Source organism: Sinohyriopsis cumingii, chromosome 16 (assembly GCF_028554795.1).
Source record: "Sinohyriopsis cumingii isolate HCF-2022 chromosome 16, ASM2855479v2, whole genome shotgun sequence".
Taxonomy (NCBI): Eukaryota; Metazoa; Mollusca; class Bivalvia; order Unionida; family Unionidae; genus Sinohyriopsis; species Sinohyriopsis cumingii.
The window spans coordinates 72,340,383-72,410,251 of record NC_142976.1 but is presented as its reverse complement, the minus strand read 5'-3'; the positions used below and the strand labels follow the sequence as shown (position 1 = coordinate 72,410,251).

General features: G+C 35.4%; 2 protein-coding genes across 2 annotated transcripts in view; one reads left to right on the top strand and one right to left on the bottom strand.

Moving 5' to 3' along the window:
• Positions 1-28,221: 28,221 nt before the first annotated feature.
• On the bottom strand, positions 28,222-47,753 carry LOC149780766 (beta-1,3-glucan-binding protein-like). The gene is made up of 12 exons (XM_089937835.1): positions 47,595-47,753; positions 44,891-44,971; positions 43,980-44,111; positions 42,908-43,035; positions 40,421-40,495; positions 39,410-39,476; positions 38,774-38,941; positions 37,639-37,716; positions 37,214-37,331; positions 33,402-33,470; positions 32,072-32,198; positions 28,222-28,481 (listed from the first exon to the last, which is right to left on the bottom strand). Exons 1-12 carry the CDS (start codon positions 47,710-47,712, stop codon positions 28,278-28,280), a joined length of 1,365 nt encoding a protein of 454 aa, XP_089793961.1. The 5' UTR covers positions 47,713-47,753; the 3' UTR covers positions 28,222-28,277.
• Positions 47,754-58,489: 10,736 nt separating this feature from the next.
• Positions 58,490-69,869, top strand: part of LOC149780765 (beta-1,3-glucan-binding protein-like) — an 18,377-nt gene continuing 6,997 nt past the window's right edge. Inside the window, exons 1-9 of the mRNA XM_089937834.1 lie at positions 58,490-58,659; positions 60,979-61,059; positions 61,849-61,980; positions 62,784-62,911; positions 65,567-65,641; positions 66,619-66,685; positions 67,224-67,391; positions 68,421-68,498; positions 68,822-68,939. Of these exons, the coding sequence (XP_089793960.1) occupies positions 58,542-58,659; positions 60,979-61,059; positions 61,849-61,980; positions 62,784-62,911; positions 65,567-65,641; positions 66,619-66,685; positions 67,224-67,391; positions 68,421-68,498; positions 68,822-68,939 (965 nt within the window). The 5' untranslated portion in view covers positions 58,490-58,541. The remainder of the gene's footprint in view (positions 58,660-60,978; positions 61,060-61,848; positions 61,981-62,783; positions 62,912-65,566; positions 65,642-66,618; positions 66,686-67,223; positions 67,392-68,420; positions 68,499-68,821; positions 68,940-69,869) is intronic.

Sequence of the window (69,869 nt, the reverse complement as noted above, 5' to 3'; positions counted from 1 at the left end):
TAATCATGCATGAAACCCGCTGTACCAATTAGTTCCAAAATGCCTACGATGGAGGGTAAAACATTTAACTAGCTCCAGATGCTATAATCTTCACTGAAAAATGTACTCTTTATCGCTGATTTACCCTCCGTATTTGACATTTTTAGCAATTTGTTATCAAGGGTGGGTTTTGTTGAAATTGTTAATGGAAAAAACTTAAACTGTTTTAACGTATACCAAGTACTAAGCACGTAATACGATTTACAAGGTAAAGTCCTTACTACCCCTGTATATAATATTCTCAACGATAAACGCACGTTCATTTGATAAGGAAATGTACGACGTTCTTCTGATTATCACATGTTTCGGTAAGACACGTCAAATTTAACATTTAATTAATTTTGCTTGCAGTTTTCGTTAATTTCGATTGCAGTTCATTGATACCAATACTTTTATTATGTATTGACAAGATTAATTCCAATTTATGTAGACTTCGTCTAGATCTACGAAAAACTAAGGTATTGGCATGGAAAATGGGTACGTTCTAACTCGGTTCTTATTTGTTTAATTTTACTGCGCTTTTTATGGGATCATACGTTGAGATTAGACCAGACATAAGAATCAACAAATAGTGTTTTTTTTCAAATGTTTGCTTACCTTACCTGAGTTCAAAGACTGTCTTGTTCAAATGACTTTTCTAATTAATGCAAAATTGGAAAGGTATAAAGTAATATGTAATGAAAGATTCCTAGTTTTGTTTCTAATACCGTTGGGGGAAAAAAAGAGAACTCGAAACTTAATACAGAGAAATTTGCATCAGTAAGATACTGCTTTCTGAGAAAAACGTTAATATTGAAAGCTTAAATCGACCAACTTGTATCGCATTCATACAAGAGAATAATCTGTAATCAAATCGTCAGTAGTAAATGGGGGCACCCTAGTGACAATGGGAATTAGCATTACAAGACCCCTTGGGCAACTCTAACGACAATGGAAAATTAACATGGAGAAAAATCGTGGGACAATCTGGCGACAAGGGAAATTAACATGGAGAAAAATCGTGGGTCACTCTAGCGACAAGGGGAATTTAACATGGAACTATAGTGTGGGTCTGTCTAGCGACAAGGGGAAATTAACATGGGAATAGAGTTTGGGTCTGTCTAGGGACAAGGGGAATTGAACATATGGAAATTGAACATGGTGGGTCTGTATAGCGTCAAGGGGAATTGAACATGGTGGGATTGTCTAGGGACAATGATGGTAGAGGGTCAAACACAACAGCGACAGAAACATACATACACTAATACAAGCGTGAGATTTATATATAAAGCATTACCAAGACCTGAAATCTTGCTGGGGTGTTCAAAAATTTGCATAATTGTAATGATGCTATAAATAGCTATAATCAAGGAAATGCTCAACGACAAAATGGATGTGACTAAAAGTAACGCTAAAATGACGAAATTGTCCCAGAATTTAAAGGAAAATAAACGTATCCCCGAAAATTAAGTTACAATGGTTTAGACTAAAATGGATAAAATTAGTAACTACTTACAATATCAACTTCTGTGACGATCGTGAATAAATACCTATGTATCTATAATCAGCTGAAATTCCTATGAAATCCCACTATCTATTTATAGCTCCAACTTGTGGGTTTTCCCTTTGGAAAATCCCACTATCTTTTTATAGCCTCAGCTTGAGTGACGTTCCTGTTTATGAATTCTAGTATATATGTATAGCTACAAAATGTGGAAATCCCCAAGTCGATATTTAAAGTCTCAAAATTTCCAGCATCAGTGACGTCACTGTACTGAACACTAGGGGATAAATGTCAACAGTGTTGCAAGTGGCTGACCTGAATACACGCTTTTGCAGGTAGGTAGGTAGAGTGTATCTGATAGGGATAAAGTGAGTTTTTATAGGGACAAACAGAGACCAATACACACACACACACACACACACACACACACACACACAACGTACGCGCGCAGACATACGCACACACACACACACACACACACACACACACACACAGAGGGAAGAGGAAAAAACAAACCCCAAATATACTATCAACACAGAAGGGAGATAATACAAACCCCAAATAAACTATCCACACAAACGTACGCGAACGCATACAAACCACAAATATACTATCAACACAGAAGGGAGATAATACAAACCCCAAATAAACTATCCACACAAACGTACGCGAACGCATACAAACCCCAAATATGCTATCCACACTCGGGAGGAAGAAGAAAAAAACAACCAAATATACGATCTACACAACGTACGCGAATAAACACACACACACACACATACACACACAGAGAGGGAAGAGTCAAAAACAAACCCCAAATATACTATCAACACAGAAGGGAGATAATACAAACCCCAAATAAACTATCCACACAAACATACGCGAACGCATACAAACCCCAAATATACTATTCACACAACGTCGCTAACGCATACAAACCCCAAATATGCTATCCACACTCGGGAGGAAGAAGAAGAAAAACAACCAAATATACGATCTACACAACGTACGCGAACAAACACACACACACACACATACACACACACAGAGGGAAGAGGCAAAAACAAACCCCAAATATACTATCAACACAGAAGGGAGATAATACAAACCCCAAATAAACTATCCACACAAACGTACGCGAACGCATACAAACCCCAAATATACTATCAACACAGAGTGAAGAAGAAAAAGTTTTTTGAAAGCACCTAAGCCCTCACCTGCAATGACCAACTCTGCCAAACACCTACACCCCACCCCCACTCCCAACACTACAAAACCCATTTAACCCGTTATTTTATGGCATCAGTGTGTGATTTAGGAAACATCAAGACACAAAATGATGGATGAATAGACTGACTATTGTTTACCGACTTGCATGCCTAAAGAGCGTGCGTGAAGGAAAACATCCTTCCATTTCAATTCTAACTAAAACATGATCCAGAGGGATAGAGAGAGGTGAAAGAGCACAATTTCATAAAGTGTGAGTAAAAACAAAACACGCCATCCTTATTATACAATGTCAAGACCAAGAGACACTTACGTTTTCTTTCTGGTCTATTCTCTTTTAGAAGGTAGTATGAAATTTCACATCAGGGCCAACGCATCGGCTCACATTGTCAATTTTTCCATTTCCATGTCTTTACTGGCACAAGTTCTTCATCATCTTCAATTTCTTCTTCTTCTGAATCCCTCTTCTCTGTTTCGTCTTGTTTTTGTTTCTTCTCTTTTCTCGTAGGGCACTCTGAATTCCAGTGTCCTTTCTCCTGACAACGATATTAGGTATCTTGACTTTTGTCTCTCTTTCTTAGACGAAGCAGGTATTCTGGAGACAAATACCCATTTACCTTTGCAGATATAGCAAACTTCATTAGCACTTACACACTTTCGTATGACTCTCATCAAATCAACGATCAAAAGAGTAAGTTTTGTTGCCACTTTCGCATGTGAATTATGCTTTCGTATGACTTTTAGCAAATATTTGACCAGCAGGTCGATCTGTGCTGACTCTTCCATCTTCTTGATCGTTTGAGAGCGGAATGAACACTCTGACGCTAAGACACTCTCCTTATATACAGGGACCTGCTGCGTATGAAACCTAGTCAAATGTAATTTTGCAATAAGATGAAACGATTTCATTGAGGAAGTAAAAAGCAATGATGTACCGTATCGCCTCACACAAAACCTGAAGTGTTAGTTCAAATCCGTGTCAGCGATTTCGAAGACGACATAACTGAGCTTTAATCAATGCTCTCCAATTATGCCACAAAACCACGAGTCCTGATTCACGCCAAAAGAAATTTCGTTCGGTCCATAAAAAATAGTATCATATCTGAGAAACGCAAAAAGGAACTTCCAGAAAACTGAGAAAGACGGCTTACACCTACAACGTAAATGTATGAGTTCAAGTAGTGCGTAAAACTTAGTCAAATTAAATTTTTATAGTCAAGACGAAACGATCTCTTTTCGAACAAGAAAGCAGACACCAAGCGACAATGGCGATCCGTGTCACACAACACTTTTCAAAATGTATATTATCAGAGGTTTGTTCTAGCGATCTGCACGGTTAAATTAAATGTTGATGTATTTTGCAATAAGACGGACACAATTTCCATGGGATCGCCCATGGTACGAATGTTCGTGCATTAGTTTAATTTTTAAAAATATTTTTTTTATATAAATCGCCTATAGGATAGACCCAGTAAAGCATGGCCATTCTCGCCACTGTGTGAATAGCTACTCAAGTCAATTCGAAGCGAACGCGGTAAGAAAATAAGTATAGCCAATGAAATGGCTTACAACGGGTGATGCATTGTTTTGTTCTAGGACTGTGTGGCATAATAATCCCTATGTTCTTGCGTTGTTACCATTACAGTGCAGACAGACTGAAATGTGAACTTACAAGCCCTCTTTGTGTGTGTTGTACCATTTCCTCTTACCACATCAAAATACTGAGCGTCACAGTATTGGTTCGCGTTTTCAAACTGACCATTTTTTTATATCTCACTTAAACATTTCGACATAAACACTCACACTCACATCGGTAGAGTCAGAACAGACGTGTTACAGTATTGAGGGGCATGTTATCTTTTCGTTTTCAAACTAATAAATTTGGGGCTTGTATGAAGTAAAGAACCGAAAGTACAGTGAAACTCAAGGATGATGACCCAATCTGTCTGTCTATTGATGCGTGTATTTACTGAAGAAGAAATATGACCTCTAAAACACAAAGAGATACTGCAAGCATGATTAGATCAAACACAACGATGTTTTCCTTCACGCCCGTGTAATTTAGAGTTTCAATCGTCTTTGAAGACAAACTTGGTCTCCTTTTGTAGGGCTTGAAATAATAAAAGAAACTGAAAAATCTTAAGCACTTTGCTATAGATAATTTCATCAACAGACTAAACAACATAAATACCGTTACAACAATAGAAAGCCTTAAATCTTCTATCAAAAAGAAATGCATGAAAAAAATTAAAGATTAACGATAACTAACCAATGAAACCGAATTTAACAAAGGCAATGACATGTGAAGAAATGCCTCTCACTTTGGAAAGGTAGGCGAATGTACTCTGTCATGCACCATCAACTTGAAAAAAATTATAAACAGAGAGAAACCTGAATTCAAAATTCAGTTGTTTCTTTTTCTTCAAAATTGTTTCGTTTCTTTTTTCTTTTTTTTTTTGGAACAAATCTAAGCACTAATATAGAGTGGAAAAGGGAAAATGCACATACAAGCTTTGATATTTCTGAAAAAATGAGGGGATATTCCTAACGTTCACAACCACCTATATATGCTTGGACTTGTCTGTGACTTATCCACAAAACAAGATGTACATATTTCTGGTCAAGCTGCAAGTGTGTGCGTGTTTTTGAAAATGGTAAAAATGGGATATACAATTTTCTCGTGACACTTATAAAGTGAAGAGTCTGTGCAAGTGTCAAAAGCCAAAGTCATATAAGTTTTGTATTTTGTACGGCTTGTAAAGACGACGTGTACGACATCAAAGGCATTGTCAAACGCAGAATGCCTCAGTGCTAACTGGCTAGGACTGCATTTCTTGCTCCCGCTGCTGTTGCGTATGTAGAGCGATCAATGGTACGCTATGGCGATCGCTTCAAGTTCCCCAAAAAAGTTTTAGGGCTACCCCATACTCTCGAAAAGAAATAACATTCCATTGCCTATGATATGTTAGTCAGTTAGAAGAAAATATACAGAAGTGAGTCTATCAGCACATTTTCAAAAACACGCACACACTTGCAGCTTGACCAGAAATATGTACATCTTGTTTTGTGGATAAGTCACAGACAAGTCCAAGCATATATAGGTGGTTGTGAACGTTAGGAATATCCCCTCATTTTTTCAGAAATATCAAAGCTTGTATGTGCATTTTCCCTTTTCCACTCTATATTAGTGCTTAGATTTGTTCCAAAAAAAAAAAGAAAAAAGAAACGAAACAATTTTGAAGAAAAAGAAACAACTGAATTTTGAATTCAGGTTTCTCTCTGTTTATAATTTTTTTCAAGTTGATGGTGCATGACAGAGTACATTCGCCTACCTTTCCAAAGTGAGAGGCATTTCTTCACATGTCATTGCCTTTGTTAAATTCGGTTTCATTGGTTAGTTATCGTTAATCTTTAATTTTTTTCATGCATTTCTTTTTGATAGAAGATTTAAGGCTTTCTATTGTTGTAACGGTATTTATGTTGTTTAGTCTGTTGATGAAATTATCTATAGCAAAGTGCTTAAGATTTTTCAGTTTCTTTTATTATTTCAAGCCCTACAAAAGGAGACCAAGTTTGTCTTCAAAGACGATTGAAACTCTAAATTACACGGGCGTGAAGGAAAACATCGTTGTGTTTGATCTAATCATGCTTGCAGTATCTCTTTGTGTTTTAGAGGTCATATTTCTTCTTCAGTAAATACACGCATCAATAGACAGACAGATTGGGTCATCATCCTTGAGTTTCACTGTACTTTCGGTTCTTTACTTCATACAAGCCCCAAATTTATTAGTTTGAAAACGAAAAGATAACATGCCCCTCAATACTGTAACACGTCTGTTCTGACTCTACCGATGTGAGTGTGAGTGTTTATGTCGAAATGTTTAAGTGAGATATAAAAAAATGGTCAGTTTGAAAACGCGAACCAATACTGTGACGCTCAGTATTTTGATGTGGTAAGAGGAAATGGTACAACACACACAAAGAGGGCTTGTAAGTTCACATTTCAGTCTGTCTGCACTGTAATGGTAACAACGCAAGAACATAGGGATTATTATGCCACACAGTCCTAGAACAAAACAATGCATCACCCGTTGTAAGCCATTTCATTGGCTATACTTATTTTCTTACCGCGTTCGCTTCGAATTGACTTGAGTAGCTATTCACACAGTGGCGAGAATGGCCATGCTTTACTGGGTCTATCCTATAGGCGATTTATATAAAAAAAATATTTTTAAAAATTAAACTAATGCACGAACATTCGTACCATGGGCGATCCCATGGAAATTGTGTCCGTCTTATTGCAAAATACATCAACATTTAATTTAACCGTGCAGATCGCTAGAACAAACCTCTGATAATATACATTTTGAAAAGTGTTGTGTGACACGGATCGCCATTGTCGCTTGGTGTCTGCTTTCTTGTTCGAAAAGAGATCGTTTCGTCTTGACTATAAAAATTTAATTTGACTAAGTTTTACGCACTACTTGAACTCATACATTTACGTTGTAGGTGTAAGCCGTCTTTCTCAGTTTTCTGGAAGTTCCTTTTTGCGTTTCTCAGATATGATACTATTTTTTATGGACCGAACGAAATTTCTTTTGGCGTGAATCAGGACTCGTGGTTTTGTGGCATAATTGGAGAGCATTGATTAAAGCTCAGTTATGTCGTCTTCGAAATCGCTGACACGGATTTGAACTAACACTTCAGGTTTTGTGTGAGGCGATACGGTACATCATTGCTTTTTACTTCCTCAATGAAATCGTTTCATCTTATTGCAAAATTACATTTGACTAGGTTTCATACGCAGCAGGTCCCTGTATATAAGGAGAGTGTCTTAGCGTCAGAGTGTTCATTCCGCTCTCAAACGATCAAGAAGATGGAAGAGTCAGCACAGATCGACCTGCTGGTCAAATATTTGCTAAAAGTCATACGAAAGCATAATTCACATGCGAAAGTGGCAACAAAACTTACTCTTTTGATCGTTGATTTGATGAGAGTCATACGAAAGTGTGTAAGTGCTAATGAAGTTTGCTATATCTGCAAAGGTAAATGGGTATTTGTCTCCAGAATACCTGCTTCGTCTAAGAAAGAGAGACAAAAGTCAAGATACCTAATATCGTTGTCAGGAGAAAGGACACTGGAATTCAGAGTGCCCTACGAGAAAAGAGAAGAAACAAAAACAAGACGAAACAGAGAAGAGGGATTCAGAAGAAGAAGAAATTGAAGATGATGAAGAACTTGTGCCAGTAAAGACATGGAAATGGAAAAATTGACAATGTGAGCCGATGCGTTGGCCCTGATGTGAAATTTCATACTACCTTCTAAAAGAGAATAGACCAGAAAGAAAACGTAAGTGTCTCTTGGTCTTGACATTGTATAATAAGGATGGCGTGTTTTGTTTTTACTCACACTTTATGAAATTGTGCTCTTTCACCTCTCTCTATCCCTCTGGATCATGTTTTAGTTAGAATTGAAATGGAAGGATGTTTTCCTTCACGCACGCTCTTTAGGCATGCAAGTCGGTAAACAATAGTCAGTCTATTCATCCATCATTTTGTGTCTTGATGTTTCCTAAATCACACACTGATGCCATAAAATAACGGGTTAAATGGGTTTTGTAGTGTTGGGAGTGGGGGTGGGGTGTAGGTGTTTGGCAGAGTTGGTCATTGCAGGTGAGGGCTTAGGTGCTTTCAAAAAACTTTTTCTTCTTCACTCTGTGTTGATAGTATATTTGGGGTTTGTATGCGTTCGCGTACGTTTGTGTGGATAGTTTATTTGGGGTTTGTATTATCTCCCTTCTGTGTTGATAGTATATTTGGGGTTTGTTTTTGCCTCTTCCCTCTGTGTGTGTGTATGTGTGTGTGTGTGTGTTTGTTCGCGTACGTTGTGTAGATCGTATATTTGGTTGTTTTTCTTCTTCTTCCTCCCGAGTGTGGATAGCATATTTGGGGTTTGTATGCGTTAGCGACGTTGTGTGAATAGTATATTTGGGGTTTGTATGCGTTCGCGTATGTTTGTGTGGATAGTTTATTTGGGGTTTGTATTATCTCCCTTCTGTGTTGATAGTATATTTGGGGTTTGTTTTTGACTCTTCCCTCTCTGTGTGTGTATGTGTGTGTGTGTGTGTTTATTCGCGTACGTTGTGTAGATCGTATATTTGGTTGTTTTTTTCTTCTTCCTCCCGAGTGTGGATAGCATATTTGGGGTTTGTATGCGTTCGCGTACGTTTGTGTGGATAGTTTATTTGGGGTTTGTATTATCTCCCTTCTGTGTTGATAGTATATTTGTGGTTTGTATGCGTTCGCGTACGTTTGTGTGGATAGTTTATTTGGGGTTTGTATTATCTCCCTTCTGTGTTGATAGTATATTTGGGGTTTGTTTTTTCCTCTTCCCTCTGTGTGTGTGTGTGTGTGTGTGTGTGTGTGTGTGCGTATGTCTGCGCGCGTACGTTGTGTGTGTGTGTGTGTGTGTGTGTGTGTGTGTGTGTGTGTGTGTGTGTGTATTGGTCTCTGTTTGTCCCTATAAAAACTCACTTTATCCCTATCAGATACACTCTACCTACCTACCTGCAAAAGCGTGTATTCAGGTCAGCCACTTGCAACACTGTTGACATTTATCCCCTAGTGTTCAGTACAGTGACGTCACTGATGCTGGAAATTTTGAGACTTTAAATATCGACTTGGGGATTTCCACATTTTGTAGCTATACATATATACTAGAATTCATAAACAGGAACGTCACTCAAGCTGAGGCTATAAAAAGATAGTGGGATTTTCCAAAGGGAAAACCCACAAGTTGGAGCTATAAATAGATAGTGGGATTTCATAGGAATTTCAGCTGATTATAGATACATAGGTATTTATTCACGATCGTCACAGAAGTTGATATTGTAAGTAGTTACTAATTTTATCCATTTTAGTCTAAACCATTGTAACTTAATTTTCGGGGATACGTTTATTTTCCTTTAAATTCTGGGACAATTTCGTCATTTTAGCGTTACTTTTAGTCACATCCATTTTGTCGTTGAGCATTTCCTTGATTATAGCTATTTATAGCATCATTACAATTATGCAAATTTTTGAACACCCCAGCAAGATTTCAGGTCTTGGTAATGCTTTATATATAAATCTCACGCTTGTATTAGTGTATGTATGTTTCTGTCGCTGTTGTGTTTGACCCTCTACCATCATTGTCCCTAGACAATCCCACCATGTTCAATTCCCCTTGACGCTATACAGACCCACCATGTTCAATTTCCATATGTTCAATTCCCCTTGTCCCTAGACAGACCCAAACTCTATTCCCATGTTAATTTCCCCTTGTCGCTAGACAGACCCACACTATAGTTCCATGTTAAATTCCCCTTGTCGCTAGAGTGACCCACGATTTTTCTCCATGTTAATTTCCCTTGTCGCCAGATTGTCCCACGATTTTTCTCCATGTTAATTTTCCATTGTCGTTAGAGTTGCCCAAGGGGTCTTGTAATGCTAATTCCCATTGTCACTAGGGTGCCCCCATTTACTACTGACGATTTGATTACAGATTATTCTCTTGTATGAATGCGATACAAGTTGGTCGATTTAAGCTTTCAATATTAACGTTTTTCTCAGAAAGCAGTATCTTACTGATGCAAATTTCTCTGTATTAAGTTTCGAGTTCTCTTTTTTTTCCCCCAACGGTATTAGAAACAAAACTAGGAATCTTTCATTACATATTACTTTATACCTTTCCAATTTTGCATTAATTAGAAAAGTCATTTGAACAAGACAGTCTTTGAACTCAGGTAAGGTAAGCAAACATTTGAAAAAAAACACTATTTGTTGATTCTTATGTCTGGTCTAATCTCAACGTATGATCCCATAAAAAGCGCAGTAAAATTAAACAAATAAGAACCGAGTTAGAACGTACCCATTTTCCATGCCAATACCTTAGTTTTTCGTAGATCTAGACGAAGTCTACATAAATTGGAATTAATCTTGTCAATACATAATAAAAGTATTGGTATCAATGAACTGCAATCGAAATTAACGAAAACTGCAAGCAAAATTAATTAAATGTTAAATTTGACGTGTCTTACCGAAACATGTGATAATCAGAAGAACGTCGTACATTTCCTTATCAAATGAACGTGCGTTTATCGTTGAGAATATTATATACAGGGGTAGTAAGGACTTTACCTTGTAAATCGTATTACGTGCTTAGTACTTGGTATACGTTAAAACAGTTTAAGTTTTTTCCATTAACAATTTCAACAAAACCCACCCTTGATAACAAATTGCTAAAAATGTCAAATACGGAGGGTAAATCAGCGATAAAGAGTACATTTTTCAGTGAAGATTATAGCATCTGGAGCTAGTTAAATGTTTTACCCTCCATCGTAGGCATTTTGGAACTAATTGGTACAGCGGGTTTCATGCATGATTGGTCACCCTCACCCCCACTAAAATATAAAGGTTGTTGAAATTGGACCTTCCTAGGAACCAAGCAGCTAATTGATAAATAAAGTCAGAAAATCAATTAGAGAATTTTGAACTAGGTATGAAAAACAAAAATAAAATTAAACTTGAGATAATAACATTTATCATACTGAGCAAATATATATCTTGTCAATATCAATTTACCTTTTTAAACTTGACTTTTGGAAGGAAGAGATTGACTCGTATGAAAAGGAAGAATATAAAGTTTTCATTCGCACGCACTGTACAAAATGCAAGTATCCGATTGTAAAAATAAAGGAACTATGTTGTATTCAATATCTTGATATAAAAAAAGTTAACGAACCAATAATTTAGTTCAAAGTTATGTTCCGTTATAACTTCATGTCATACATTAACGATGTATGCGAATAATCATGTTTGGATGAACATTGCTTCCTTACTGCGGGGCTGAAGTTTTTTAATCACGGACACTTCGTGCTTAGTTGAATGTTTTACTGAGGTGAACGTGTCATTGTGACATTTTCTCCTTAACATTTCTTTCAGTGCCAAATTAGCTTCATTCTTCGTGTCACTTAAATTGTATGAATCACGAACACTGTTTTTGTGGTCATGCTGGATAAAGTCAACATAAATTCCTCACACCGGGCAACGCATGATATACTTTGCTGAAAGAAATGTTTGGAGGAAATGCAGTTTAAACATTGTCGTATAGTCATGGATTATACAAAACCACTATTTATGTTCCTATACTATAGTAAAAATCACACGTTTCCTATATGCAGATTTACTTATTTTAAATTAAATTTAAATTGTTCTTTTGAAATTTAATACTAATTTTCTGTAACCAAAGTATATTCAATCCTGGTTATTGAATGCTCTTCACCTTAACTGTCATCAATGAACGTCCAGACGAAAATTATCGATCTCTATGGTCTTTTACAATGGTGGCTATGTACTTAACTTTGGTCAAGAAAAGAGCACTTCGAGTGGAATCGTCACAGTATAGGGTAGTAAGAATTCGCTTATCAAAATGCGTAGCTTTCATTGTGACACCTTTAGGTTCATTTCGTCCAAAAATGTGCACGTACTTTAACATTTTATGGTATGCCACCTAAAGATATGTATAATCAAATTGTATAAAATGATATCCATTACTAAAACAGTCGGTGTTGAATGCCTACATGACCTGTTTGACTTTTACTATAGACTTGTTCTTACTTATGTAGATTCTTGAAGCAACGGTATCACTTGTTTGCATTTTTACTTTCGGTGAGAAGGAATTATTTGCTCCTGGACAATTGCTTTAAATTGTTTCGACTTTTGCCGCTCAATGCTGGTGTCACAGAATTAGGCCAAAAAATAACTTGGTTTCGCCTTAGAACTATTTGACTATTTTTCGTTGTACATACGTACGACGTTATCTAGAGTGAATAAGTGTTTTTCCAGGTAAGCTACTGTATTAGCATGTACCTCGCCGGAAATTACTTGCGACAAGGGACATTAATAACATGATATGCACGGGTATTTTACCCTGACTATTGCTCACTCTCCTATGGATTTAAGTAAGATCAATTTCTAAACCGACACTGGTAGTTTTGGATTACGTCAAGGAGTGTACGCTCTCCATTGTTCTCCAGCCATAGGGGAAAGTGTTAAATTTATATTTCATTTGATATGCGAAACTTATTTGGTTTGTAATGTCTTATCGCGTAATAACGCAGATTTGAACTTTGAATTACAAGTCATTATTAGAGGTTGATGTATTAGCATATATCTAGAGATTTACAGGAACTATTATTATGACCAGTTTGGTTTTATTTTAGCTGACTGTGACTATGACTAGAGTTGACTAGAGCTGTCTAGAACTATCTGAAGCTGTTTAGAGCTGTCTGGAGTTTCTAGAGTATTTAAGGCTGCGTGCTGTCGATACGTATGTATGTATGTATGTATGTATGTATGTATGTATGTATGTATGTATGTATGTATGTATGTATGTATGTATGTAAGTCTGAGCCACAGACGTAGACATAGCTAATTCAAAAGAGGCTGTATGCTGTCTGTACGTGTGCATACATATGACTGTACATGTGGTGGATCCATGAAGGGTGCGAGCGGCCGATAAGAGTGTGGGCCAACCCAAGGAGTCGTGCGACTGTACAAGGGTCTAGAAGCATACGTTTGGTTCAGTTGTTGTTGTTCCAATTTGGTGCATTTTTTATGTTCATAAGATTTTGAATATTAGTTGTGTTCCAAGAGATTGTGTGAATCTCTCTTATAGTTTATGACATTATTTTGAAACACATTTGAATATCATAAGATTATTTTGAATCTTAATCGGAGTCCATACTTGAGATTATGTGAATCTCTCTTGTAGTGTATAATACTGTTTGAAACGTATCTGCAGTCCATGAGGTTTTTTGGATCTGTATTTCATACTGAATTCATATTTTTGGTTTATTTTCAATGTGTGAATGTTAGTGTAGAGTCATACAACATTTTCATGACCAAAACAACAAGGGAACTATAAAAATGATAATATACACGAAAGTATACGAGATTATAAAACTGGGCAATCAAATAGATATAATTGTAAAGTGGTAGCCCAGGAATTTGTAAATCTTGAATTGGATGTTGAGTTTTTCTTCCTTTGGATTGTCTGGTCACTAATTCCGTCATATCTCTCATTTCAGTCACTACTTTCCTCCTCCGATCTAGATTCGTTTGGAAAAAATGAAAATAAATCTGAATACTTTTTCATAGACTAGGTTTGCTGATATAAATCGCTTTGCAGTGTATATATTTTTTAATGCTATTGATTCTTTTGATCTGTCTCAAGTATCATATGTATATGGAACGAAGGAAGGAATGAAATGTAAGGTTTTACCTTCATCATAACAAGCAGGATCGGCATGACTGTGTTTTTGCTACCCAGTTAACGAGACTCGACTGTTTGTTAATAAAATTGAAATACACTGTACTTTATTGTCCTGTCTTAGTACTTTGCTTATAGTGCGAAGGTTAAATAAGAGAAGCAATTGATTCTAAATAATTTGCTTGCATGTATTTAGTCATTAAGTTATTGTTAGTTTGAACCTAACAGTATAAACGTAGAACAACCATAACCTGCTTAATTTGTCATATGAGTTATGGAGATTGCAGGGCTATGCGTTATAATGAAGAATTTGGCATTCTCATATTTCTTATGTCTCTTCTTCGTTTTGTATATCTAATTCCAAAGTACCAAATATGTATATATCGAAAAGTGATATATCGGTCAGTTTCATATTTTTATATCGGAAAGCGATGCATGGGTTTAGTTTCAAACATGTTCTCTTCCAAGAAGATAGCATATAATAAACTATTTGTGAGGAAACCAGAGATGGATGTATTTTTCTTCCTTGACGTAACAAAAGACATGTGTTGAATTCAGTAACATAATTTTAGATTTACCCATGTCGTTTACCAGGAAGTTTTGACGAACATATCGAAAATGTGTCGTCCCAAATTGATGACAGATAAAGTAGTATGTGGAAAGGGGCTTATGAGCGCAACTCCATATTTAGTATCAAACTACCCTCCTTTTACCCTGAAAAGCCTTCTATGGCGTCTTTTTTTTTGGATCGCGACCACTAACCCACATAATACTGACAAAATATTCACTGTTATTCGTATATATAAAAAACACCATATGGAAGTATTTTATTTTTTAACCTGGATTTCCTTGCCTTCGTACAAAAACCGACATAGATTATTTTTCTACACCCTTTTCTCAATTAAATTAAAATAACCCTGCATTCTGCAGTTAGTTAACAGATTCAAAACACATTGTTATTCATCAGGTACTTTTATTGCTTCTCACTCTATATAAATGTCATCAGGTTTTGTTCTCTTTAATGAAAATCTGAATAATTCTCTACGTAGAATCTAGCTACATATGTCGTTCTTAGGAAAGGAAAAAAAAGGCTTAATAAAATTAGTATTGTTAGGTGTTAGATGTATTGCGCAACGAGCGTCTCGAGCCACATGTTATTGTTGTTCAACGTTTATGCGAATATGTTAATGAGGGCAATGGGGCAACGGAACGAATTTCTAATTCATGATATTCTTTGATATTATTATTTCTTTTTGAAGAAATACGGCAAGTGTGACTATTACTAGTATAATACGCTACATGAAAGTCTTCATGTGGAAAAGCGTGTGGACTGATGAATGAACCACTCTGATTCGTAAATGCAGTAATTTTCATTTGTTGACAATGTTTGATTGAACTGGCGCTATTTAAGGGTCTTTGACAAAGTTTGAAGACACATTTTTAGTTGGTGCGGTCTTTGCGGTATCTTTTGAGAGAGTTTGAAATTTTCTTTTCTTTACTCAGTGGTGTGTATAGTCTGTGTGCTCGGAGCAGTGTTTTCTGTCATACGTAGTTCCACACAGCAACGCTAATTTCATTGTATCTGTAGCTCAGTAAATGTTCAGGTCAGGGTCATTCAATGTAGCTAACAGTATCGAATTCGTTTCACCTGAAGTATTTAAAACTGATTAGGTACTTTTAGATACATTTAATGGCGCTGACCTGAATGTTTACTGTTAGGCCTACAGATAGAATAAAATTCACCATGCTGTGTGGAATGAACCATTGGTTTTCGTCACAATACCAAATAGCTCGACTTTGTGTACGTATGTGTGTCCGTTTCTCTCAAAATGTTCGACATGGTATGGCCTCAAAGATTTGGAGACCTTAAGTTGCTATATGGGTTCTTTGTGTTTTATATATGTTGTTGTTTGCTTTTAGAACAACTCATTCAGGCACAGATGAAGGCAACGACTGTTTCTTCTTTTTAGATAACCAGACTGAGATAAGATAAGTAATTCTAGCAAAATAGCTGGACTTCTCTGTTGTTCATCGGTTCTAAATGAGAAAAGTTTTATGGTAAATAAGGATACGATACTGGGTACACATCTTTAACGAAGAGTAAAATGTAGAACAATTGACCATAAATTTGATTATTTAAGGGTGATCAGAGACCCTTGCATCACTATTGTATATAACTCACCTCTTGTTTTGGAGTAGGTGAAACTGTTTGTGACACTCTGGTTTTATAATTGATATTGATTGTAAAATTATCCCCGTGTATGAAAGATCCCCCAAACACATCCCGGCTGATAAGCTTTTTGCGGAACGTTCTAGTTCACTTTTTCTTGGATATGTTCTGTCTTGCTAGTTTTGCTGTTAGTAGTAAAAGAATATGGCACAGGAAACAATGCTGGTGGAACAACTTGTGGACAGGTCAAGGATTCCCTCTAATTGGTAAGTTCATGATTTGTCATTTCTGATTGCATGTACAGCTTTGATTCAACTGTGGCACAAAAGTGATATTTGATAAACGTAGAAGCAAGCAGGTTCGACATAACACATTTCTTATTGTTACTAAGTTCTGAATAGTTGTTGAGAGAGCTTTGGGGTCAGTGATGTATATAACGTGTGTGTCTAGATCATTGTTTTCTCTTAGTTTCTGAAATAAATATGTTCTCTCGCTTGAGTTTGTAATACTTTTAGAAGCCAAATCTGCAAGTTTGCTTTCATAGCCATTTTTTTAATTAAGGCATTAAGCTTTCTTGCCTCAGCTGGTGCCTATAGACACCATTGCTCATTTGGCCCAGGTACATTCACGTGAGTTACAGGGGCAAGGTAGAAATAGATGGTCGGGGTCACAAAAATCACTGGGACGATTGTTCTTATAACATTTCTAGGATGCTAGAGGATACCTACCTGGAAAGACGGGTTTAGCGTACATCCTTCTTTTTTATTTCTTGTGTTCCTTACGTCATCCCATGTCCTCGTCTTTGAAAATCTCTGGTTCGGCACTAAATATTTTAGTTTATATTTAGTCTTATTTTAAGAGATATCTCCCTACTTCATGTTTCTGTCGTCTTCACCCCTACCAGTACTATAAAGTGCAACATATAGTTAAGCCATAAAGTGTTTAAAAAATTTGATGGTGCGCTGGATTCCAAAAGCGAGGATTCCAACAGTTTATTGATGCCAATATTACTGATAGCCTCATCACTCTGGGGTTTGTATCCTAACCTATTCTTATTCAGATCTTTTTTTTTTTAGGGCCTCTTTTGTTTGGTAAAATTCAGGGCAATGAACCGAGCTACAATTGTATCTGTGTTGCCTCAGGTAACTTTCGAAACTTCCCGTCATATCTATAACAAATAATCAGTAAAATGAAATGTATTTAGTGGTACCAAATAGATAGTGTCTGTCTGTCTCTCTCTCTTTGTATGACATTGGGGAAACCTTAACTTATTTTATGAGGTAATTTCTTTATTTTATAACGTAATTAACGTTTTAAAGATCTGTGAATAAAATCTTGTTTATTACAGCATTTGTTGTGAGTAATCAGCTATTTCATTCATTAAATAACTCATTCATAATTAGTTTTACTTTCTGCAACATTTTATTTGCATTACATTGGTCTACAGCCAAAATGCTTCAGAAATAAATGTAGTCGAACTTTACTAAATCAGAGTCACTGAGAACGAAAATTATGCTTAAAATTGTTGACTGACTCTAGTTTTAAAGATATGATACTAGGTCAGTATATACGACCCTTGACTTGGGAATGGTGGAGGATAAGTGAGTTATAAAGGAAAAGGATCTCAATTTAAACCAGAAATGACTAAAATACATCTTTGACTGGATGTATGAATAGATCTATGACTGGGTTTGGACAGTACTTGCTTTTTAAGGCAAAACAATGAATGATACAATCTGAAGGTGGTATTGCATCATACATGATATGAATTGCATCATGTATTCATAGAAGTCATGAATGATGCAATCATAATCAAGCTTACATCACTTTGATGAACAAATTTACCTATATCAACTCTAGAAATAGTACAGTATCATGCTTTTTATTTGTCAGTATTCGATTTTGCAAAGGCACTTATTCTGTTTTGCCAAAGTGAGCAGAGATGCCTCGTACTTGTGTGAACAATACAGATAACTTCTGCTATGTCTGTGGTGGAGTGACTTTTAATCACAAAAGTGCAGTATAACCACTATGGTTAAGAAAGCCTATTACCTTTAATTTGACTGCAAACTTGGAGATCAGGACAAGAGGAGGGCCCCACACATATGCTGCAACTCTTGTGCAACAAATCATCGCCAGAGGTTGAATAGGAAACGGAAATATATGCCTTTTGCAATGATAATTTTTTGGAGAGAGCCAATGTTACTTCTGCATGATGCTTCCACTTGGGAAAGGTGTGTCAACGAAGAAAAAGTAGACTGTACATTATCCAAACAGTCTATCAACTATACGCTCAGTACCACACGGAGAAGGACTGCCGGTTCCTGATGCACCAGAATCATTCTCACTTGAGTCAAACGAGGAAGAGGAAGATGATGAAACTTATAGTCCTAACACATCAATGTCACATGGCCCATATTTTCCCATCCTTCTTCTCTGAACCACACCTCATAACATAAGAGATGTTGGGCTTCAAACTACAGCAGTGGAATCTCCTGGCAGGTGATGTTAGGGTTTCCATGTTCCGTGACCGTCTAAAGGATATTGTCCCATTCTTCTTCATGATCTTGTAGCGTATAACAGCATCGATGGTGTGATTGCAGTCCTCAACATCGTTCACGATCCAGATGAGTTGAGACTGCTCATTGATTCATCGAAGACGAGTCTTAAATCTGTTTTGCTGCGTAATGGCAGCGTTTTTTTATATCAAGAACAGCTGGTCATGCAGCCCATATGAAGGAAACTTGTGAAAACATGAAACAACTTTTGAGGTGCAGAAACTAAGCTCAACATCAATGGCAGATTTGTCGCGATTTGAAATATCTTGCTCTCTTGGTCTGCAGACTAAGTACACAAAGAACTGCTGTTTTCACTGCAAATGGGATAATCGTGCGTGAGATTGACGCTAGACAGAGAGAGGTTGTCCACTCCAACAGTCATTGGAACTTGCGAGGAAAAGTGTTCAGCATCCACCACTTGTTGAATCAAGGAAGATTTTGTTACCACCCTTACAAATCAAGCTGGGTCTGATGAAGAACTTTGTCAAGGCCATGAACCACCCTGGAAGGAAGGTGTCTTTGTTGGTCCTCAGATTCGTGAACTTCTTCGAGATGATGTATTTGACCGTGTACTGCGTGGCAAGGAAAAGCCTTCCAGTTAGTGGCAACACATTTTAACGGAAACAACAATTCAGACAACTACAGAGAGTTGGTGGAAAACCTCCTCAATGCGTACAAAAGAAACAAGCTACTAAAGATACATTTTTGGCACTATCATCTAGATTTTGTTCCAGCGCAATGAGCGACGAGCACGCGAGTGATTTCACCAGGACATTGCAAATATGGGGAAACGCTATCAAGGCAAATGGAGCCCATCAATGTTAACAGACTATTGTTAGACAGTGACAAGAGATGCTCCATTTAATGAATACAAGAGAAAAACCAAGAAGCTCCGAATAGACACTGAATGAGGACTTAACTATGCACTTATATATACATACTACTTGTTTGGCTTTTGTTTCATAATAAATTTTATTTATATAACACTTTTTGTTGATTTTAAAGTGTTACGTGAACAGGACAGGTGAAATATTATCATGTGAAGCAACCATGAACACAGGAAAAGACATAGGTTTACAATTTATGATTAAAACTCTACTATCTACACAATATACAGAGACACAAAATGTAATAACTTAAATATCTTGGAAACAGTAGCCAATCAGTTGTTTTAATTGTCATAATTCAGTACATCAAAATCCATAATAAATAGCACATTTTATCTCTGAAGCAGACGACTTCGAAAAAACTGAAGACCAGTGTTATTTTTTATGTTCCGTCTTTTAAAAATGTTAGTCATACATATACCTTTTTTACTTTTCAATGTTGTTGACTCGTATTCACTATCATCCATCTGACGAATGGAAAGAAAATTGTCAAAGGATGTTGTTTAGGTCAGGTGCTGCAACATCATGTATGGAGCGTCTTTCACTGTCTCCCTCCAGATATTCTTCTAAAAGCTTTAAGTGTCTAAATGTGCTGGGTTTGGTATTCGCATTTTCATGCTCTAAAATAAACTTTGCAACAAATTCTTCGTCCACTTCTGTAAATCTCCTCTCTATCACGTTCTCACATTTGTTTCTTTCCTCTTCTGATTTTGTTATTTTTTCAGATACCGCTCCGTTAGCCTAGTGGTTAGAGCGTCCGCCACGGATGCGGGAGGTCGTGGGTTCGATCCCCGGCCGAGTCATACCAAAGACATAAAAATGGTACTAACAGCTGGCTCGCTTGGTGCTCAGCATTAAGAGGTTAGTGTTAGGGCTGGTCGGCCTGGTCTTGGGATAATGTGAGTGGGTGGAACATCATGTTACATGTCTGCGGCATGATGCCCCAGTGCTAGACATCACTATAAACTGTCACAATGCAGACAACGTAGCGATATGACTGAAAAATTGTTAAAGCTACGATAAAAATCCAAATCACACACACACACACACACACACACACACACACACACACATTCTCAGACGAAAGTTGCCGGTTTCAGATACAAATATACATTTCCTTTGTTTCCAGTCATCGAGAAGAAAGGAAAAGTCTTCTGTCTCATGCTTTCGTGAATATTGGCAAATTGCTTGTTCATGTTTAGCAAAATTTGGGAAAGTTCCACCGTCCAAAACAATGTAGTGTATTGGCATCCAGTTGGTGGGTAACATTTACAACTTTTGCTCTCCTACCTTTAAGAGTCAAGATTCTCGTTAGCTTGTCGTCCATTTTCGTTTTGTCTTTTCTCTGTCGTTGATTTTATCTTCTTTTTATAAAGCTATTCGTTTTGATTTTAAACCAACTCCATCGAGGCAGGCAGAAGACAACAATGGTTGCGTCCCTTGATAATAGTAGTACCTAGCGTGTGGACACCATGGCTCAGGCAACCAGAGATAAGTAAGGTTATCAAAAAAGCATGGGTGAGAAAGTTATAATGCCGGCTGTATGACTTTTCATTGTATAGCGATTTGTGACTGAAGTTATTTTGTCGTGGTTTGTCACATGACAAGTTATATATATTGCTGACCGATTGGTGGGCGCTGATTCCTTGATTGACAAAGGAATTGAATTGTGGTCGGTGACTACCTGGAATACTGACTGCTTGATTGACCAGTGTAATTGGTAGCCGAGTGTGCTGGTAACGTAGTGTGTAACTCCATACATGTAATCTTTTAGCCGTGGGCTAATTTTGGGGTTAGTTGTAGCCAGTGTCTTTGGGATTGTACAGATATTTGGTATGATACATATCCCTTTGTTTTCATCATTTTACTATTTGAGTAAATTACCTATTTTACTATCTGAGTGAATTCATTTTCACTATTTGAGTAAAACACATCATTATTTTCGTCGTGTGAAATTGCTGTGAATCATTCACCCTTGTCCTTGTACTGTGTTAAGTTATTTATTTGTATTTTCATTTGTTGCATTATTAGGTTCGTGCGGATTACGTTATTGTGTCAAATATTTGGACCTTATACACGCACGTGTTAATCATAATTCTTTTCTCATTCAAGTCATTTATCATTAAACATTGTATTTGTATCACCATCAAAAGTGTTCTGTTGTAAATCCGAAATCCAACCCGGTTATCTTGTTACACTGTCAGAAACCAGAATTGTGTTCGATGATACAGATAAACCTTCGATATTAATGGGTAAACCCCTTGCAATCCTTTAAGATCAACGATGAGATTTTTTAAAGGCAGTGCAAAAGTACAAAAGTTTAATCAATACTTATGTATGCACAATAAGCTGTTATATCTCTTGTACGTATTTTTTTTACTACATATATGCCATCTGAGTTGAAGCAAAATGTTTTTTTTACATAAACCCCTTTACGTGTCCTACCATTACAACTCCATCTTCATATTTTGGTCTCATTTTCTTAGTCTTTGATGTAAGGTAATATGTTTCTATATATTGCTTATACATTACTGCTTGATATTATTGCAATATCTCATGTACAATTTTCTTTTAATGTCTCATTAGTATTTTTACATTTTTTCAATCCTATCCCTCCATTATTTACGCCAGCGACATTATTACCATAAATAGTATCGTAAAAAGAGGAATGAGCTCGAAATATCTTGGTGCTTGTTGCTCAGCCCTCGAAATTTCTGTATGATCTTATATGCTATCCACGATAACTTGTAAAAAAAAATAATCAATGATGCTGACTCTGATATATACTTCATTGACAGTCATCGATCAGTCTTAAGTTAAATAATGTAATCCTTATCCACTTGATGGAAGAAGCTCATCACGTCACGAAATCTCTGTCTTTATTGCCATATATGTAATTGACAAATCTCAGGAGCGTAATATGACGAAAATTTATCTGAGTTGTTTTTTCCACACTTCATATTCTTGTATGCGACATTGTGCTTTGTTTTCTTGTTTATTTGTCGATATCTTAGAGTCGCGTCCTAACTATGGGCTGACTTTTTTTTCCGTCATTACTGACTTGGTAAAAACTAACATTCATGTAGAGTTGAGATCTGTCTACGAGTTTTATTCAAATGCACAACGACAGGCACGGATATGACATCCAAATTCTGTGACAGTTGAATCTTCCTTTGCGCCCATCATTATTAACAAGGGATACTTACGATGAATAAAACTTTTTTGATAAAAGATCAAAGTGTGAAAGTTTTTATTTGTCTTCTTTTTCTTCTTCTTATTATTATATAAAGAACCAGGCAAGTCAAGTTTCAGAAATCACTATTTAGTTAAAATTCATTTGAATCTTTCCCATGAAAGATTTAAGACAACTACAAATTTGACAAACCGCGAGTTTTAAATAAAAATAGATACTCCTAAGAAAATGTTATTATATGAATATATATCGACAAAGTTTTGATAAACCTTAGGAAAATAATTGAAAATTTAAGCCTAATATTTCGATGTGTATGATCTCGGGTAAAATGTTTTACTCTATAGAGATCGATAGCAGTGTTACAAATAATAAAATGGAAGAAAGTCGGGGAATCATAAGTTTGTAAAACAATATATGCTGTTTGACAAGGATTACTCTAAGACAGGGATTCTTTTATCTGAGACAGAGATTACTATATCTGAGACAGAGATTACCATATCTGAGACAGAGAAAAACCTTTCTCGTATTATGATTCAGATTTTGTTTAAAAATATTGTAAATATTTCCCATCTTTATTTCACTTCTGACATTATCTATCGATGCGGCAAGCATTGAGTGCCTGCGCTAAAAGTGGGAGGATAATAGTCACTATGTTAGATTCCTCTGAGTTTTTGTTAATCGCTTTTAATTACTTGACTATTACTGTCCAACTTCAAGACAGGGTTCCATGCATATAAATCTAGAGAGGATTTGTACAGAAGTGCCAATGACTTTTTTGTTTGTAATCATTTTTGTAAACCTCCATTAAAATGCCAAATATTAGGCATCCATCTCCTTCACAGGCAGCTGTCGTTCTAATATAGCATATTTTTTGTGTCACTTTTTCGTCACCCGTGTTGTGTTTCTAGGGACGATTTAAAACTCATGCCTGTTCTATCTCCCTCCCCCTCACCATCCACCATATAAAACGTTCTTGCTACTATGGTTTGCTCACTATCTTTACATTACCGATTTCGATATCATGCTGCGTGTACACTTGAAACTTCCAATTCCGAATGCTCGGGTAATATCAGTAGGAATCTGCTCAATATGTATGTGTGTAGCTTTTTGTCGTCAATTCTGAAATAGGGCTAGGTGACAAAACAAATTTGGACATGCTATTAGAGAAACCCTTTGATCCAGATGAAAGTATTGGATACAAGGTCAGAACTATCATTTGATTTATATTTGTTTGGAAGCATAGAGGCAATTTGATGTTTAAAATTTTATTAAAGTGTAATGAATTCAAGTAGTACGCTAGCACCAGTTCTTTTCTTCTATTTATAACCATAAACCCATAATTTAAAGTACAAGACAATGTGAACTACGATCAGAAGTGAGGAAACACAGTTTGCGTGATGTCTTATCTGATATCAAGAAGGTGCCGAGTGTCTGACATGTTTAAACTATTCCCTCTTTGCTCCAGTTAGGTAAACAATTATCCAATGACCTGATTTGGAACTCTTGGAAATAAACAGGTGCATTTCATGTCAAAAAAGACTTTCATTCCCATTTTGTCACCTCCCTTTCTTACAAGATTTTTAAAATATATCCCCTCCGTGACACCTTTGTTAGAAAAGGATATCCAAAAGGGAGGTAGGATACTCTGTTATCTCTTCCTACATAAAATCAACAAGTTTACATTCGATAAGGACCTTTTATCTTTCTTTTAGTACCAACGTTTAACATAAACTCCTTGTAATCATTCCGCTGAAACAATCACAACAACAGCTGCAATAACATATTAGTAGCTGATTGTCCCTCGCTCATGATGATGTCCCTTTCTTTGCCATGAGTGTGAACCAGCACACAGTAGGTACTAATTAAGTGAAACAAAACAAAACCTGGAAAAGCCAAATTGGAACCACTTGTTTCACTGTTATTAGAGTAAAACAATTTCTATACACTGGGTCCGTGTATGACTCCTATAGGGCATACGGGTTTACGTTTAGTTAATCACCGTTTTCTTTTTTTCACACAAACCATCTTTGATGTGAATCATATACAGAGACAGATGAAGACATGCACACGTGGCATGAACACAAGTGGAAAGATTTAACATGCCGATCATGGCAAGGTTCATATCAGGACGACATCATGTATAGTGGAATCAGAAAATCAAAATACATGGCGATGTTTCGATTAATCACAGTCAATTCGGAAAACGCGGACTGTTTCTTAACATGGTTACAATCCGGTAATGGTACATTTAAATTCTTTTCTAGCAAAAATATCCTCAACAAATATTTGGAACAAGTTACAGTCGACGAATAATATTATTGCAAACTGATCCCAACTATTGTGCCTAAAATTTATTTAGATGATGTGACATGCGTGCTCATTATAAATGAACTGTTATGAATTTTTAATTCTTTGTAATTATAACCATCGCACTTTATATTTGATAGGATGCGTGAAGTCGTAAACCTTGAACATCGATTACATAGTAGGGAGGAACAGCGATCACTTCGTTATAGCTGTTCATGCAATGTGTAATATATTTTCGTGCTTCAAGATTTCATGTAAAATATACAAGTATGAAGCAAATTCTTAATTGAATTTCGAAGTAGACCGAAATTTTCCTGCGTAATTTAATTTTCGCGAATGTATGTGGTAGATTTTAATTTTATGGATGTGTGATTGGTATTTTAATTTATTATTATTATTATTATTATTATTATTATAGCTGTTCTTAATATTTAGGGGCAGCTAGTAGATCACATGGTTAAGATGACCGCTAGTTCTATTTTAGTAGTTTGTGGTACCTGTGTACTTTGTTGTGATTAGATCAATAGCGTATCAGCTGACACAAAACAGCATTAAATGCTTACATGATGGACATTTCAAATGAAACCAAACAAACTACCAATAAGCATTACAATATGAAGTAAATTATCAATAAAAAAGACTTCAACGTGATGTCCCTCAACATTCTTTTCTCCTATCCGATGAGACACGCACTATTTCTTTTCTGTCTATGTATCTATCTGATCGTGTGCGTGTGTTTAAAAAATTCAGAAAAGAGTCATTTTATCTAGAATTCCTCATTACCACAACTAACATTCTGTTCATCAAAAATGTTAATTGTGAAAATTAAAATACATCATAATTAAATCATTATATATGTACAAATTTTGAAAAGAATGTATCACATATACTTTCTTTTCAAAAACGTAACTGACAAGAATATGTATGTATGTGTGTATGTTGATTTTTAATTAGGGTCCTTCCATAAAGGTCACACAGATGGACGCGGCAAAGTGAATATGAGTCTGAGTACCAAAGAATGACAGAGTTGAAATGATGCAGAGACAATTTTTGTATCAGTTGAAATAAGTCTCATAAAATGAAACTTTCCAAAAATCGGTTTACTAAGAATGCGCAGAAATATGAGCAGTTACTCAAACCTGGATTTGCGCGTGTTAATTTTCAGCGGTTAAATAAATTTTATCCTGATTGGTAAAGCTAAACAAGGTGTGTGTGTGTGTGTTTTCGAGTCGAAATTCGATGTTTTATGTATTCTCCATCTTTTAATGAGTCAATCCAATTTCTTCTTCGGAAGGGGAAGGTCTTGACTCCGAGATTAGTAGGAAGTGCATTCTCGTTAAAATTGTCCAAGGGACGGTTGTCTGGGAGGGACTTGGAGCCTTAAAGGTAGAGAGGTTCTGTATTTGTCTCAGTCTCGTGGAATTTGTCATTTGATTTGAGTTAGTCATTATTTGTTCGAATTTTTGATATGAGTTCGTAAGATAATTGTTTGCATTCATTTGTCTTGAATTTTATATGACTCGTTTATTCTAAGAATTTCATACATTATTTCCTTGAGAGGAATCTTGAGGGTATTGTTCGAATTTATTCGTTTATATGTAATGTGAATCATGTAGGGTAGAAACTGATATTACTATACCTGGAAATGATATGACAATGGATTGTTAGTTAGGAAATATTGTATTCAAGACATGAAGTGAATTTTGTTAATTCATTTGTATACTTAAAATGTGAATTCCTTTGCCCGAAAATCGATGGTGGTTGCATTAAGAGCGCCTGCCCGCCGAAAATCGATTGAGTTAATGATTTATTGTCATGACAGGGCGTAAACATTTATTAAGAGGTCTGGATTATGTTATGGTTCAGATAGGGATACTAAATGAGCCGTCAGGGAGAGATATTAATTTTTCTCTACTACGGTTTTTGTATCAGCTGTTAGGCTGCTAACTAACCCATATTAACCTTAGTTTCTCTTGAATTACAATATGACGATATTTGAGGTAAGGAGAGAGGTGGTAATGTTCGATCTCAGAAATAGAAGCCTGACAAATATTTAAATTGCATACTTATTAATTTCAAAAGGGAAATAGTTCCAAACATAGCCTTGCACAGAAATGGCAAAGAGAAGACATCCAAATTACGGTTGATGACCAGAGAGAGAGAGAAAGAGAGAGAGAGAGAGAAGGAGGAGGAAAAGGAATACAACGACTCTAACGTGCCGCCAATGTTGGCGTGATCGGCAAGTAACCAGGTTATGCTGGACAATTTATTTCGATAGATCATGATAAATTTTGTCTTATAGATATAAACATAACGGTAATAGCATATTTTTAGCTACATTTGCTAATTATTTCTAAAAGAAGTGGTTCGTTTAAATGTCTTTATCACCATCGATCTGGTTGCGCTTTGTGATTCAATGGATACTAGATATGTACTTAATATAGCCAATGCGTCTGGTAAGATATATCCATAATGCTACACGATTATGATTTAAACTTATGACGTCACCCCTTAGTGTGTGAAACACATTAGCTTATGATTCGAAATAATTCATTTTAAAAGCAATAGGAAGAAGAAGAACTACACACAGAAAAAATACGCCACCGTGAAACGGGATATCGTGACAAAAAAGACGTGAGGTAGTCGCTGCACAATTTTAAAAATAAAATGTTACATCCCAGTTCGTGCGAAGAATGGTAAAGTTATAGTGATAACGTTCAGCTATGTTTTGACATGGAGTTAAGATCGGAATAATGTACAGCTGATATCTGTATTTCAACGCGTAGGCAGTACAGAAATTCATTTTATCTCCACGCCGGTCTATGCTTGTACAAATCCCTACAGTCATCAAACAGTGGCCGTAGGTGCTACACGCTCATCCAATAGTAATGTCCTACTTTTTTAAATGATGTGCTTTCGAGAGTTGCCACATGCCAGTGAGACACAAATAATCCAAAACAGATCAATTTCTTTATTTATCAATTTATCTTCAATATTTTGATGTAATGATGCCACTACCCACCTTACAGACACCAAGATAAACGCCGTGATAAAATTAATTTTATTTATGTATGCATAGTAGTTAAGTCTTGACAATATAGACCTAGTACTGAGTCATCTGCACCCAGTCGACTTCCATGGCCACATTGTCGCCAACCCACGTCCGTTCCCATTCGTATCTGTGAGCCCAGAAGTCAGCGTTCGCATGGGGTGAATTGTTTGCCCATGGTTTCTTGGCGTCGTAATGCCAATTGTCTGGGAAGAAATTGCTGGTTCCTCCGATCGCTACGTTCAGAATCAAGTAGAACTAAAAGAAACAACAGACTGTACGCATTATTATCAACCAAATCCCTGCCAGAAGACAAATTATTGTTACTGTCTGTACAGTCATATTTTGTATCATCCTTCAACTAAAGTGTATGCATTAGAACTGTAACCGAACAATGATACGGTTTATAGATATTGATATGACATCTGTACTAATCGACCGATTTAAACGCAATAGCAATTGAGATACACAAATAATTAAGGGCTTGATATATAACAAATATATTTAACAAAATGAAAGAAGAAAAAATATTGTTTCATCAATGTCTGATTCACAGTTTGCTTAGAACAAAAACGTAATCGATACTTTCATAATTTTCGACATTGTTGATGGTATTCAAGAGATTCTTTTGCTCTCTTGATCTTAAACCATACGTAACTGAAATCCTTAAAAAGCAGCTTTTGTAAGAAGGGAGAACTATTATAAAAACGTTCCTATACATCTTTTTTTAACAAATGGAAAGAGAACTCTGATTCGTCATAAGGAACGGATTGAAATACCATTACGGAGATGCAATCATAATGTGTGAAGTGAACCTGTCTATCCTTTGTAAACTTAATTTATGCTGCACTCTAAAGTTTTTACGTCGGATTCAGACATCAGTCCGCCAAGCTTTTACCTAGAAGTAAGGGACTCTTTTCACAAAAGATAACATATTCAAGTTTTAAAAAATCTCGTACTGGTTGACAAAATACAGGTGATAAATGCAAAGCGTCAAGGTAGCATGGGACACTTAATAAAAAGATAATAAAATCGGATAAATATAAACATGAAATATTGCTTGTTGAGGTTCTTTTGATTAAATCAATCGAAGCTTGAATGTAGCCCAAGAAATCTGCAAGAATTATTTTTTGTCGCTAAATTAGAATCTCGAAGAAAGTAATAGTGAATACGTCCCATTGTTGAGAAGATCATTAATGACGATTCTTATTAGCGCTTACTCATCTTTCTTCGTTATAACATTATGGAGCGGGTGAAAAATACCTGACGATTCTAAGTGTGGCTATAAACGTTCTAGTGCCACTGTTTGTACACTGCAAGGGGTACAGCTTTTACCTGCCTTGTTTTACATATTCCCATTATATATAAATCTTGTATCGTGAGCAAGACATTCGGCTGTAAATGTATCATTTTATGTCTTTTTTCACTCACTATTAAACAATCGAAGGGACTAGCTCTCTGCTGAGGCAAAATAATTTTCAGGAAGTCACGATAAAGTCATTTTTGTTCTGAGTGTTAAAACTATTGTGTTATTTTTGAACAACTACAAGGTTTTAAAATTAGCTGTTGTAACAGCCACATATGAAGCAAGACCTGAATAATTTTAATTTTGCACCAGGCATTGGGGGCGTTCACCAGTTATTATGTACTTTTGAGAGAGTGACGTATGCGAGGTGAAGTTGTTCGCGTTTAAAAGATGCACAATGGAGAGAATGTTGGCATACTTCTATGCTACATTAATGTAATGTGGATGATATTTCTTTGGATATTGTACTTTTGCTTAAAAAACAGCCTGAATTAGAATAAAGTTCACTATCCATAGCATCTATTAAAATAGGGGAAATTAATTTTGCCTGACTAGACAATACAAGCTTCTGAAAGTGCAATGAATGAATTACCAAATATATAAAATGTAAAAAAAGTTATCAGCTCTTTTTTTCATACAATTTACCTCTGAAGTTCAGGAAGTGAAAATGACCAAGTAAAGCTAGCACTTTTTTGAAAGGTGCACATCTCGAGTAAGGCCAAGCTGTATAATCTATACCCATATTACACCCATCAATCATACATGAAAATAAAGGGAATTAAAGATTCTTTGAATTATACCTAAGATATACAAGGTCCTTTTTAAATAGCCAGTATAACAAGTGAAGAAAGCCGGGGAAATTCTTGTTCTTTAAAATCTTAACCCTCCCTATGCAAAATACGAAACTGTAGAGCGCCACCATTATAAAAAGTCATTTGGTGAAAACTCCATGTCGATTTGACTTTCCGTTCCTGAAGAGCTGCAGTGACAAAATATTCAAGCTGGCAATCATAGACATCAAACCGGCACCATTTTTAAAAAAAATAGAATTAAGCTCTACAAATAGTATGAACTCATGAGAGAATGACAGGTGTAAGGTGATATTGTTTGCATTTGCAACATGAACCAGTTGAGAGAATGTAGGCACATCTATATGTTACTTTCACTTACTGTGTCTGAAATTTCTTTGGATATTATATTTATGAAATTTTAGATATTTCATTTTCATTTTCGACAAGCCAAACGATGAGAGGAATGTGTGTTTCAAGTTTCATGACTAAGAAGTGTAGGATGATTAGTGGCAATAAAGTTAAATTAAATAAATACTGTATGAGTTGCCTGACTCTAATTAAAACTGAACCGAATACGGTATTAACTACCTGGCTTTAATTAAAACTGAACTTAATACGGTATTAACTACCTGGCTTTAATTAAAACTGAACTTAATACGGTATTAGCTACCTGGCTGTAATTAAAACTGTACAATATGAGTTGCCTCTCTCCAAGTAAAAGATACCAATAGGGAATAGTTTGCAGAATTAAAAGTGCAAACGCGGGCAGACAACAGGTTCTCTCCCAAGGAGGTTATTTATTGCCGAGGCAACATGAGTAAATTGCCTTTCCGCAGAAAATACCATCGTAGCCTATACGGCATGTCTGGCAAGTTAAGCGCCGTGTCATTATGTCTCCTTTCTTTAAATGGACTGGATTGCACAAGTCTATTTTGAACAGAAGAGCAGAGGTGGATCATTGATTTGCTGGATAGCATTTGGGTGAGATCTACAGGTCACAATGAAGACGTAACTGATCTACTGGAACTGTTTGATTGTAACTCATGTCATTCACGTGGCACTACGAAACTGAATAAAAAGACATAAGTGGAAGTCAGTAAACATATATGTAATCCGTTTAAATTTAATGATTGAAAATATTTTCTTCGGAATGTAAATTTTCGGTAAGAACTTTACAATTTCAGGGTGTCAAAAAATAAATTTAAATTTCTCGCTTTTTAAACATGTTTAAAGATATACTTTTTTTCAAAAACGTGTATGTGTGCCTCTGTGTATGTGTGATTTGGATTTTTAACGTAGCGTTAACAATTTTCCAGTCATATCGCTACGATGTCTGCAGTGTTTTTTTTTTTTTTTATACAAATGTCTAGCACTGGGGCACCATGCCGCAGACATGTAGGATCATTTCCCACCTAGTCGCATTCTCCTGAGACTCGGCCCCACGAGTCCTAACATTAACTTCTTAATGTTGAGCACCAGACAAGGCACATGAGAGTACTATTTGTATAAGTCTTTGATATAACTCGGCCAGGGTTCGAACCCGAGACCTGCCTCATCCAAGGCGGACGCTCGAACCACTTAGGCCAACGGAGCGGTCGTTTTTTTACAAATAAACTTGTTTATATGTATAAAGAAAAAAAGGCATGCATACGTGCATAAGTACATGAAGGCATTATATATACACATTTACAGACAAAAACAGGAAGCAGACAGACGGATGTGTTCATAGTGTTGTGTCACTTTGTACTGACCGGTTGATCAAAAGGAGCCATAGGTTCTCCAGTTTTCCAGATATTGTCCCCTGTAAAACCACCAAAATGAAAGAATCCACCTGCAGGGGCATTTACATGCATTACTTCTTGATTGTCAACGGAGACGCTACAACAATGGTGTATAACATAAGAAAACTATTAAAAAGTATAATGTGTTATGTATATTTAAGTTATATTATGTGCGTGACCTTTGTCCGTAATTAAGGATATAGTTTTTGCCAACCTGACTATCGTCATGTTTTAAGATATTTACTAAAATTTGAATTCAAGACAAAACCTTGTTTACGAGCTTATGAGGTTCTGAAAGATAAATTGTTTACAGTTTGGTGTAATTTTCCATTAAGATGTTGAGTTTTTCAAAAAACTCTACTGTGACATATTTGAATTAAAATATGCATATAAAGGATTTGGTAAACAATTATTCATTCCAGTTTAATATCAGTCTTAGGGAATCTATGCTCAGAGTTTGCAGATGTGTTCAGATATAATTTGAAAGGAATGATTTATTTACATTATTCCTTGGAATTACATTGTGCTCAATGACGTTTCGGACTAAAACACTACTTTGGGGATTATGGAGAACTCATTCCAAGACATACTGGATTGCATCCTTGCGGTATATCAACACATTATAGACTATTGCTACATCAGCGCATTAAACACTATTGACATTCATTCGGAACATTTTATACTTTTGGATTTGTGATATAACAATTCACAATACTGTAAGTGTCTTTACTTAATTTTCACCTCACATTCTAGGAAAATACATTATTTGTTAGTTTTACTAAACGTGTTGGTTTTGCCTCTTTCTGCTACATAGCCAGAGACAAGGGAGTACATAAATGTACTTAAAACGTCATTTTCTACCCGAAAAAACCTAATAATTTAGAAATAAATGTTAATTGCCTGGTTGACTGACAATGATCTTTCCCCCTTCCCAATAAAATATAGCCAACTATGGTGTGCTATGCAACAGAAATATGAAAAGTAAATTATTGAAATATACTAAAGTTAAAGCCGAATTTTCAAACATAACTTTCAAGCTGTTGGGATTTCGTTGCATTAATATTTAATCATCTATGCTAAATATGTTAGAGGCAAAACATGCTATTTCCAGTGCACTATCATTTCTGCTTTGATTTCCCATATTTGCCTTAACTTTCATTTAAAATAACAATTTATAACAGAAATGATGTATCTTTTTTATAACAAATATAAATATTATAAGACTGTTTATTGGTGGAGGTTCACGATGGATGGAAAATAGTATAAGGTTGAAAACGGAATAAAAACTCTACTAACTTACATGATGTGGTTATGCGTCCAATCAAGTGTATAGACGTGGAAATCAGAGTTCCATCCATTGTTGTTTTGCCTGAAATATTAAAATTTAATAATACAATACTCTACATCATTACCCACAAACAAGGCAAACGCTATGGAAAGAATGATATGTTGGAGTTTTAAATCATGCACTTGTTTAAATGGATGGCGCTCAAATCAACGAAAAACTTAGCATCAGTAGAACATTAAAAATACGTCACATTGCCAGAGTTTTTCTCAAGATTTCCCATGAAACATCTGCATATAAAGCAACGTGACTCTTCACATTCTAATGTCTGAGAAATCGAGTTCAACCCAAACCTTAACCACAGTGCTGATGCCAGACAAAAGACCTGACAGACAGATATTATAATGGCCAACCATAAGCCAGAGATGCTATGCAATTCGGTCAAAACATAGGTAGGTACTTCGTGCTAAAATGTGAGATTCGTATGACTGTATAGGACTCCCTATATGTTCCGTGTAAGATTTTATAAATTTATATTTACTTATACATTTTTTTTTACAATTACGTTCTTTTTATCTGTTTACTAAAATAATGACACCGATACATAGGTTGATCCGATTCCAGTAATGTATCTCAAACGTACATATAATTCCGGTTGTTTTTGTATTAGTAATGAATATTTTAGTGGCAAGTCCAAATCTTTGAAAGAAGTTAGTGAATATGCATATATATATATATATATATATATATATATATATATATATATATATATATATATATATATATATATATATATACCACAAGGTGTATACACTTTCTATTGACTTGAAAAATGTATACGAGTAAGGTATCAAAGATCGAGCATTCATACTTTACAGGTACTCAGAGTATGCCACAAACAATTACACACTTAAATTATACCACATACAAACACACTTTAATTATAGCCCATGCAATGACACACTTTAATTATTCAACATTCAATTACACATTCTTAAAATTCTAATAGGGTTTAAATGAATAAAATCGGGCCCTAGAAAGATCGTATGGCTATAGTGAAAGCGCGACCATTGGGGAATAGGCTAAGCGAAAAGACAAACCAAAAAGAGGTAATTCAAACATTTAGCGTTATTTGAAGTGGACATAAGTCATTATCATACTGTACTTACCAGTTCTATTGACCATAATACCTTAAAATTCTTGTTATCCTCCATCTCTCTATTACTCTTTTACTTTCTCTGATGGTCATTTTGTCTACCATCATACCCTAGATATCGCTGCATGCCATATGCGAAAATCTGCCATGCACATTTGTTCCGGACTTTGGCCCGAGGCTGGCGAGGAGTCAGATATCGAGATTTTAGATTATTGGGTCAAACTGATATGTTCGCTGTCTAATGAACAGATCAAGGGGGTGGGGGTAACTGACCATTATATTGTTTGCATCCTCCATCTCCGTGTTGACCTATTAATCTGTAAATGTTTCCAGTCATTATTCCAACGAGAGCCAGAGGATGATGTGGCTCAACAAAGGTAACACGAACACTCTGACTGACCAGCCATGACAGGGTAAGAGAAAGAGGGCGGGAGAGAAATAGAAACAAATTGTGTGTGTATCGGGATGTCAAGAAATGTAAAGCACTGTCTTCTAGTCTCAACAAATTAGAGGAACAGTGTATCTATATTATAACGAAAGAGTGTGGGAAATTCCCATGGAAAGTGTACACATCACAGTATCACCATTTAGGTTCTACTACTAAAATGTTTAAAGTTCAAGTTCAAGGTTTTCATCCAGCTTCATATTTTTTACTCTCTCACTTCACAGATTTTCACGCATTTTTGTCCCATGGGAGATAAAAAAGAAATCATTTGATGACTTTGTGCAACGTGCTTAATACATTTAGAAAACGAGAGTTTCATGTTACTTTTCTGTTTTGTTAACGAATGGAAATTCATCACCAATCTAGAGAAACAATGGTCTACTTTTGAAACCATAGTTATATGCTTAATATAAAACATTGGAAAATCACAATTAGATATACGAACAGTATTAGTACATCAAATTCCTATAAATCAGCAATTTAAACCCATTATATATATATATATATATATATATATATATATATATATATATATATATATATATATATATATATATATATATATATATATATATATATATATATAAAATGCCATTGACTTTTGTCCTTAATTGAGGGTTGGAGATTGGGCCTACCTGACTAATGTCAGTTTTAATGACATTTTTACTTGGATTAGAGTTCAGGATATTAGGTTTTTTTCCTTGGAAATTCTGTGGTCCACCTAATTTTGCACAGGTTGTTTGCTAAACTTTAAGTAAACAGACCTGCCCTTGTTTATGAATTTGATGGAAATCTCCAGTGGAAATCGAGGGAATTTCGTTTCGGCATAAGTCGGGTGATAGTCTAAGTGAAAAGACAGAATTCCCTAGGTCAGTTGTGCAAATATTACAAGGTCAAAGTATATTGGTACATAATTAAAACAAAGACAAACGTTGTGTTTGATGCTGGCCACTTTCGTGACTTTGTAATGAACATAAATGATATCAGTGAACCAAAAATTTGCTATGTATTTACAGCATAACATAACTATTTGGACAAAGTCTATAGAGTAAACGTGCTAAGAAATTGATCAACGAGACAAGGTAAACAATTATTCATTCTTATTTTAATATAAATCAATGTGGAATCACTTTTGGTTTCCTTCAGATATGACTTGAGAGGAATTATGTGTTTAAAGTATGCATTGGAATTGCAAAGTGTTCATTTACGTTTTGAACTAAATCATTACTTTAGATTATTGTCAATTCATTCAAAGAAATGTTATATTATATAAGTATGATACATCATCTCTATTGGTATATCATCACATTCAAAATTGGAATTCTTTCGGAAAACCACTGGTTTCATTCGGAACATTCTATATTTTGGACTTCTGATAGAACCTTTAGGATTACTTTGAATTTAATTCACGTTACTTTCAGTTCAATTTAATTTTTCAGATTGCATTCTAGGGAAATAAATGATTTGTGAAATTTTACTAAACGGATAGATAGATAGATAGATAAATAGATAGTCTTCAAGGTGCTATCAGTTCTCTTGATTGACCACAAAGATATAATCCATAATGTCTATGAATGAGTCCTCAATAATTCCTCAGTAGCGTATAAGTCCAAAATGGCAATGAGCACTTTCTAATTCCATTGTATAGCTTAAATAAATACTTCCTCTTAGATTATATCTGAACAAATAGTAAATGCTTCCACAGACTGAACATAAAGTAATAATTGAGACTTTGGGTACAACCTCTATTTCTATGCACACTGTCACCTGACACATGACGTCACAACATATACTGGATGTGGGTGATTCCTAATGGAAAAAAAATCTAAAACATTGTCAACAAGCTCGCTTCCAGAACCTTCTAAAGTCGTAATCATAACTGTGTTCTGAACACAAATTCAAATTAACATCTTAAAAAGACTAACAGGTAGGGAAAACTCTACTCTCAGTCAAGGACGAAGGTCAAGCACATAATATCAATGAATATGAATAACAATATATATATATATATATATATATATATATATATATATATATATATATATATATATATATATATATATATATATATATATATATATATATAAGATTTAGTTCCTATCGGCAGGTCAGGACATCGTAACGAAATATGAGAAAGGAGATTCACTAGCGAAGGTGCGCCGTTGTTTGTACACCTCGACAAATTTTAAAAACTATGGAACATGTATTGAAACAGTGAGGACCCACCTGCCTCCGTGCGTTTTCATGAAGCCGTTGTGACTCGCTGATGGTCCCCAGTGGAGTGTGGAGATGACCTCAGTGACACCATGGTTATGACCACTCGGATCATTGGCAACAGCATTCCCTATCAGAGAAAATAATATAACTACAGTGTATATACATGTATGCATGGTCAAAAGGGTTTTAAAGTAATCCCTAAAAGAAATCAATGGATTGAAAACATATTTCGAAATGATAAAATGCCCAAATAGATTGACAAAGCTATGACAAATTATGTGTGCGTGTGAGTGTGTGTGCGCTAGCAGATTCGCACAAATTAGCTGTATTAAGAATAATTACGGAACGTGGAGGATACAATTCAGAACTTAAGTGCTCCGGAAATTAAATGAAACCCAGGCCATTCTGTTGCTATAATAGGTAGTTTTGTGTACCTCTCGATTCCATCATGTCAATCTCACCGGATCTAGGCCATTGACCATACTTGGAATCCTTCGGTAGCATCCATATAGCTGAAATGAAAATCGAAAATAACAATCAGTGCATTGCACTGGTTTATTTACTGTCTTATAAAAGTGTTGTGTTATTTGGCTGTTTCTGTCCATTTGTAAGACACGGCGTGATTCATAAAAACAAGAACTTGTCAGCTTTTTTTAAAGTAGGTGTTTTCAAGGAGATATGTACACATAGAACGCAAAATATTACATACGTGGTTAACCTCAAAATGTTTTCACTTCCAGACAACTATAGTTCTAATCTAATATTTCTCCAATAATTTCCTTTCACTCCGCTACACAAGCCGTCGTCCTAACTGCTGTTGACATTTAGCATCTCACGTCTAAAACAGAAGGTTGTTTAATCCCAGTTTCGCGTGACAGCAGCTCAGATGGCTCATATGAAATAGTAAGAGCCTCAAAATCAATTCCAAAACAAAGGAAACTCCGTCTATGGAACACGAATAGAAACACAGACGATTTCATGCCATAAAGGACAGGGGAAGCTTGCATGCCATATACAAACAAGACCTTCAAGGTATGAATTTCAACCTATTCACACACTAAATGTGTTGAGCTTACAATGTGTTTTGCTCTGGTATTTTACTTCGGTATACCGATCAGACAGGGTAATTAAATGCATATAGTACGATGAACCTGGACCCTTAATTCAAGAGGAATGATCGATATCTGATTACCTAAATGTATAAAATCTGATCAAGAGGAAAAAGAAATTACTTAACTAGCATATTCTAAAACCTTCTGGGAGGTGAGGAGTTCCACAAGATCCTATTCATTACCAATCAAAAAGTCCGTTATTTATAAAGTCCGGTTTGAGTGACTTGAAACGAAAAGTACTATTTAAAGGCATGCTCAAAATTGTATTGACCTCCAACTCAGGCAATCTACCTACTAATCTTAACATGTAAAACAACAAAACATTTGGTGAAAGCACAGAAACAATTTATGTGCGATCAACCAATCCATGAGTTATCTGGCATAATGAAAGTTTCAACCTCCGGATATTGCATTATATGCTAAATAAATCACTGAGAATGTGTGGCATCGAACGAACCTGGCCAGATCCAATCTCCTTTAGGAATCCTGGCTCTAACCTCGACCTTGCCGTACCGGATGGTGTGCTTGGACTTGATCTTGGCAGACATCACTGGAGGGAGCAAACCGTTGTGTCCGTCCCGCCTGCATCCGTTATTATCTGCGATGCTACACATTCCGTACATTTCTAAAGTGTAAGTACCATTTATAAATGAGAGCATATCGAATGTATGGACTCGCTTATAAACATTGGCGGTTATTGTCCGTACATAAATAATAATGTAAATTGGTTTTTAAAAAAAATTCAACTATCAATAATACTGCTATGTACACACACACAAACAAATAAGCACACCCAAAATGCATACTAACTTCAATTACGTATCGACAAATACACGGTACTTAAACTAATACACTTTTCGTCTTCATTTTACTTTGTAAATCGGGTCAATTTGTGTACATGACATCTGTCATAAATGTCCTGCATCCGTAGTACAGACGGATAGTTTGGTCACTGGAAGAAGTACGTATTTGGATGGGTTCGTGAAATATATATTACAGACCAAATAAAAGTCTGACAAGGAGCAAAATATTTCATCAATGTGTACAGAGAGAGAGAGAGAGAGAGAGAGAGAGAGAACACTCAAGTACTCACGATGCAAATCCATCACTCCTGTCGTCAATTTATGTTCATCAAATCTCGCATCGTTTATCGTCAATGTCTGCCGACAATGGAAATACGTGTACGTACAAATCCTAGCATACAAAATGCTCTGCGTGCAATTTAGTCCCTAGAACCATTTTCTATGCATTTGAAGTATATATATTTGGGTGGCTCCAAAATGCAAGAGAATATTTCGTTTTGTCGCCATATTATCCGATTTTCTCTGCGTAAACAGTTAGTATTGGTACATGAATAATTGCGATGTATGCTGCTAAAAATCAATTAGAACCGAACAGATTGTTAGATTTTTCAGATAATCTCCATCTAAACTTATTACGTCGTTTTTGTCAATGTCAGCATCTCTGCAAGGGAATTGAAATTGAAGATCCGTTGAGGCCGTGGTTGCAAAACGCGTAGACTTTATCCAGATTGGATGTTAAGAGTACGTGGGGTTGTTTTGAAAAAGGAAAAGTGGAGTTTTCTAGAAAACAATTGATTGCCACAGGTAAATAAAATGTTTAGACCATTACTTAGGTTCATCTGTGATTGATTCTCCCTCAGTATAGTGCTTTCCTTTAGACCTAAATCTTTGTTGGAAACTACTTTTGGGATTATGCTGTGTTGATACTGTCAGTACTTACGTGGAATTGACACTGCATTTAAATTCATATCGCACCCCATACCAACCAAAAAAACCCAAAAACAATTCTATACCACGCATTTTGTGAGCATAACACAGTACACTATAGCCCCAAAACGTTAAAAAGCTGCCAAAAAATTCCGGTGCCTCCCATCCTCTAGCAAAAATAGACCCTTTACTTTATTCAGTGTAATTTTCCTTTCTTATTAGCCGATTGATGTGTGTGTGTGTCTCTGTGCGTGTGTGTGTGTGTGTGTGTGTGTGAGAGAGAGAGAGAGAGAGAGAGAGAGAGAGGGAGGGAGAGACGGACACGGCGGTACCTGTATTTTATAAACATTATATGTTTGGATTCTGTTACTTACAGGCTTGAGGAAAAGATGACCATTTCTGATAAAGGCGTTTGGCTTGGCTGGTGTGTACACCTGAAACTCCCCGTTCTGAAAATAATCATATATATATATGACAAAATAGGAACTAAAGGTACAATTAATAAATGTTAAAATGAATTACATGCAAATTTAGGAAGATGGAAGATAAACCCTTCCAAATAAATGAAATGGGACGTGTGACAATCTACAATGTAAGGTGTACAGATGTTACATTTCTATGCAAATGTATCTGAAGTAAATGATGAAAGTAACACGTGCATAATCCTTAAAGCATATGGTGACAATTGTTTACATCAACCACACACCCTCAAAATGCCCAAGATCGTCTCGATCGGTAAATCAATGTTGGAAATAATTTAAAATCCTGTATTGCCAAAACATCAGCTTGATTACCCCTCCCCCATTCAATATATTTGATCTTTGCCAGTTTAAATAGTCCACAAAAATACTCTCCTTTTCAGAGTAAATTTAATAAAATCATAACTTATTATCGTAGTTATACGTAGCCAAAGTATTATATACTGATGGTTTTCGTTTCGTGTATATCTGTGTTATTGTATGATTGCAGTTTGATACAACTCATCGTTGAATATAACTTTCAAAGTCACTTCTGTGTTTCTCGAGCAATTATTTCAAAGTTAACAGAAGTACTAATGAACTTTGAAATATAACTTGAATACTTCGTTGTTATATGATAAGGTGTGGTTTATGGTATGGTCTATGCTTGGCAGCAGTGTCATCGACTGGTTATTCTATTTTATTTTTGAAAAAATGAAAACAGGAGAAAAGTTGATGGCCATCGCAAAATGCGTGCTCTGTGGACATGGTATCTGATTCAGATTGTAAGCACGGAGAAATAGTATTACTTCAATAGCTTAGTATCGCAAATCTCTCACATTTCCTTCTCCACCACCAACCCCAACCCCTCTCATTTTACTATCCCTATACAGTTACTTACGGGCAAGATTCCAATATCCATTATGCAGTTGATGTGCCATTCTGATATGACAATGCATTTACGTACAAAGTTTGTTGTTTGTTAATGTAAAAAAAAAATAATATCACTCTTCATTCAATCTATAGCACAGTAGCACATTTAAAGATAATTTACAATTCCATTCATGCTATAGTACTATAACACACTAAAATATAATTTACAATTCATTCCGTACTATAATAACGTGTAATATCTCTGATGTTAACCTAAGATTAGGATTACATGCTTTGGTGTGTTGCTATTTTTTACGGTTTGAGCCCCTACCCCAGGGTCCATGTGGTCAGAAAGACACACTATTATCCGTCACATATCTTGAATTATTGAAGAACCGTAGCAACAAAAAACAAACAACAAAAGAAAACGTAATCCACAGACAAAGGGCATATATATATATATATATATATATATATATATATATATATATATATATATATATATATATATATATATATATATATATATATATTAGACGTTAGAACCCATTTTGGTGGCTATGATAGGTTGGGGATGGCTAGGCTTGCACTAAAATGAGAAAATGTATAGTTAGAGTATATCCGATTCGCAAGTGACTTACTGACTTTTACAGCCGCATCTTTAACAGAGAAACGTTTTAGCAATTACAAAGATCTCAAAAGCATTCGATTAAATGCCAACGACAACTTGAGTTAATAATAACCTAGTTTTACCGTTTCCCCAAGGCCTTTTTAAATCGGTTACAGGATAAAATTGAATTATATGCATACATACTCCAAAAGACTATTGATTCACACATATGGTGATACATCTTTGTTATGTCTCGTCTTTTTTTATCTAACTGCCTTTTTTGACCCAGCACCCCACTCACAAGACAGAACCTAGTGCCGCAGTGAACAACACTTTATTCACTGCATATATTCTGTATCTTAAAAACTGTACCTAGATTAAAATCAAATATATAATCAACATACAAGAAAAACCATTCATTGTGTGTTTTCTGTTAACTTTGCCTCTGTGCTGTCATTGCAGAGACAATCCATGACCTTGCTGCAAATTTACACCTTATAAGAGAGACACCTGCCACGTTTTACCGCTGTATCATGAACGCTAAAATACGATATTCGTTTCTGCATTGACAGAAAATGTAACGGATACTGAGATAAAACTAAAATGCCCGCCATTGCAAACAAAATTTTAAAAGTTAAGATTGAGGCTTCTGTGTAAATATGTCTTCCAGAATCGACCCATTGGTGTGAGCTTTCGGTGGACTATTCGTTTAAGCGATAAATATACATTGCAGTTTGCATGCATCTTAATTTCATCATCTTGCAAAGTCTCTCGTTGACATGAACCAAGCAAATTGATTGTACATTGTTATTATGTATTTATCAGATGGTCTAGGCCTTAATAACTATTCTAATTCAACGTCAAATTGACATGTCATGTTGGTCTAGTAACACAAATGAAAAACATGAGAAATTACTTACATATCCCCCATACATGGAGACTTCATAGTCCCAGTGGTTCCTATCAGGTTGGTCACCGTGGTCAAAGTCGTCACGGAAGACGACCGTGCCTCTCCGAACAGCATTTTTGGGATAAAAGAGTTTTGGTTCTAAAAGAATTGAAAGGACTTCATATTTTAATAACATTTATAATATGCATCTATTAGATCATTTCATCCTTAGCTTCTAATTAGGTATTCAGAGAAAAGGATTACCATTTTCCGTAACAGATTATAATGTAACCCGAATTTGATATGAGTAATAGCGTAAGTACTGGTGTCATAAATGGATAATTGCATCGTTGCAAAGTGTGGAAGTGGGTCATAGCATTCACTAATATGTCTCGGAAATGGGTAATAGCATATCCTAGCAGAATTCGGAAATGCATTCACTAGAGATGTCAGAAATGAGTAAAAATATTCGCTACAGATCTCGGCACTGGGTATCAGCATTCGCCACATACTTCAGAAAAGTGTACTGATATTCATTACAGGTCTCATAACACATTCACTTGCTTCAATTTTCGGAGTTGATTTTATATCAAAATATTTATAAAGAAGTAAATTTGAAATTGGCTCAAACTCTTACTTGCCATCCTATTTATACTATTAGCACAATCTTATTAAATGATGTTGAACATATCAGAAATTACATCAACAATGAATATTTTTCATCTGAACTATCTTTTTAAAAAAAACTTTGCCCTCAAAAGCATTGCCTGTCATCGGCTGTTACTTTATAGAATCAGTTCACATCTACTTGAGGACAGTATTACTCCTTCCGGCAAGGTTCTTGTTCATGTCATAGTTTAATTCTTTGTTGTTGAAGTAAAATGACAGTCAGAGCCAATTCGGCACGCCTCTTGAATACACTCTAAATATAAGTCGTCAAGATTGATAAAAACGTAACAAGTTTTCGATACTGCATTGGATCCAGGTAGGTGTAATCGATCTTCATTCAACACGTCAAAGTCAAAGAAATGTGAATAACGCAAATAAAAAAATGAATATTATTTTTTTTAGAAAGAATGGATGTTAAGTGAGTGCTTACATACCTAACCATTCCAGGAAACCGTCAGAGGGAAAGTGTATAAGTTTTCCTTCAACTTCAGCCACAATCCGATATTGAAGCTTTTCTCCCTCGTCTAGCTTGAAGTTGTTATTCCTGTGGTACCACATCCCATTTACTGAATTAAAAGGTTGACACAGTCACCGAATTAAAAAAAATGTTTGGTCGATTTACAAAGAACAAACATTTATATCCTTACAAATATTTTTGATATAATAATAATAATAATAATAATAATCATAATGTACTAAACATAAGATATGTGCTGTTAGTATTTACGTTTATAGCATTGTTAGATTTTAGTGATTTGTGTTAAAAAATTATTATGTGAATTGATTTTAAAAAGATATTTCTCAACACGAGTAATTAGTAAATTGCTAACAGCAGACTTCATAAAGCACCTTATTCACGAAACGTAATAATTTCTTATCATCATACAGTTCTCTAGATATTCTCACGCATGAGTGTCAAGTCATGTGAGATGGGAATATGTGTGTATATTCGGTGTTTGGATCATATTTCCTACTAAGGGACATGAAATACAGAAATAAAGCAAGAACACCATGTGCGTGTGAAATTTGAGGTTTGTGAATGTGTGATCATTATTTTCAATAATCGAAAATTATATCTGATATCACATTTAATAACCTTTCAATTTATAACGACTGTTCTCTTTATGTCACTGAAAATAGGGGTAACATCGTCTTCAAGTAAGCTTCAAGCAAATGTTCAACATTGCTTGCTTCGCTGTGAGGTGTAATAATAATAATAATAATAACTGATTGTGATGATAATAAGTGACGTTACATTGGTTTATTCTGTTGCAATTCTTGATTATGACGATGATAACTTTAAAATCTATTTTTGCATGATTAACCTAAAGAATGAATTCCTTACCCGCTTGCTGGAAGACGCCAACCACTGTGGCTTTCTCGTTCTTGCCGTAGATGACATGAAGAAACCGGAGGCCAGGAATATCTGAAAGACAATGTTTACTGTTATCCACTTTCACCTTAGAATCACATTCGGAAAACATGTATTAACGGATTACTGTTATCCTGGCTAATGTTTGAATTTCTGTGCCTACATGAATTTACGAATTAATTTCTAAAACAAAATAACTACTGGTCATACTCATACGGTCATAGAATATACAATGATCTTTCTTGTAGATGCGGAAGCTAACATTGTCAGCAAAGCCTGAAAATGTCAACCCACGCACAGTTCCGAGCGGGGATTTGTCTTTTTCGGCTTAAATTGGAGACGGGCAGGTGGGTGTAATTCGATCAGGGACTCAAAAGTCTATATTAGTAATTAAAATGAAAATGAATGGTGTACAAGATTGTGCTTGTGGGTGTGTAGTTTTGTGCCAGGAATGAGGATGTTTATTGTAATGGGAAGCTAAAGGTAAATCTGAGTAACCAACCTAATTTTACTTTCATTTCCATGCAGAAGGCACACTATTCTCATCTCCATCCGTTCGTCTGACTGTCCATCTTTCGCACTCTAATTTGTATCTTATTTAAGATATATTAATATCACTTGAATAATAACAGAAATGATTGCTCTCGACTTCGTCCATAAACTTTTATACTGACAAGTGCGTCCTTGAGAAAGAAAAACTGAGATCGTTCTCTTCTTGTTTTCATCAATGTTGGTGGAACATAATCGACGGGAAATGCAACCGGCTGGATTTATCGGTCAGCTCTACTTCATTGCCATATAAACATTCCATGAATATTTTCACACCTGAAGATGTAGTCTGCGACCGAATGTTTTCACTTTTTAATGCTATAATGCCAAGCTGACTTTGAGCTGGCATTGATACATCAAAGCGGTTCCAAATGTCAAATTCAGGCAAGTTTCATTTTTCTTTTGATTATATATATATATATATATATATATATATATATATATATATATATATATATATATATATATATATACACTCAAGTGAAGAAAGCAACGTATAAAAAAGTTATACGATTTAAATTTAATTACGAGAGGTTCGTTAATTTATAAAAAGACAGCGTAGATGATAACCCCAAAACAAATACTAAAAACAGGACATGACACTTCCAACATTCCAGTCTTATCTTGATGACATTGATGTTTGTAATTTATTAAAATGAAAACAGCCGTTGAATGCTAATACATTTTCCCGATATTTCATAGCGTACCATGGTACTTTTCATTTATTTTAGAGTTTTAATATTGATCGTGAGCGAATTATTTTTGTGTGATCACATGACTATGTAACTACTGAAACATATACTGTGAGATAAAGATAATCATTTTAAACATTTTTACAGTGAACACACACAATTACCTTTAAACGTATTTTGCTTGGTCATTTGGATTTTGTTACAATACCAATTGTTTAACTGAGGTTTTCATTAATTAAATCCAATTATTATTAAAATTTCCACTTGTTCTTTTTCTATTTTTTTCTTCCTTTTTTATTATTTTCTTCCTCTTTATAACCTGCACGTTTACATTCTAATAATGATCATGAATTCTATACGTAAGCACATTTTATCGGCTGTGTCAAATCTATATTTACTTTAAAGCTTTGAGACCTCGTACATCTCTGCCATTTGTCTGAATTTTATCAGATAAGATTTGACATTGATCCAAAGTTTATCAATGATATGAACTTTGACCTACCATGATAATCCACACAAGAGCAATATGTGGGATTCAACTTTTCATCTAGAGTCAACAGATGACTTTGCTTAATGAATCTCTCAGTGCGAAAGCATGTTCTTTGTCAATTCAAACTCGACGAATGACAAAATCAGGTGTTGCAATAAAAGAAGCCCAACATTAAATTATGTAACACCTCACTTAATTTGTAAAACATAAATCTGCAGTCAGAAAGTTTTGGATCAAACTGAATCTAAAGTAATGTTTATATTTTAGTAATGAAACTGACATATCCATTATCTTTTGGTGATAAAAAGCCTTTCCTTCTTTCTTGCTCAACAGCAAATCATTCGAAATCACTACCTTGCGTCAAAAGTGTATGACGGTTTCTCTTTTCCATTTTCTTTCCTGAAATATCCTGGTTAAATTCACACAAAAAAGTGTCATGAAAAATATTTTTGTATCATAACGATGCATCAAAACACTTATCAAAAAATCAGTTTTCTAACGTTATATACTATTTACAGCCTTTGACGAAAATGTTTCAATATAGAAGCGAAACTTATCCAAGATTGACCTTCAAAACAATTTCTTCTTCGATGGTGCAGTTATGTTAAATATTCCATTTGACTAGCTGAGAATTTCGAAGGGATTGTGGGGAAGAGGTCGACGATTCAGTAAAACTTCCCTTTTCTGGTTATAATTTTCTATTTTTCATTCGGAAAGAACGAAACTTGGCCAATTTATGCCAAACTAACAAACCAATTGGCAAAATAAAACCATCCCAGACAAGATAGATTTGTAATAATCATCGCTCCAACTTAAGTGCAAAATACGAGACACATCCATCATATGTTTGAAGGCAATGACATATTAATTCAATCTAAATAATCTGTGCTCAAACGCATAGCAATGATACTACATTCTTTTTTTTAAAAAAATCATGAAGAACTACCTTCCAGCATGAATTCGACTCCTTTCTCATAGCTGGAGATTTTGGGGAGCGGCAGATCATTGGCCCTCGTCGACAAGACTGACAGGATGTTCAGCAACAGGACACAGATGAGGATCATTTTGTGTGTCTCGCTTTCAATGACATCTGCACGAGATGTGATTCTGCCTCATCGGAACTGTGCTTTATTACCATTATCGATAACCTACGTAGCATAATACGTCATAACTACCGTATTTACTATGATATCTATCCACTAATCTATAACAAAACAATAAAGCGAATGAATACACAGCAACATTCAGGTTAGGATGATATCTGACAGTATGTGTATGTCCTCTTAATGTTTTATTCGAAGCAATGTTGAGTATCATATAAAACATTTAAATCTTGAATTCTGAAATTCTTACGATTTGATCGTAATATCCTTTGGTCATACAGACATGCCCTAAATCTTAGAACGAATTGATAACATGCAAAAGAAGTGCGTAGTTATTGGTTATCCTATAATGTAAGGTCTTCCTTAGGAGGAACCGAAGTAAATGCATTAAACGTTTGGCGGAAAATAGCAGTTAAAGATATTCCTAATCGTGTACATCATCTACTTATTATTTTTCTAAGATTTAAGCTAACGGATTAAAAATGATTAAAAATGAGAGAATTAGCATACATTGTATGCAGTCTTCAGTGTTTATGTGTAAACATGTCATAGGATAAGGCCTTACAATGTTTAGTGTGTAAACATGTCATAGGATAAGATCTTACAAAGTTTGGTATGTAAACATGTCATACAATAAGAACTCCCAATGTTTAGTGTGTAAGCCTGTCATTCAATAAGACCTCACAATGTTGATGTGTAAACATCTCGATCGATGTGACTTCACAATGTTTATATATAAACAATATAAGTATTGATATTTCTGAGCGTTGATGTTCAAACAAGTCATATGATTTGACATGTCAACTCGGTTCAGCTCGAAAACTCAGTTGTTGCATCAACATGTTATATTTGACACATAACGCCCATATTGTACTGACGTACCGTTAAACCCAACATACCACCATGCATGTATGTAGTAGTTGTGTGTCAGAAAGCTTAAATAAAGCGTGAAGTTTACATATTTGACATCACTGGTTCATTAGTTTAATAATGCAGATTTTGTTTTAAATGTTTTACAAATCTTGATGAAGGTTTCATAATCATTATATACCTGTACAAAATCTACTTCAGTAAGTTAACTACAAAGTGGTTGCGTGCTTGAACGCCAACCAGTCTGTTGACGAAAGCGTTTTTACTAACCAATAAAAAAGGGTAGGCAAACGACAAAAGACTAACCTGCTAAGCTGTAAATATCCCATAATTAAATTGATTCGCTGACTTTCATTGCGAAAATGACGACTTGGACTGTATTATCGTCGTACGTTAAGAGAGGTGATAATAACCGCTGGCTACATCGCTGTATAACGAATGCGATTTCACAGTCTGTTGAATGGCAATACAAATAACAACCATCTGGTAAATCGTATTTATTATCATTATACCTACGAACGTGTAAGAATAACAATATAAAGACATAGCTTCTCAAATATACAAACAACGCTAAGGAAAAATAATTATGTCATTTCTTTTATTAGTAACTATATCCATAATTGAATAAAAGGCTCTTACATTATATGCAATTTGCATGATTTTTGTATGTATATATTACAATAAAATGCAATTCTACGACACGCCCTCATACACTCGCTTACTGTAAATCATACGGCAACTATACATCTTGAAAGGAATTGGTCTGTATCTCTGGGAAAAAGATGCACATGTACATCTCTTAAAGATGCGCGTGTGAGTGTGGAAAAAGCAAGCGCCCATATCTTGATAAAGCATGTCTTCGCCCATTTTGAAAACTTTAAGCGCGAAAAAGTTGCGCGCATGCCTAGAAACAACAAATTAAAAAAGTTTGCTAGTCCGCTTCTCCAAAACCCCTCTGACCGATTTTCACAAACTTTCCATAACTTTGGCATACAATCAACCTAAAAAAAAGACGGTAGTGATGGGTCAAGCTGTTGAAGAGGTCCATTCCAAAATGATCAACAACTATGAACTTGTCATCAAGTTCGTATACCTTGCGTCCACCATCACCTCTCTGATGACGCAGAACTCAACTCCCTCTTTGGAAATGCCGCTACAACAATGTGTAGTATAAGCAAGTAGGTCTAGATCAGCATTATGACTGAACACAATAAAATACAAGTGTACCTAGCCTGTTTTATCAGTACTTGCGTCTACGACAGAGAGTCATGGCCGCTATAATCACACTAATCACACAGAATAAAAGAGTCTAAAAAGTTCTCACCTACGCTAACTCCTACGCATCCTCGTCATCAGATGGAATCTAATAGTTTCCAACACAGAGGTTCTTCTACATCGTGCACACCTCCCAAGCATGGTCATACTGTGAATACAGCGTTGCCTGCGATGGCATGGAAATGAAAAACCGAATGGATGATGGACGCCTTTTACTAGTACATCTTCTACTGCGGGCTGGCAAAGTCAGTCCATTCCTGTACTTCATAAATCTGTGCAATAGAGACATGAAGATTTTGGACATTAATATAGACAGCTCGGAAGCACTTGCTCAGGACCGAAGTAGCTGGATTCATGCGCTAAACCAAGGAATTTAGATATGCGAGAGACAACATTTGCAACGTGCAGATGAGATATTAGCCCCCAGAAATGACAAGTTGAAGCAGCATGTGGTAACCCAAGACACCACTTCAAGTGCCACACATCAAACATAGACTGTCATTCCACAGTGTCTCTTTAGATATATATATATATATATATATATATATATATATATATATATATATATATATATATATATATATATATATATATATATATATATATCTTGAGCTAAAATCGGGAAGATATTCCTAAAAAGTATTGAATGATAGCGGCTTTCTCCACTGTACATTCCGGTTTTCAAAATTTTGGTGACCCACGGCTTGTTCGTACTCTTAGCGTAACTGATATTCCACTGATTGGCATTATCAAGTGCAATGTTAATTAATGACGTCAGATGTTGTCTCAGTGCTTTAATCAAAATGGCCGTATTAGAGACATACATACCGAAAGAGAGATGACGATTTAGAGAATTTTGAAATAACTTAGACAACACAGACATAGACATTGCTCGCATTTAAGGTGCCAACATGTATATGAAGAATATAAAAAAATTGATGAAATATGTATTAAAAATTGTACAACTTAACATTGTAATAACTTCTGACGTGTATTTGACCATGCCCCATTTATAAATTGTTCTGCCAACTAACTGATGATTTGTAAACAGTCACTACAGTAATTTCTAATCATTTGGTTTTGTGGAGGTTTGAGGAAAAGATAACTGTCTTATTACATCACCATGCTTCTATTATAAATGTATCTCACACAGGTAGAATTATAAGGATATTCTTTACAATTTTGAACAAACGTGTCGAATGTGTTTTTTTTAAACCATGGTACTTTTCAAAAGGATCTGTTAATAAATATTAATTACACAATATAGAGGAAACCATTGACGGAATTTAAATTATGTTCATGATTGAGATGTGGTGGTGTAACATGGCTGAGATGTAGTGGTGTAACATGGCTGAGATGTAGTGGTGTAACATGGCTGAGATGTAGTGGTGTAACATGACTGAGATGTAGTGGTGTAGCATGACTGAGATGTAGTGGTGTAGCATGACTGAGATGTAGTGGTGTAACATGGCTGAGATGTAGTGGTGTAGCATGACTGAGATGTAGTGGTGTAGCATGACTGAGATGTAGTGGTGTAGCATTATTAGGACAGAAATTTTCAGTACAAGTAACAAGATTGAAAATTCCTCTAAATTGTGTTAAGAGTAAGTTTTGAATAAATTGTATTAGAAGTAAATTGATAAATCATACTGAAAGTAATCTTCTACTAAAATATATTGAGATTTAATCCAATTATTCGTATCCTACTATTCAACAATGATTGCGCTATTATGATCAAGTACGAACCGTCTTATACAAAATATTACTTGTATCGCAGACTCAGCACAAAACAATATATTCAGCAGGTTATAAAAATAGCGAACTAGACAGATTCCAAAAATTCTTATGGAGGGCAAATGTGCTGATCTTGCAGAAGTACTTACGTAATAATGTACATAGACCTAGACAATAATCTGTAAGAGACTACGAAGCCTCGCTTTGAGATTCTGGCCAAACGCAAGAGCTAAAGAACACGCCATATTTGGCGTTGTCTTAAGAAAGCGGGTATATTAAGCCCAGCCGCGGGTCGACACCAGTTTTGCTAGCCAGAAACTCAAGCAGGCTCTGTCTTTTGCAGGTAAGATAACCGTCTATGTACAGTTTTTCACAGTATAAGACTTTTTAATGTTATAAGAATTTTAAGTGTCATAAGAATTTTTAGTGTTATAAGAATTTTTAGTGTTAAGATGCTAACTTAACATCAGTATGTTTAAACATTAGATTATTTTAATATTTCTTTGCTACTCTTTAATATAGTGTAACGGAAAGTTTAATTGTTTGAATAACTTATATTTACTTATAACTATATTATTGATTGTAGTAAAAGCAACGATCGTTACCAACGTCATACTCAGTAATAGTTAATTTAGAAATAAAATACTCTTTAAATAATAGTTTAATATGCTGACTTTTTAGAATAAATTCAGTAAAATATATTTCAATTACGGTATTAGTCTGAAATATTGAATTTTAGATTCTTTTGCTATCGTGAATTTATTCGATATTTAATTATCTGTATTACATTCTAAACGGCAGATATTATACAAGTATGATGTTGGTAAGTGAAAGAATATCGTAGTTTTATATGTATTTCTTATATTCGAAAATTGAGCTTGTTGTAGTTTGATATTGAAATGTAAGTTTACATGTTGAGTATTTCAATAAAGTTTTGCTAGCCAGAAACTCAAGCAGGCTCTGTCTTTTACAGCTCGATCCCGAGTACCTTAAATTCCCCAAGAATGTAGTCACGTCTTCATCATCGAGTGACACTACATTAAATGACTTGAACTTCCTTCCTTTCTTCTCTCTCTCTCTCTCTCTCTCTCTCTCTCTCTCTCTCTCTCTCGGAATTGAGAAACGGATTGACTTAGAGTTTACGAAGCAAAACTCTTCGTGAAAGCATAACTGAGATGTAGTGGTGTAACATGGCTGAAATGTAGTGGTGCAACATGGCTGAGATGTTGTGGTGTGTCATCACTGAAACGTAGTTGTGTAGCATCACTGAGATGCAGAGGTGTCGCATATCCGAGAGATAGTGATGCAGCCTAATTGACTTGTAGAGGTGTGGCGTGACTCACACGAAGTGTTGTGGCATCACTGCGATGTAGTGATTTAACATGACTGTGATTTAGTAATGCAGCATCACTTATATGTAGGGGTGTAACACGGCTGAGATGTAGCGGTGTAGTATAAACGGGATGTAGTTGTATAGCAAGTCAGATATGTAGCAGTTGCCATTGATTGAGATGTAGTTGTGTATAATGACTCAGATGTAGTGGTAAGGCATGAATGAGACGTAGAGTGTGGCATGACTGTCATGTAGTGGTTTAGCATGACTGTCATGTAGTGGTTTAACATGACTAGGATGTGGTGGTGTGGCATAACCGACATGTAGAAGTGTAGCATGACTGCGATGTAGAAGTGAAGCGTCACTGTGATCTAGTGGTGTCCCATGATTGAGATGTAACGATGTAGTATGACTGAGATGTAGTGATGCAACGTCACTGGGACTGAGTGGTTTAACATGACTGAGATATAGTGCTGTAGCATGACTGAGATGTAGGGGTGTGGCTGTGACATGGCTGCGATGTAATGGTGTGGTATGATTGATATATAGTTGTGTGGCCTGACTGGCATGTAATGGTGTGACATGACTGATATATAGTGGTGTGGCTTGGTTGACATGTAATGGTGTGGCATGACTGATATATAGTTGTGTGGCCTGACTGGCATGTAATGGTGTGACATGACTGATATATAGTGGTGTGGCTTGGTTGACATGTAGTGGTGTGGCATGACTGACATATAGTGGTGTAGCATGACTGAGATGTATTGATGCAACAACACACACGACATTACCAAACTATGGTTCATTTCATGGCTAATGCAAGATACTACGTGTTATAATTTAGAACAATTCATTTCACAGTTTAATGTAATCATGGTGTAGTATTTCTATTTAGTTTTATATCTAAAAAATCATTTAATTGGATCTGTATGTTCCAACACAAATATAATCAAGCATATTGATGATGATGATGATAATGATGATGATGATGATGATGATGATGAACATATTTGTGGAGAGTCTTTCAAACTATACCTTGAAGGTATAAATATCGCAAATCCCCTGAAATGTCAGACGTTGTAACCTATTTCGTAGTCAAAAAAAAAAAACAACTGATATTGATATCCAGTCATTCATTATATCTTATATAACTATGTTGAAAAATCTTAGCTGTTTCGGTTTTCGGAATTAATCGGGGAAAAAATATGGAATCAGTTGAACAATGAATCTCAAAAATAGCACTGTTTTGTACGTTACTTCTAACTACATTAACAAAGTTATTTACAGGTAAAAATGTACAGTTGCTGAGCAATACAGAATTAAAGCGATATCGTCCCATCGTATTTCATGAAGATATCATGGCTATTCATCACATTTCATGAAGCTATTCGTACCGCTATTTCACCAAGACAACAAGGCCAAATATAATGTTATTTTATCAAGGCAACGAGGCCAGTCGTAGTGATATTTCAAAAAGGCTACAAGGTCATTCCTAACGTTATTTCACCATGGCAACGAGGCCATTCGTAATATTATTTCGTCAAGGCTGCTATGCCTTTCAAAACATCATTTCAGCAAGTTTTTGTTCTCATTCATCCCTCACATTAATTCGGCGTTATAACCTCTGACAGATTTTATTTTCTTACGATGTATTTACAGGACTCTTCTATTTAGTATTGAAACATAACAGTATATATATAGAAAACAAACAAGTTTGAAAATAGGAAAGTTACATATATTAAGGACCTTCTATTAGGACATAATTTTTTAGTAGAAGTAATAAGATTTAAATTTTCTATAAATTATATTAAGAGTACCTTTGCATTAAATTATATCGAAAGTAATTTTCTTCAACATGCATTATTGAGATCTCTAAAAAAAATAATTCCGTATATGAGCAATTTGATACTTTCTCTCTTAACATACGTACACCTCAATTCTACATATTACCCAAAACTCATAAAAATCCTGACCATAATTTACCTTTAAATTATCCAGGACGACCCATTATATCAGGTTTTAATTCATATACTGAAAACTTATCCAAATTTATTGACAGTGTTATACAACCTTTAATAAAATCACTTCCTTCATGCATTAAAGATACTACTGATTTCATTAAAAAGTTGAAATCTATTCCACAGCTCTCTGATAACTCAATCCTGGTATCATTATATGTAACATAACTATATAAAACATATCGCATGCAGATGGCATTGAAGCATGTAAATATTTTCTTGATAACAATCCTAATAATAGCACACTATCTAGTGGAAATATTTCTAAAATTATAAAACTCAATTCTATCTCCCCTCTTAGCGAGTCGGGATTTAGCTGAACCGGAAGTTATGTCCCCCAAAAAGCTTCCTGTAAAAACACATAGACGGTACAATATTTTCCTTAGCCCTATCAACTTACGCTACACCCAGCCTATCATCAGATAATGGCCATTAAATTTCTTCGGTCACGCATTCATTCACATCGAAATACTCATACGTTCTTGTATGGTAAAACAACGTCGTAACCATGCTCTGATATATCCATACATCAATATTAACTAATCTCACACACTTCAACCATTTTCCAAATTCACAATTCAAGCATGTGTAAGTTCTAACATATCACATGAATAAATGCATTAGTCTACTACGAAGTAACCTAATAATAAATGGCAAAATTAATTTTGACCACAAGCTAACAATCTGCATAATTCACTACATAATAGTCAAGTTCTTTTTTCAAATACGCATGTAAATTAAACACAACAAAGGTAATTTTACGTACTAAACGATCCTAGTAATTAAGTAAACACACTACACATGTTACAATTGCAATGCCGTAATATTATATACAAATTGAACATATACCTTATTGACTTTTACGAAGCTTTGTCTTTCCTTAGAATCTCCTCTCTAAGTTTTACCGCCAAATTACGAGTGGCTTCCTCGGAGTAACCATATATTGTTCATCAATCTTCCTAGGCGAGACTAAATTTTCGCTTGCTAGTTAGAAGTTATAATTAGGATCGAAATTGTCATCAATATCATGGGACGCTATCGCTTCAATTCTGCATTGCTCAGCAAATGTAAATTTTTACCTGTAAATATCTGTTGTGTTAATGTAGTTAGAAATAACATACAAAATAGTGTTATTTTTGACCCTCCACAAATATGTTCATCATCATCATCATCATCATCATCATCATCACAATGCTTGATTACATTTGTGTTGGGGCATACAGATCCAATTAAATGATTTTATTTTATATAAAAATAAAAAGAAGTACTACACCATGATGTCATTAAGCTGTGAAATGAATTGTTCTAAATTATAACACGTAGTATCTCGCATTAGCCATGAAATGAACCATAGTTTGGTAATGTCGTGTGTGTTGTTGCATCAATACATCTCAGTCATGCTACACCACTATATGTCAGTCATGCCACACCACTACATGTCAACCAAGCCACACCACTATATATCAGTCATGTCACACCATTACATGTCAGTCAGGCCACACCGCTACATGTCAATCATGCTACACCACTACATATCAATCATACCACACCACTACATGTCAGCCATGTCACAGCCACACCCCTACATCTCAGTCATGCTACGTCACTATATCTCAGTCTTGTTAAACCACTCAATCTCAGTGACGTTATATCACTACATCTCAGTCATGGGACACCACTACATCTCAGTGACGCTTCATTTCTACATCGCAGTCAAGCCACACCACTACATATCAGTCATTCCACAGCACTACATATCAGCCATACCACACCACTACATCGCAGCCATGTCACAGCCACGCCCCTATATCTCAGACATGCTACATCACTATATCGCGGCCATACTACATCACTACATCTCAATCATGGGACACCACTACATCTAAGTGACGCTTCACTACTATATCGCAGTCATGATACACCTCTACATGTCGGTTATGCCACTGTACCACATCTTAGTCATGCTACACAACTACGTCTATGTGATGAAACACCACAACATCTCAGCCACGTTACACCATTACATCTCAGTCATGCTACACCACTACGTCTCAGTCATGCTACACCACTACATCTCAGTCATGCTACACCACTATATCTCAGTCATGCTACACCACTACATCTCAATCATGCTACACCACTACATCTCAGATATGCTACACCACTACATCTCAATCATGCTACACCACTACATCTCAGTTATGCTACACCACTACATCTCATCATGCTACACCATTATATCTCAGTCATGCTACACCACTACATCTCAGTCATGCTACACCATTGCATCTCAGTCATGCTACACCACTACATCTCAATCATGCTACACCACTACATCTCAGTTATGCTACACCACTACATCTCATCATTCTACACCATTACATCTCAGTTATGCTACACCACTACATCTCAGTCATGCTACACCACTACATCTCAATCATGCTACACCACTACATCTCAGATATGCTACACCACTACATCTCAGTCATGCTACACCACTACATCTCAGTCATGCTACATCACTACATCTCAATCATGAACATAATTTAAATTCCGTCAATGGTTTCCTCTATATTGTGTAATTAATATTTATTAACAGATCCTTTTGAAAAGCACCATAGCTAAAAATACACATATCCGACACGTTTCTTCAAAATTGGAAAGAATCTGCTTATAATTCTACCTATGTGAGATACATTTATAATAGAAGCATGGTGGTACAATAAGACAGTTTTCTTTTCCTCAAACCTCCACAAAACCAAATGATTAGAAATGACTGTAGTGACTGTTTACAAATCGTCAGTTAGTTGGCAGAACCATTTATAAATGGGGCATGGTCAAATACACGTCAGAAGGTACTACATTGTTAAGCTGTACCATTTTTAATACATATTTCATCAATTTTTTTTATATTCTTCATATACATGTTGGCACCTCAAATGCGAGCCATGTGTATGTCTGTGTTGTCTAAGTTATTTCAAAATTCTCTAAATCATCGCCTCTCTTTCGGTATGTATGTCTCTAATACGGCCATTTTGATTGAAGCACTGAGACAATATCGGACGTCATTAATTAACATTGCACTTGATAATGCCCATCAGTGGAATATCAGTTACACTATGAGTACGAACTAGTCGTGGGTCACCAAAATTTTGAAAATGGGAATGAACATTATAGGATAACCAATAACTACGCACTTCTTTTGCATGTTTTCAATTCGTTCTAAGATTTAGGGCATGCCTGCATGACCACAGGTTATTACGATCAAAACGTACGAATTTCAGAATTCAAGATTTAAATGTTTTATATGATACTCAACATTGCTTCGAATAAAACATTAAGAGGACATATACATAATGTTAGATATCATCCTAACCTGAATGTTGCTGTGTATTCATTCGCTTTATTGTTTTGTTATAGATTAGTGGACATATATCATAGTAAATACGGTAGTTATGACGTATTATGCTACGTAGGTTATCGATAATGGTAATAAAGCACAGTTCCAATGAGGCAGAATCACATCGCGTGCAGATGTCATTGAAAGCGAGACACACAAAATGATCCTCATCTGTGTCCTGTTGCTGAACATCCTGTCAGTCTTGTCGACCAGGGCCAATGATCTGCCGCTCCCCAAAATCTCCAGCTATGAGAATGGAGTTGGATTCATGCTGGAAGGTAGTTCTTCGTGATTTTTTTGTGGAAAAGAATGTAGTATCATTGCTATGCGTTTGAGCACAGATTATTTAGATTGAACTAATGTCATTGCCTACAAACATATGATGAATGTGTCTCGTATTTTGCACTTAAGTTGGAGCGATAATTATTGCAAATCTATCTTTTCTAGGATTGTTTGATTTTGCCAATTGGTTTGTTAGTTTGGCATAAATTGGCTATGTTTCGTTCTTTCCGAATGAAAAATAGAAAATTATAACCAGAAAAGGGAGGTTTTACTGAAACGTCGACCTCTTCCCCACAATCCCTTCGAAATTCTCAGCTAGTCAAATGGAATATTTAATATAACTGCACCATCGAAGAAGAAATTGTTTTGAAGGTCATTCTTGGATAAGTTTCACTTCAATATTGACACATTTTCGTCAACGGCTGGAATCAGTATATAACGTTAGAAAATTGATTTTTTGATAAGTGTTTTGATGCATCATTATGTATTGTGTCTTGAAAGTAATAACACTTTATTAGAATACATTCATGGAAACCATTAATGTGGTATACGGTTTAAAGGTATTCCAAAGTTTAGATTTTGGCGTATGTAATTATATCGACTCCTTCGATGCCAATATCCTCCGCAGTCTGTCCACACAAGCTTCACTGGATAAAGCTTTCCCAATACTAATCAGACTGGCTTCTTTGCACTGACCACCGCTGTAAATAAATCAGACCAAATTTTGCGTTCCATCAGTGTCTGGTTCAGGGGAATGTATCTGACTCTGTACATTTACTCCTTGGGAATTTTTCGTATGAATTTAACCAGGATATTTCAGGAAAGAAAATGAAAAAGAGAAACAGCCATATACTTTTGACGCAAGATAGTGATTTCGAATGATTTGCTGTTCAGCAAGAAAGTAGGAAAGGCTTTTTATCACCAAAAGATAATGGATATGTCAGTTTCATTACTAAAAGATAAATATTACCTTAGATTCAGTGTGATCCAAAACTTTCTGACTGCAGATTTGTGTTTTACAAATTAATTGAGGTGTTACAGTGTTTAATGTTAGGCTTCTGTTATTGCAACACTTGATTTTGTCATTCGTCGAGTCTGAGTTGACAAAGAAAATGCTTTCGCACTAAGAGATTCATTAAACAAAGTCAGCTGTTGACTCTAGATGAAAAGTAGAATCCCAGATATTGCTCTTGTGTGGATTATCATGGTCGAAGTCAAAGTTCATATCATTGATAAACTTTGGATCTAGGTCAAATCTTATCTGATAAAATTCAGACAATGACAGATATGTACGAGGTCTCAAAGCTTTAAAGTAAATATAGATTTGACACAATCGATAAAATGTGCTTAAGTATAGAATTTATGATCATTATTAGAATGTAAAAGTGCAGGTTATAAAGAGGAAGAAGATAATAAAAAGGAAAGAAAAAAGAAAAAGAACAGATGGACATTTTAATAATAACTGGATTTAATTAATGAAAACCTCAATTAAACAATTAGAGGATTGGTATTGTAACAAAACCCAAATGACCAAGCATAATACGTTTAAAGGTACGTGTGTGTGTGTGTGTGTGTGTTCACTGTAAAAATGTTTAAAATGATTATCATTATTTCACAGTATATGTTTCAGTAGTTACATAGTCATGTGATCACACAAAATAATTCGCTCACGATCAATATTAAAACTCTAAACAAATGAAAAGTACCATGATACGCTATGACATACGTTATTATTCAAGTGATATTAATAATCTTAAATAATATACAAGTTAGAGTGTGACAGATGGAGAGTCCGACGAACGGATGGATATGAGAATATTATGCCTTCTGTATTGCGCGAAATGGAAATAAAATTAGGTTGGTTGCTCAGATTTGCCTTTAACTTACCATTAAAATAAATATCCTCATTCCTGGCACAGATCTACACACCCATAACACAGTCTTGTACACCACTATTTTTCGTTTTAATTACGAATATTGACTTTCGAGTTCCTGATTGAATTACACCCAGCTGCCCGTCTCCAATTTAAGACAAAAATAAAAAAAAAAAGAGACAAGTCCCCGCTTGGAACCGTGCGTGGGTCGACAATTTCAGGCTTTGCTTACAGCGTGAGCTTTTGCATCTCCAAGAAAGATCCTTGTATATTCTATGACTTTATGGCTATGACCAGTGGTTATTTAAAACAAAATTAATCCGTTAATTCATGTAGGCACAGAAATTCAAACATTAGCCAGGATAACAGTAATCCGTTAATACATGTTTTCCGAATGTGATTCTGATGTGAGACTGGATAACAGTAAACATTGATTTTCAGATATTCCTGGCCTCCGGTTTCTTCATGTCATCTACGGCAAGAACGAGAAAGACACAGTGGTTGGCGTCTTCCAGCAAGCGGGTAAGGAATTCATTCTTTAGGTTAATCATGCAAAAATAGATTTTAAAGTTATCATCGTCATAATCCAGAATTGCAACAGAATAAACCAATGTAACGTCACTTATTATCATCACAATCAATTATCATTATTATTATTATTATTATTACACCTCACAGCGAAGCAATCAATGTTGAACACTTGCTTGAAGCTGACTTGAAGACGACGTATCCTCTGTTTCCAACGACATAAAGAGAACAGTCGTTATAAACTGAAAAGTTATTAAATGCGATAATATCAAATATAATTTTCGATTATTGATAATAACGACCACACATTCACAAACCTCAAATTTCACACGCACATGGTTTTTCCCAGCTTTACATTATTAACATGCTGTTCTAAGTCTTTGTTCTGTATTTCATGTCATTTAGTAGGAAATATGATCCAAACACCGAATACACACACACACACATATTCCCATCTCACATGACTTGATACTCATACGTGAGAATATCCAGATAATTTTATGATGATAAGAAATTATTACGTCTCGTGAATAGGGTGCTTTGTGAAGTCTGCTGATAGCAGTTGACTAATTACTCGTTTTGAGAAATATCTTTAAAAATGGATTCACATAATACAAAAATTAACACAAATCACTAAATAGCACACATCTTATGTTTGGTACATTATTATTATTATTATTATTATTAAAAGGGGCTAAACATTTTTAATGATAGAAACGTTTTTTCTTTTTAAATCGACCCAACATTGTTTTAAATTCTGTAACTGTCATTTTTTTAATTCAGTAAATGGGATGTGGTACCATTGGAATAACAACTTCAAGATAGACGAGGGAGAAAAGCTTCTATATCGGCTTGTGGCTGAAGTTGAAGGAAAACTCATACACTTTCCCATCGGCAGTTTCCTGGAATGGTTAGGTATGTAAGCACTAACTTATCATGCATTTGACTTCGACATGTTGAATGAAGATCGTTCACAGCGACCTGGATCCAATGCAGTACCGAAAACCTATTACGTTTTTACCAATCTTGACGACTTATATTTAGAGTGTATACAAGAGGCGTGCCGAAAGGACTCTGATTGTCATTTTACTTCAACAACAAAGAATTAAACTATGACATGAACAAGAACCTTTTTTCTTAAATAGTTCAGATGATAAATATGCATTGTGGATGTACTTTCTGATATGTTCAACATCATTTAATAAGTCTATGCTAATATTATAAATAGAATGGCAAGTAAAGTAAGAGCTTGAGCCAATTTCAAATTTACTTCTTTATAAATATTTTGATGTAAAATCAACTTAAAAAATTCAAGCAAGTGAACGTGTTATGAGACCTGTAGTGAATATCAGTACACTTTTCTGAAGTACGTGGTGAATGCTGATACCCAGTGCCGAGATCTGTAGCGAATATTATTACTCATTTCTGAAATCTCTAGTGAATGCATTTCCTAATTCTGCTAGGATATGCTATTACCCATTTCCGAGATATATTAGGGAATGCTATGATCCATTTCCGCACTTTGCAATGATGCAATTATCCATTTATGAGACCAGCAGTTACCCTATTACCTATATAAAATTAGGTTACATTGTAATCAATAACGGAAAATGGTAATCCTTTTCTCTGAATACTTAATTAGAAGCTAAGGATAAAATGACATAATAGATGCATATTATAAATGTTATTAAAATATGAAATCCTTTCAATTCTTTTAGAACCAAAACTCTTTTATCCCAAAAATGCTGTTCGGAGAGGCACGGTCGTTTTCCGTGACGACTTTGACCACGGTGACCAACCTGATAGGAACCACTGGGACTATGAAGTCTCCATGTACGGGGGTCATGTATGGAATTTTTCATGTTTTTCATTTGTGTTACTAGACCAACATGACATGTCAATTTGACCTTGAATTAGAATAGTTTTTCAGGCCTAGACCATCTGAGAAATATATAATAGCAATGTGCAAACAATTTGCTTGGTCATGTCAACGAGATACTTTGCCAAATCATGAAATTCAGATACATGCAAAATGCAATGTATATTTATCGCTTAAACGAATAGTCCACCGAAAGCTCACACCAACGGGTCGATTCTGGAAGACGTATTTACACCGAAGCCTGAATCTTATTTTTTGCATCTTGTTTGCAATGGCGGGCATTTTAATTGACCTCGGTATCCGTTACGTTTTCTGTAAATCCAAAAACTAATATCGTATTTTAGCGTCCGTGATACAGCAGTAAAACGTGGCAGGTGTCTCTGTTACAAGGTGTATATTTGCAGCAAGGTCTTGCATTGTCTCTGTAATCGCCGCACAGAGGCAGAGTTAACAGAAAACACACAACGAATGCTTTTTCTTGTATATTAGTTATATTTTTTATTTTAATGTAGGTACAGTTTTAAAATACAGAATATATACAGTGCATGTAGTGTTGTTCACGGTGTCCCCATGGTCTTTCTGGTGGGTGGGATGCTGGGTCAAAGAAGGCAGTTGGATAAAGAAAACGAAATATAACAAAGACGTAATACCATGTGCGTATATCAAAAGTCTTTTGGAGCATGTATGCATGAAATTAATTTTTATCCCGTAGCCAATTTAAAAAGACCTAGAAGAAAAGGTCAAAAATAGGTTATTATTAAATCAAGTTGTCTTTGGCACTTAATCGAAGGCTTTTGAGAGCTTTGTAATTGCTTAAACGTTTCCCTGTTCAACACGCGTTGTAAAAGTCAGTAAGTTAATTGCGAATCGGATATAGTCTAACTATACATTTTCTAATTTTAGTGCAAGCCTAGCCATGCCCAACCTATCAGAGCCACCAAAAAGGGTCGAACATACATCTATGCCCTTTGTCTGTGGATTACGTTTTGTTTTCTTCTTTTGCTACGGTTCTTCAATAACTCAAGATATGTGATGGATAATATTGTGTCTTTCTCACCACATGGACTCTGGGGTAGGGGCTCAAACCGAAAAGAATAGGACTACACCAAAGCATGTGATCTTAATCTTAGGTTAAAATCAGAGCTATTTCACGGTATTGCACGGAATGAATTGAAAATTATATTTTAATGTGTTACGGTACTATAGCACGGAATGAATTGTAAATTATCTTTTAATATGTTACGGTGCTATAAATTGAGTGAAGAGTGATAGTTTTGATTTTTTGTTACTTTAAAAAAAAAATTGTACATAAATGTATAGTCATATCAAAATGGCACATCAACTGCATAATGGATATTGGAATCTTGCCCATAAGTAACTGTATAGGGATAGTAAAATGAGAGGGGGTTGGGGTTGGTGGTGGAGAAGGAAATGTGAGAGATTTGCGATACTAAGCTTTTGAAGTAATACTATTTCTCCCTACTTACAACCTGAATCAGACACCATGTCCACAGAGCATGCATTTTGCGATGGCCATCAACTTTTCTCCTGTTTTCATTTTTTTAAAAAAGCAAAACAGAATAACCAGTCTGTGACACTCCTGGCAAGCATAGACCATACCATAAACCACACCTCATCATATAACAACGAAGTAATCAAGTTCTATTTCAAAGTTCATTAGTAATTCTGCTAACTTTGAAATAATTGTTCGAGAAACACCGAAGTGACTTTGAGAGCTATACTCAAACGATCAAACGACCCAAAGAGACCTGGCGCCGAACCGTGGAGCGAGAACTCAAGACCAGAGGCCTCACCCTAAGACCGCCCCCATAACAGCAGCCGACAGACCAAAATGGTGCTCCCTTGCTGTCGCCTCAAGCACCAGAGAGGATTGATTGATTTGATTGATTCAAATGATTAGTTGTGTCAAACTGCAATCATACAATAACACATATATACACTGCAATCATACAATAACACAGATATACACGAAAAGAAAGCCATCAGTACATAATACTTTGGCTACGTATGATTACGACAGGAAGTACTGATTTTATTAAATTTACTCTGAAAAGGAGAGTATTTTTGTGTACTATATAAACTTGTACAGATCAAATATAATGGTTGGGGGAGGGGTAATCAAGCTGAAGTTTTGGCAATACAGGATTTTAAATTATTTCCAACATTGATTTACCGATCGAGACGATCTTGGGCATTTTGAGGGTGTGTGGTTGATGTAAACAATTGTCACCATATGCTTTAAGGATTATGCACGTGTTACTTTCATCACTTACTTCAGATACATTTGCATAGAAATGTAACATCTGTACACTTTACATTGTAGATTGTCACACGTCCCTTTTCATTTATTTGGAAGGGTTTATCTTCCATCTTCCTAAATTTGCATGTAATTCATTTTAACATTTATTAACTGTACCTTTAGTTCCTATTTTGTCAATATGACATGAAAGGCTACTAATACATACATACATACATACATACATACATACATACATATATATATATATATATATATATATATATATATATATATATATATATATATATATATATATATATATATATATATATATATATATATATATATAATTTTTTTTTCAGAACGGGGAGTTTCAGGTGTACACACCGGCCAGGCCAAACGCCTTTATCAGAGATGGTCATCTTTTCCTCAAGCCTGTAAGTAACAGAATCCAAACATATAATGTTTATAAAATAGAAGTACCGCCGTGTCCGTCTCTCCCTCCCTCCCTTTCTCTCTCTCTCTCTCTCTCTCTCTCTCTTTCTCTCTCTCTCTCTCTCTCTCTCTCTCTCTCTCTCACACACACACACATATATATATATTAATCGGCTACCCTAAAATTATATAATAAGAAAGGAAAATAACACTTAATAAGATAAAGGTCTATTTTTGCCAGATGGATGGGAGGCATCGGATTGTTGTGGAAGCTTTATAACGCGTTGGGGTTATAGTGTACTGTATTGCTAAAAAAATGCATGGTATAGAATTGTTTCTTTTGGTGTGATATGAATTTAAATGCAGTTTCAATCTCACGTAAGTACTGACAGTATCCACACAGCATAATCCCAAAAGTAGTTTCCAACAAAGATTTAGGTCTAAAGAAAAGCATTATACTGAGGGAGAGTCAATCATAGAAGAATCTAATTAAGGATCCACACATTTTATTTAGCTGTGGACGGTGTGTAAACCTGAAACTGTGTTTTCAAGAAAACTCCACTTTTCCTTTTTCAAAACAACCCCACGTGCTCTTAACATACATTCTGGATAAAGTCTACGCGTTTTGCAACCCCAGCCTCAATGCATCTTCAGTTTCAATTCCCTCGCATAGATGCTGACATTGACAAAAACGACGTAATAAGTTTAGATGGAGATTATCTTAAAGATCTACCAATCAGTTCGGTTCTAATTGATTTTTAGCAACATACATCGCAATTATTCATGTACCAATAATAGCTGTTTACGCAGATAAAATCGCATAATATGGCGACAAAACGAAATATTCTCTTGCATTTTGGAGCCACCCAAATATATATACTTCAAATGCATAGAAAATTGTTCTAGGGACTGAATTGCACGAATATCATTTTGTATGCTAGAATTTGTACGTACACGTATTTCTTTCTATTGTCGGCAGACATTGACGATAAATGATGCGAGATTTGATGAACATAAATTGACGACAGGAGTGATGGATTTGCATCGTGAGTACTTGAGTGTTCTCTCTCTCTCTCTCTCTCTCTCTCTGTACACATTGATGAAATATTTTGCTCCTTGTCAGACTTTTATTTGGTTTGTAATATATATTTCACGAACCCATCCAAATACGTACTTCTTCCAGTGACCAAAATATCCGTCCGTAGTACAGATGCAGGATATTTATGACAGATGTCATGTACACAAATTGACCCGATTTACAAAGTAAAATAAAAACGAAAAGTATATTAGTTAAAGCACCGTGTATTTGTCAATACGTAATTGAAGGTAGTATGCACTTTGGGTGTGTTTGTTTGTTTCTCTGTGTATGTGTTTCTGTCGTAATGCTTGTATCATATTGTTGTAAAGCTTAGTCATTCTAATGCTTTTGGAGATCATCGGTTGTGGAAAGCAGTATTATTGAAAGTTTAACTTTTTTTAAAACTATTTCTATTATTAGTTATGTATGGACAATAACCGCCAAGTTTTATAATCGATTCCATGTACTTAATATGTTCTCATTTATAAATGGTACTTACACTTTAGAAATGTACGGAACCTGTACCAACACAGCCAATAACGGATGCAGTCGGGACGGACACAACGGTTTGCTCCCTCCAGTTATGTCTGCCAAGATCAAGTCCAAGCACACCATCCGGTACGGCAAGGTCGAGGTTAGAGCCAGGATTCCTAAAGGAGATTGGATCTGGCCAGGTTCGTTCAATGCCACACATTCTCAGTGATTTCTTTATCATAGAATGCAATATCCGGAAGTTGATAATTTCATTCTGCCGAATAACTCTTGGTTTGTTGGATCGCACATAAATTGTTTATGTGCTTTCACCAAATGTTTTGTTGCTTTACATGTTTAGATTAGTAGGTAGATTGCCTGAGTTGGAGGTTAATAAAGTTCTGAGCATGCCTTTAAATAGTATTTTTCCTTTTAAGTCAATCAAACCGGACTTTATAAATAACGGACCTTTTGATTTGGTAATGAACAGGATCTTGTGGAACTCCTCACTTCTCAGATGGTTTTAGAATATGCTAGTTAAAGTAATTCCTTTCTCCTCTTGATCAAATTTTACACATTTGGGAAATAAGATATCGATCATTCCACTTAAAATTAGGGGTCCAGGGTCATCATACTATATGCATTTAATTATCCTGTCTATGCGGTATACCGACGGAAAATACCAAAGCAAAAGACAGTGAAAACTCAACACAGTGTGTGAATAGGTTGAAATTCATACCTTGAAGGTCTTGTTTGTACATTGCATGCAAGCTTCCCCTGTCCTTTATGGCATGAAATCGTCTGTGTTTCTATTCATGTTCCATAGACAGAGTTTCCTTTGTTTTGGAATTGATTTTGAGGCTCTTACTCTTTCATATGAGCCATCTGAACCTCTGTGACGCGGAACTGGAATCAAACAACCTTCTGTATTAGACGTGAGATGCTAAATGTCAACAGCAGTTAGGACTACGGCTTGTGTAGCTGACTTAAAGGGAAGTTTGGAGAAATATTAGATTAGAGCTATAGTTGTCTGGAAGTGAAGACATGTTGCGGTTAACCACGTATGTAATATTTTGCGTTCTAAGTGTACATATCTCCTTGAAAACACATACTTTAAAAAAGCTGACAAGTTCTTGTTTTTACGCACACACGAATCACGCTGTGACTTACAGCCAAATAATCCAGTACAGTGCAAACAGTTTTCTGATTGTTATTTTCGATTTTCATTTCAGCTATATGGATGCTCCCGAGGGATTCCAAATATGGTGGGTGGCCTCGATCCGGTGAGATTGACATGATGGAATCGAGAGGTACACAAAACTACCTATTATAGCAACAGAATTGCCTGGGGTTCATTTAATTTCCGGAGGACTTAAGTTCTGAATTGTATCATCGAAGTTCCCTTATATTCTTAATTCAGCCAATTTGTGCGAATCTGCTAACGCGCACACACACTCACTCGCACACATAATTTGTTTCCCAGATCTGTCAAATTTTTGTCCATCTATTTGGGAATTTTATCATTTCGAAAGATGTTTTCAATCCATCGATTTCTTTTAGGGATTACTTTAAAACCCTTTTGACCATGCATACATATATAGACACTGTAGTTACATATTATTTTCTCTGATAGGGAATGCTGTTGCCAATGATCCGAGTGGTCATAACCATGGTGTCACTGAGGTGATCTCCACACTACACTGGGGACCATCAGCGAGTCACAACGGCTTCATGAAAACACACGGAGGCAGGTGGGTACTCGAGGTGTACAAAACAACGGCGCACCATCGCTGGTGAATCTCCCTTCTGATATTTCGTTACGATGCCATGACTTGCCGATAGGAACTAAATCTTACACACACACACACACACACACACACACACACATACATATATATATATATATATATATATATATATATATATATATATATATATATATATATATATATATATATATATATATATATATATTGATTGGTATGCATATTCATTGATACTGTGTGTTGCCCTTTGTCCTTTACTGAGAGTAGTGTTTTGCCCTACCTGTCAGTCTTTTGAAGATGTTTAGTTGAATTTGGGTTCAGAACACAGCCATAATTACGACCTTAGATAGTTCTCGAAGCGAGCTTGTTGAAAATATTTTGGAATTTTTATTTTCATTAGGAATCACCCACATCCAGGACATTCTGTTACGTCATGTGTCAGGTGACAGTTTGTATAGAAATAGAGGTTGTACGCAAAGTCTCAATTATTACTTTAAGTTCAGTCTGTGGAAGCATTTACTATTGTGTTCAGATATAATCTAAGAGGAAGTATTTATTCAAATTATTCAATGAAATTAGAAAGTGCTTATTGTCATTTTGGACTAAAACGCTTCTGTGGGATTATTGAGGACTCATTCATAGACATTATGGATTACATCATTGTGGTCAATCAAAAGAACTGGTACATTAGCACCTTGAAGACTATAGATATCTATCTATCCGTTCAATAAAATTTATCAAATCGTTTACCTCCCTAGAATACAAAGTGAAAACTTAAATGTAACTGAAAGTAGCGTGAATTAAATTAAAAGTAATCCTAAAGGTTCTATCAGAAGTCCAAAATATAGAATGTTCCGAATGAAACCAGTGGTTTTCCGAAAGAATTCCAATTTTGAATGTGATGATATACCAGTA

Bases quoted from the DNA above. Each gene is read 5' to 3' on its own strand.
- LOC149780766 (XM_089937835.1), bottom strand. From the start codon at position 47,712: ATGATCCTCATCTGTGTCCTGTTGCTGAACATCCTGTCAGTCTTGTCG. The intron at 37,332-37,638 runs GTACACAAAACT...TTTCTCTGATAG, and splicing joins TGACATGATGGAATCGAGAG to GGAATGCTGTTGCCAATGAT. The intron at 28,482-32,071 runs GTCAGTACAAAG...TGTTTCTTTTAG, and splicing joins TGGCTCCTTTTGATCAACCG to TTCTACTTGATTCTGAACGT.